Source organism: Vicia villosa, linkage group LG6, assembly GCF_029867415.1.
Source record: "Vicia villosa cultivar HV-30 ecotype Madison, WI linkage group LG6, Vvil1.0, whole genome shotgun sequence".
NCBI lineage: Eukaryota > Viridiplantae > Streptophyta > Magnoliopsida > Fabales > Fabaceae > Vicia > Vicia villosa.
In genome coordinates this window covers 30,235,708-30,307,796 of record NC_081185.1, presented here as the reverse complement: position 1 = coordinate 30,307,796, position 72,089 = coordinate 30,235,708, and the positions used below count along the sequence as shown (strand labels likewise).

At 35.4% G+C, this 72,089-nt stretch overlaps 3 protein-coding genes across 5 annotated transcripts; 1 reads left to right on the top strand and 2 right to left on the bottom strand.

Annotated features, from left to right (window-relative positions):
• Positions 1-36,448: 36,448 nt before the first annotated feature.
• Positions 36,449-38,439, top strand: LOC131611401 (mitochondrial pyruvate carrier 1-like). Of its 2 annotated transcripts, XM_058883428.1 has the most exons (4): positions 36,517-36,584; positions 37,735-37,849; positions 37,937-37,991; positions 38,107-38,439. In XM_058883428.1, exons 2-4 carry the CDS (start codon positions 37,757-37,759, stop codon positions 38,244-38,246), a joined length of 288 nt encoding a protein of 95 aa, XP_058739411.1. In that variant the 5' UTR covers positions 36,517-36,584; positions 37,735-37,756; the 3' UTR covers positions 38,247-38,439. The 2 variants fall into 2 exon arrangements, 1 of the variants encoding a protein (XP_058739411.1); XR_009286891.1 differs by lacking the exon at positions 37,735-37,849 and having other exon boundaries at positions 36,449-36,584; positions 38,107-38,187.
• An 11,203-nt stretch (positions 38,440-49,642) lies between these two features.
• LOC131609070 (protein TPLATE-like) lies at positions 49,643-61,130 on the bottom strand. The gene is made up of 7 exons (XM_058880710.1): positions 59,815-61,130; positions 58,532-59,128; positions 55,243-55,604; positions 54,585-54,888; positions 53,551-53,673; positions 51,044-51,499; positions 49,643-50,427 (listed from the first exon to the last, which is right to left on the bottom strand). Exons 1-7 carry the CDS (start codon positions 60,940-60,942, stop codon positions 49,918-49,920), a joined length of 3,480 nt encoding a protein of 1,159 aa, XP_058736693.1. The 5' UTR covers positions 60,943-61,130; the 3' UTR covers positions 49,643-49,917.
• A 1,602-nt stretch (positions 61,131-62,732) lies between these two features.
• Positions 62,733-67,839, bottom strand: LOC131609069 (4-coumarate--CoA ligase-like 9). Of its 2 annotated transcripts, XM_058880708.1 has the most exons (6): positions 66,704-67,839; positions 65,418-65,607; positions 64,776-64,918; positions 63,859-63,926; positions 63,592-63,694; positions 62,733-63,453 (listed from the first exon to the last, which is right to left on the bottom strand). In XM_058880708.1, the coding sequence occupies exons 1-6, from the start codon at positions 67,727-67,729 to the stop codon at positions 63,325-63,327; spliced, it is 1,659 nt and encodes a 552-aa protein (XP_058736691.1). In that variant the 5' UTR covers positions 67,730-67,839; the 3' UTR covers positions 62,733-63,324. The 2 variants fall into 2 exon arrangements, with proteins under 2 accessions (XP_058736691.1, XP_058736692.1); XM_058880709.1 differs by lacking the exons at positions 62,733-63,453; positions 63,859-63,926.
• Between the last annotated feature and the right edge of the window lie 4,250 nt (positions 67,840-72,089).

Genomic DNA, 72,089 nt, shown 5'->3' with positions numbered 1-72,089 from the left:
CGACTTATCCTTCAACCTAACGCACGGTTTTCCAGACATCTACGGATGCAAATCGGATTAGTCTAACGCACGACTTATCCTTCAACCTAACACACGGTTTTCCAGACATCTACGGATGCAAATCGGATTAGTCTAACGCACGAATTATCCTTCAATCTAACGCACGGTTTTCCAGACATCTGAGGATGCAATTAAGAATAGTCTGACGCACGATTTATTCTTCGACCTAACGCACAGTTTTCCAGACATCTGAGGATGCAATTAAGAATAGTCTGACGCACGATTTATTCTCCAGCCTAACGCACGGTTTTTTTTTCCAGACATCATCTGCTGATGCAAACTAGACTCAGTCTAACGTACGACTCAACCTAAGTCTATTCCTCAGAAATAGTCTAATGTACGACACATTCTGACTCTCAAGTATATCAAGTCGGATGGCATCCTCAAGCCCATCTCAATCATACATCTTCTCCAAACACCTGGATGGCATCTTTAAGCCCATCTCCAATAAACTTTTTTTCTCGAGGCCTGGATGGCATCTTTAAGCCCATCTCCGACAAAAGTCCCTACTTCGGTGAGGGCAAATTTCTGGGCATTCTAGTGTTCAATTCTCTTCTACCCTCAGATTCCGACTGGCATACATACCACTCTACATCTTCAGGTTTAAGAAAATTGAACAGGGGCAGCTGTCATACCCCAAAATTTGCCCATACTATTTCTCTTGTACAAATGCAAATCAAAGTTCAAAGCTTCATAGACACTTTCTCCTATACAAAGGCTCTGAACTAGGGTTGGGTTCATTCCAAGGAAAATCAGTAAATCAATGGTTCCAAGACATCTCATATGGCTCAACATATCCTACATTACCTCCATGACAAGTATCAAGGCCTATCTCAAAGTTCTGGTCATTCAAAAGTTCAGAAAGTCAACAGTCGACTAGTTGACCTAAAAAGTCAACTGTGGTCAAAGCAAAGTCAAGACTCCTGATTTTTTGTCAACATCCTCATGTTAAAGTAACATTCACCATTTGATCAAGTATTGATCATGATTCATCAAGGAAAATTCAGAAATCAACAAAACCTAAAGTTTCTAAATTAGGGTTTTTATAGGAGAAAGTCAACTGAACTTTGACCAGCCATAACTCCCACATGGAACATCAAAAATTTTCCATCCAAAGCTCAATTTGAAGGAAATTGAATTCCCTACAATTTTGTCTCTCACATGCCAAGTCTAAAAATGCTCCATTTGAGAGATATGGACCAAAACATTATAGGTCCTTTTCAAAAGTCAACAAGAAGTCACTTTTTTCAAAAGGACATATAAAGAGCATGGAAAATCGTTTTGATATGAGACAAAAGACATTGGTTAGAGGACTCTATGAGGCTTCTAAAGAGTCCAAGAAATTGAAAAAATATGTAAGTATGAGGAAATGGCAAGATATACAAGTTCATTGATTTTTAAGAGGTGCATGAAGGAAAATATTTGTCAAAATCAATTTTATTCCTAATAGGTCCAATTTCTTTTGATCCAAACATGATCTATAGCCTATCCACGACCCACATGACTAATTTCTTGATTTTATCATCATTATTTATTTTATTTTGGATTTTATTCTCTTAAAATTCAATTTAAATCAAGTGAATAATGAGGAAAAAATCAAAGATTGCTTTTGGATTATTTCTAAAGCACATATTGGGGATATATTCAAGTAAGATCTCATTCAAAATCATTCAAGAGGGATTGGAGAGAGATTGCCCAAAAATAGAAAGAATATATGATTTTTCAATCAAATTTCATTCTCCTCAATCACATGATTTCTTTCTCAAACTAAAAACCCTAATCATTCTCCTATATATATACAAACTTGACAAACCCTAGAAAAAAAATGGGGAGAGAAACAAGGTTTCCAAGAGTCGTAAAAAACTCAAAACTAGGGCAAACCTCAGCTGCGACCTCCAGTCACTTTCAACCGCTTTTAAGCTTCTATTCATATCCCTGAGTCTCCCAGGGACTGATCCAGATCCTTACAGCATCTTAAAGCAACCCCGGATCGCATAATTCAGTGTGACCGGTTTGGTAAAGTTTACGAATTCGTTTCTCATCATCCATGCATTGTTATCATATTTAATATGTTTGCTCATGTTCAGGATATTATTTAAAACAGTTCCAACGTGTGGCATGCGAGATTCGATGCTTAAATCATGTTACGCCATTGATGAGCTTGAAGGAATTGTCGCTTTCGAACTCACTGATACAGAGTGTTTCAGTCAAAAATAACCTCACCAATGGATTCAGGAGGGGTTTTTACATAAATATGGGTCGTTCTTTGTTTGCATTAATGTTGTTTTCGCAGGTTTTTAGAGTCGAAGGATTTTCCACAAGAAAATCCGCAGCAAAATTTGAAGATAAATTTGCAGCAGATCTGAACCAGGCGTGAGGAAGAAGACGACGAGGGGAGGGGCCTGCCACGTTGCGCATCCCAATTCGCCAGTCAGAATTCATCCCTCTCTCTCCACGCGTGTCACTCTTTGATCAGTCAGTCAACAATTCAAAGCCTACTTACTCGCGTGTGGTTGGCTGGTCATAACGTGCATGGGCCCCACGCGCCTCATCCTTTGACTCTCTATTAAATTTAATATTTGTTTTATTTAATGTGTACCATTGACAGATCATGTAACATAGCGCAGGTGGCAAGTGTATGATGAATGTTAAGAGGAGGACCTGGGTTCGATCCTTAAGTCCTCCATTTTATTTTGAGACTTTGTTTGTTTGTATTCTCCCAAGGATCATGTGCAGCCAGACCATGAATACCCAGGATACGCCCTCAGGACCAGGCCGTAGGATCTCCATCTCAATTGATCCGACGCACAGGGAAAGGACGGACCACCATGCTCCCTCAGAACCCTCCCTCACTGAATCATTGCGCCCAGCTAAGTTCCTTTTAAAAATTTTAGTTTTTTTTTATTATATAATTCTTATTTTCTTTTGTTTTATTCCAATTTTATTTCTTTGCCTTTTCTCATTAATTATTTTCCCCAAAATTTATACTTACTACTAATAATATATTTTGCCAATAATTTAATCGAAAACCTGATTTTGCTTATAATGTTAAAAATAGTTTGTTTTAAATTGGTTTTTAAGCTAATAACTATTTTAGAATAACAATTTAATTTTAGGCTAATTTAAATTATTTTTATGCCTTCTGATGTTAGCATGATAACTAATCACTGTTTTGGGGTTTGCCTTTTACCTTGTTATCTCTTGCCTAAATTATTACCGTTTTAATTTTTAATCTTTTTAATCTGCCACATTATAATTGTTGTTGGGAATTTTAATGCACTCACAATTTCTTTTCTTTGTGCCCAATTTTCAGGCTTAATCAAAATCCTCCGACAACACGCCTTACCCACTAAAAAGCTAAGTTTTTAACTCTTTCTTGGCTTAAATACCATTCTAATTTTAATTTTTTGCTTTTATTTAATTTCTGCTTTAAATATCCTGCTTTATTTTTGCCTTTTTATTTTCGCGCCCAATTCTTTCCCTTTCTCTTCTTCATTTTTCAGGGATAGCCAAGATTCTCCGACTACGCACCATCAGAGCTAAGTTTCCAATCCTTCCTTATTTTATTTTATTTTATTCAAATATTATTTTATTTTTTTTGCCTTTTGCCCAAAATAGGGTTTGCCTCGAATAGTCAATGCACTCACCCTTATTTTATTTTCCTTTTAATTTTCAGGATTCGAGGAAGATCAAAGCGTCCAAGGATGTTTAAAATTAATTATTGACCCTTCTTATTTTCCGCCTTTTAATTTCTCCCATCCCCGCAGGTGTTTATTGTAATAGCGTAGGAATTTATTTTCTGCCTTTAAAAATTAATTATTAACTGTTGTGGTTAGTAACCACAGGGAGTGCAAGATCATTAAAAAAATTAGCTCACTAATTATAAGATAAATATCTGAATTAACCACCTGATTGTGCCACACACACACCTTTAGGGTAATCCCTCTGGTTGCCTTGTTGCCTTGTTGCCTTATTACTTGCTGCCTTGTTTCCTTATTGATAATGCCTTAAAATAGTCAAGTCCCTCGATTCCGAGGATACCTAAAGCAATGTTGCCTTCAAAGTTATTGAAACTCCCTCGAGGTTGCCTTATAAAGATAATTGTCCCTATTGCTAAGGTATCCTCGCATGATGCCAAAAAAAAGATAAAATGACTATTATATCCTTCCCTTAGACTACCTGCCCTCTTTATGGCAAGGGACAGTCTTATGGCGAACGATTTCTCGATGACCCTTAACATCCAATTGAAAGACTTCCTGCCCTCTCATGGCATGGATAGATCCTTTCACCCGAAAAGCTAAAAGAACGTTTTTAAAACTTAGGGTAGTTGCTATTAATTGCTTGCTCTTTTTCAAATTCAAATTCAAATTCAAACTCTTTTCCCACTCCTTTTCAAACACTTTCAAAACAAGGCTACGCTTATTTACAAGCTAAAGTCCTTAACGAAATCTTTTACTTTTCACACCTCATTTTCAAACATTTCAAACAATACAAAAGCGAGCTAAGCAATTAAGAGCCCATGGAAAACCATGGATGCAAAGGGTGCCTTACACCTTCCCTTTGCATAATTATCCCCCGAACCCTGTTTTTTATTTAAAAGGTATTTTCCTGTTCTTTTAGCCTTTCCAATTGGATAAAATAAAAGTCGGTGGCGACTCTTGCTATCCGCAACATTTCGCTTATAAAAGTCAGTTCACCGTATTACAGGATGTATACAAAGTGTTTTTATCTTTCAAAAGATGTTTTTGAAAAAAGAACGTTAACTTCGTAATGATCCTTGTTTGGATATATACAAAGTATTGTCTTTTTGAAAGTTTTATTTTGAAAAACAATGATATATGAGAGATTTGTTTGTTTTGATTTGAGCAAGCAAATTAGGAGGTCTACCCTGAGTTATAAGGTCTTTATCCTATTTCCTTTAAAAATCTATCCTTTCACCGGATATAAACAAAAGTTCGATTTTGCGTTTGAAATAATAGAATTTGATTTTGATTTTGAAAAGAATGAGAAAGGGATTACCCTAAGAGGTGCAAGTGTGATTGTGTTTGGATTCAAATATTTTATCTTTGAAGTTAGTGATCTAACGATTCAATTTTATCTTTGGCATACACGCAGTTTATATGTGCTGGAATTTAAAATGCGGAAATGTAAAATGCGGAAAGTAAATCTACGCTATTACATCGATTGTGCAGGAAATGTAAACTACGCTATTTACATGAATTTGACAACCTATACATTTATCTAGGAATTTAAATGGCAAGAAAATAAAAGAAGTGTTTTTGGTTTTTTATGATTGTTTTTAATTATAATTAATGCATGATTAATTAAATTAAAATGAGGAAAAAAGATGAAAATAAATTTCAAACCTAAAAATTAAGTTCAAAATATGTTCAAAATGCTTGTTAATTAATTTTAAAACAAAACTAATTTTTTTGGGATTTTTGAAATTGATTTGAAATTGATTAAGTTAATTAACACATAATTATATAAATAATTACACAAATAATTAAAACTTAAAGAGAAAATTATTCTAAATATGTACAAAATTAGCCTATGATATATAAACAATATTTAATATAAAGAACAAATTTTTTATGATTTTTGATTGGTTGAAATAATTAAAAAGCAAATATATAAATATAAACTAATTAATTATGCAAAATATTTAAATTATGAAGAAAAATAAAATATTTTTATATCAGAAAACAAAATATTATTTTAGAAACTTAAAAATATTTTTTGTGTATTTTTTGGATTTTTAGAATTATTTAAACTAATTTTGCAAAGAAATTAAAATGAAAATAGAAAATAGAAAATAAAATAATCAGGTGTGGTATTTAAATGAGGTCCATGTTATGGAGAGTGTTTTGATGCGTTGGATTGAGAGTTAATGAGATCAGATGGCTCAGATATTGAGGGCACATGGAAAGATGATGGAAAGCGCACATGGGAACCCAGGATTCAAAAATACTGGCGCGCGCGTTCTATCCAATGAGGTGAGGACACCTCATCATCTTCAACCTCCAGCCAGCACATTTAACAGCGTTTTTATGAGAAAAGCGCTATAATAGATGTGTTCTAAACCTGCAAAATAGCGAATAGGGTTAAACCATAACATAAATTTTTCGCGACATGCTCTTTTGACTGGGTTTTCTCTCCTGAATTCGAATATGGCCTTAGTTTCTTCTAATTTTGCTTGTAACGAAAATCCCTAAATAGGATCTAAGAACCCTAAAAATGGTAACCTCGTATACAAGCATCCAACACTTAATTAAACTTCCAGAAATGATCAACACATCAAACTAAACTCAAATATATGTCTACATCTTGCTAAGCATGCGTGTATGATCAAATACGGGTTGATTTATGTTTGAACAAACCGTGGCTTGTGGGGCTCGATTTGTGAGGTTTTGATACTTTAAATTTACTTGGACAAGTTCAATGAAGTTCAGAGATGATGTTTGAACGCTTAGTTTGTATTGAAAATGACTTAAACTTAAAATTCGAATTTCAAGTTTCTTTGAATTTTTACAAGTTGTTACAAGAGTGATATATGCCTATGGGAGCTTCTAAATTCGTCCTCTCCTTTTGCTGAAGTGATATAGCCTTTATATAAGCATTGAAGTGCTTATAAACTAAGCTAAGAAGCATTTATGTCTTTGTTGAATTCTTGATTTCTTTAATATATCAAGCTTGAATTTTAAGCAACCATGGCTTAATTTTTCCACACCTCTTGCCCTAGGCCTGCTGTACTTGCTTCTTGCTGCAGAATTGAGTCAATTGTGGAGGCTTTAGCTTAAGATTAAAGCTACATCATTATCCTTCCATTTTCCATTTTCAATTTAATTTTAAATGGGATAAAATTAAACCAAAAATGAATAAAAATGATGTGGGCTTTGTCTTGGTCGTGGGAGGCCCATTGTATCATGGTAAACATGTTTGAACTATGAAAACTTGGCCCCATTTGGAAAAAATACATTTTTGAGCAATGTTGGTTTTATGCATTTTCCCAAAATTTAGCCAACTTCAACAAGGTGTAAATCCCTCAATTTTTGTCATATGAAGGAGATCTTGCACTTTTTGGAAAACTCAAAGAGTCCTCTAACCAATGTCTTTGGTCTCATGTCAAAATGATTTTTGATGCTCCTTGTGTATCCTTTTGAAAAAAGTGTCTTTTTGTTGACTTTGAAAATGACCTGTAATGTCTTGGTTCATATTTTTCAAATGGTGAACCTAATGACCATGGGACCAATTTCATTTGAAAGATAATTGAATTTCCTTCAAAATGAGCTTTGGTTTGAATTTTTTGGATGAAGGATGAGAGAGTTATGACCAGTCAAAGTTCAGTTGACTTTTTAGGAGAAAACCTTAATTTTGAATCTTAGGGTTTTGTTATTTTTGATCTTTCCTTGATGAATTATGACCATCCAATGATCAAATGATGATTCCTTTGACAAAATATGGATGTTGACAAAAAATTTCATTTTTGACTGTCTGTTGACTTTTTTGGTCAAACGGGTCGTCTGTTGACTATTTGAGCTGCTGACGGTGCGTCTGAGTGAATTGAAGTTTGAAAATTTGTATGATGGTACTTTGAGATATATGGAGGTCCATGAAATCCATTTGAGGTCTCAAAAACTTGTTTCTCCTGAAAAAACAATAAACCCTAATCAGGGACTGTTTGTGTAGGAGACAGTTAAGCGTACCTGATTTTTGTGCAGTGCTGAGTCTCTGCTAATCATGTGATATTCAGAAGACTTCTAGGACAAAAATCTTGGAATTTTGAAATTCAAAAGTTTGATTTGATTGATGGTACAAAACACGGAGAATTGTACTGTCAGCAGTTTGACTGTCAACTGACTATTCAGGCATGTAACAGTTAGAGTGAAAAATCAACAGTCAAAGTTAATTTTCTTTTTGTTGTTTTTGTTTTATGTGAAAGATGAAAGTTTATTTACATGACTTGTTAAAAAAACACAGACATAATAAATAATTAATATTTACTGTACGCGAGCAAAATTACCGATAATAACCCTGAAAATCATTTAATGCACAGAAAAATAAATATTTGACTGGCAGAAAACACACAAAATATTATCTGAATAATTAAGCAACAATATGACAAATAGTACAACATTTAATACTGACAGTACAAACATTACATACTATAATGAACGGTACGACGAGTAAACGGTACATTTAAGAAAATAAGAGATACGGCAAACTTTAAGAATGACGATTAATAACCCATGCTATGACCAACAGAAAATAGATGATCGGGAGTGTAACCATCGCAGGTCCACATTTTTCAGGACTATGCAGACAGAAGAAGGACATGATCACCGTAGCAATGGTGATGACCATAAGAAAACATGTTTCCATCCGCTTCGCCATTTTGCCGGGGAGGAAGAGAGAATGGATATGAAGTAGAAATTTGAGAAATGATTTAGAATTTGATGTGAGATTTTATGGAAAAAATGAGAGGTATTTATAGAATGAAAAGAAGGATAGAGACGTTGGGGAATGAAGTGATTCCGTACAAAAAGAAAATTTGAGTGGAAGTAAGATTTGAAAGAAAGTGTATGATAGTGTTGGGAAAAAGAGAGATGTGTAGAATAAAGTTAAGATTTGATTTTTGAAAAAGAAATTTGAAAAGAGATTTTGAAAATAATGGAATATAGTACAAAAGTTAGTGGGAAACAAAAATTAATAATAATTTACTTGTTACCAGTACAGTATGAATCCCGGACTTTGCGCCTGCAAAAGATTTAACTCTGTACCAATTGTGTCAGTACTATTTATCTGTAAATAAATATCAAATAAATAGCGTGTGTGAAGTAATAAACAGTAACTGGCGTTTGCGTAAGAATAAATTCAACAGCAAGCCAAAATACTGTATAAGAAAAAATTCTAAAAATCAAGTATTCATAAATCAGGATGTGAAAATCCAAGATTATATGAAACTCTTAATTTTAAGATTGAAGTTTTCTTGAAAAAAGATGCGGGCAAATTTTGGGGTATAACAGTTGCCCCTATTCAATCTTCTTAAACCTGAAGAGATTGTCTGAAATCTGAAGGTGGAAGATGATTGAATATTTTAGATGCCCTGAAAATTTGCACTTACCTCCATCGGGAGTGATGTTGGAATTTGTCTTTGAATGTTGTCTGAGAAATGTGGTTGGAAGATTGAAACATTACCTGAGATGGGCTTTCAAATGCCATCTGGCAATTGTGTTGATGGTTTGTTCACCAGAATGAATCCATTGATTATATCTTGATGAAGGATTTGAGAACCTCTGCGTCGACCGTTTCGGAACCGTCCAAGGTTACCGTTTTAAGTCTAGGAGGATGATCGTTACGGAACTGTCCAAAGTTTTTCCGCTTTAGATTTTGAACGTTGATCATTGTGGAACCGTCTGAGGTATCAGCTTTAGATCTTCGATGGTAGATCGTTCTGGAACCGTCTGAGGTATCAGCTTTAGATCTTCGATGGTAGATCGTTCTGGAACCGTCTGAGGTATCAGCTTTAGATCTTCGATGGTAGATCGTTCTGGAACCGTCTGAGGTATCAGCTTTAGATCTTTGATGGTAGATCGTTCTGGAACCGTCTGAGGTATCAGCTTTAGATCTGCGTTGCTTGTTTTTGAGTTGATAAGTGATTTGAAAGGAGAGATCTCTTCAGAATGAATCCTTGGCTTGATTATATCTGAGAGGACTGCTTATTTGAATAGAGTTCAAGGGGAACACTGTATGTGATTGAGAACATCTTTGTTGAAGACATCCGTCTGCCTGAAAAATCAAGTTAATGATATGCAATGGCGTGATGTATGTAATGCATGAGATTCTCTAACTAAAGGAGAAATATGCATGTTATGTATGCGTTTGTCATGAAATATTATATGTTGTGTATGAATATGCGTATGACGTATGACGTATGATGTATGATGTATGATGTATGATATATGATGTATGATTGGGAAAATAAATCCCAGCTAGTCAGTCATCTGGTGATGAAGGTATTGTGATTGTTGATGATCTTTTGAGTGGGAATGAGGAAGATGCATAATCCTCCGATGCACTATTTGACCAAGTCCTGGTGTGGAGACCACACCTTCTGGAGATAGTAATCTGGAACAGCCCTGCTGGGGGATAAGATTTCTCGAATCACTTCGTTTGGAGAGAAAAATCTTATCGAGGAATTTTCTGAGAAATGCATTTCTGTTGGAGATTTTCTTCTGATGCTGATTTCGGGATGATGTCCCAATGATTGAGACATTACCTGAATGCTGTTCCTGTTTTTTTTTTGGTAAACATCAATCATATTCAAATGCACATGTTCATTCAAAATTATCATTGGGACGTTTACGTATTCAAAACAGAAAAAGTGAAAACGTTGATTTTGAGCCTAAGCTGCATTGATTTTTGAAAAAAAGCCATGATAGGCTGATTAGTTCAAGGAAACAAAAATCCTAGTAGTAGGAAATTGTCATAAAGCTTTGGAAAATATTTATAAAGATAAATAGCTATGTGAACACAATCCAGTCAAGTTTCAATTCTGCTATTGCCAATCTGTCTTCGAACATCTCATCCCTCGCTTGTTGAAAGAAAGTGATTAGACTGATCGGCGTCTTCGATATGTTGAATCTTGATGGTGAGTAGGCAGCTGAACTGAACATAGTTGTACGCTTTATTCCCTAACTTTTGCCTAGGCTGCCTTTTCAGGTTTTCAGCCTACCGGGATAGTATTATTTAGTCTCTAATTTTTGCCTGGACCGCCCTTTCGGGTTTTCAATCCACCGAGACGCTCATTTTTTGCCTAAGTTGCCCTTTCAGGTTTTCAACTTAGCGAGCTTTTCTTCAAGCGAAGTATTTTTTGACTATGTCCGCATTCACAGGGTGTAGGAAATCCTCACCATCCATGGTGGTAAGCAACATGGCACCGCCGGAGAATATTTTCTTGATTACAAATGGTCCCTCATAAGTGGGAGTCCACTTGCCTCTGGGATCACCTTGTGGTAAGATGATGCGTTTGACAACCAAGCCACCAGTTTGGTATGCTTGACTTTTGACTTTTTTGTTGAAGGCTTTGATCATGCGCTTCTGGTACAATTGACCATGACAAATAGCTGCGAGCCTTTTCTCATCAAGCAAGTTTATTTGGTCTAACCGGGTATGAATCCAATCGTCTTCGTCTAGATCGGCTTCTTTCATAATCCTTAGGGAAGGGATTTGAATTTCAATTGGAAGAACTGCCTCCATACCATAGACTAAGGAGAATGGAGTTGCCCCTGTTGAAGTACGCGCAGATGTGCGATAACCATGAAGAGCAAAAGGTAACATCTCATGCCAGTCTTTGTAGGTTACTGTCATTTTTTGTATGATTTTCTTGATGTTTTTATTGGCAGCTTCCACTGCGCCATTCATCTTTGGTCGATATGGAAAAGAATTATGATGTTTGATCTTGAACTGTGTGCAAAGTTCAGTAATCATTCTGTTGTTTAGATTTGTGCCATTGTCTGTGATGATCCGTTCAGGGATGCCATACCGACAAATGAGATTGTGCTTGATAAATCGGGCCACCACATTCTTGGTGACAAAAGCAAATGAAGCTGCTTCTACCCATTTTGTGAAGTAGTCAATGGCGACCAGGATAAAGCGATGTTCGTTGGAGGCAGTGGGCTTGATTTCTCCAATCATATCAATACCCCACATTGCAAAAGGCCAAGGAGCTGTCAGGACTTTTAACGGGACTGGAGGTACATGTACCTTGTCTGCATATATCTGACATTTGTGACAGGTTCGGGAATGATGATGACAGTCCGTCTCCATGGTAGACCAGTAATAACCTGCTCTGAGGATCTTTTTAGCCATTGTATGTCCACTTGAATGAGTACCAAAGGCACCATCGTGTATGTCTTCCATAATCCGTTTTGCTTCCTTCTTGTTTACACAACGAAGTAAAGTTGAGTCATGGTTGCGTTTGTATAGGGTTCCATTACTTAGAAAGAATTTGGCGGCAAACCTCCTTAGAAACTTTCTGTCGTTGATGGACGCCCCTTCAGGGTACTCCTGAGTTTCGAGATATCTTTTTACTTCATGGAACCATGGTTTTTCTCCCGTTCCTTCGGCATTGATCTCATTGCAGTAGGATGGTTCATCTTGTCTGTAAATGGTGATCGTCGGCGCCTCATTGTCCCACCTGACTTTGAACATGGATGACATGGTAGCCAAGGCATCAGCTAGTTGATTTTCCTCGCGTGGGATGTGTTCAAAAGTGATTTCTTCGAAATAAGGAATCAGACTCAGCACATATTCTTTGTAAGGAATTAGATTCGGGTGCTTCGTGTCCCATTCCCCTTTGACTTGGTAAATTACCAAGGCCGAGTCTCCGTAGACCTTCAGGAACTTGATTCTTAGATTGATTGCAGCTTTGAGACCCAGAATACATGCTTCGTACTCGGCTATATTGTTAGTACAGCTGAAGCATAATCTGGCAGTGAATGGTGTATAACCTCCTGCAGGAGAAATGATCACAGCTCCGATGCCATTGCCAAGTGCGTTAGAAGCTCCGTCAAAAACCATAGTCCACCGGGATCCTGGCTCGGGTCCTTCTTCTGGTCCTGGTTGTTTGTAGTCATTGACTAGCATAATGTCCTCGTCTGGGAAGTCAAAGTTCAATGCTTGATAATCATCCACTGCTTGATGAGCCAGATGATCAGCTACCACACTTCCTTTGATTGCTTTTTGTGAAGTGTATTGAATGTCATATTCTGTTAGGATCATTTTCCATCTTGCTATTCTTCCGGAGAGAGCAGGTTTTTCGAACACGTACTTGATAGGATCCATTTTGGAGATTAGGAAAGTGGTGTGATTTAGCATATACTGTCTTAGTCGGCGAGCCGCCCATGCTAAGGCACAGCAAGTTTTTTCGAGTAGTGAGTATCTTGTTTCACAATCGGTAAACATTTTGCTAAGATAGTAGATTGCATGCTCCTTTCGGCCAGACTCGTCATGTTGCCCCAGTACACACCCCATTGAATCTTCTAACACAGTTAGGTACATTATCAGAGGTCTTCCTTCCACAGGTGGTAACAAGATTGGCGGTTTTTGGAGATACTCTTTGATTTTGTCAAAGGCTAACTGGCATTTGTCATTCCACCTTTCCACTTGATCTTTCTTCAACAGTTTGAAGATCGGCACACAAGTAGTAGTCATGTGGGCAATAAATCTGGCTATGTAATTCAGACGTCCTAAGAATCCTCGGACTTGTTTCTCGGTACGGGGTATAGGCATTTCTTGAATGGCTTTAACCTTGGCCGGATCAACCTCAATACCTTTGCTACTGACGATGAAACCTAAGAGTTTGCCGGATCTTACTCCAAAGGTACACTTATTTGGATTCAGTCGCAACCTGTATTTCTTGAGTCTGTCAAACAGCTTGTGTAGATGACCCAGATGTTCTTCTTCGGTGTTGGACTTTGCAATCATATCATCGACATACACCTCTATCTCCTGATGAATCATATCATGAAATAGAGCTACCATTGCACGTTGATAGGTTGCTCCTGCATTCTTTAAACCAAAGGGCATTACTTTGTAACAAAAGGTTCCCTAGGGTGTTGTGAAGGTTGTTTTTTCCATGTCTTCGGGTGCCATCTTGATTTGATTGTACCCTGAGAATCCGTCCATAAAGGAGAATACCTTGCATTGTGCGGTATTATCAACCAGTACATCGATGTGAGGTAAAGGGAAATCATCTTTGGGGCTTGCCCGGTTTAGATCTCTGTAGTCTACACACATTCTGACTTTCCCGTCTTTTTTGGGCACCGGTACGATGTTAGCTATCCAAGGAGGATAACTTACAACCTTCAGGAAGCCGGCATTGAATTGCTTTTCAACCTCGTCTTTGATCTTTTTTGACATATCAGGCCTACTCCTTCGTAGTTTCTGCTTGACTGGAGTGCTACCTTCTTTGATTGGCAGGCGATGAACCACAATGTCCGTGTCAAGGCCTGGCATATCTTCATAGGACCAGACGAATATCTCGACGTAGTCTTGCAACATTTGAATCAGTCTTTGCTTGACACTGTTTTCTAAATCAGCCCCTATTTTGACTTCTTTCTTTTCTTCGTTGCTGCCCAAGTTGATAACCTCAATTGGTTCCTCATGAGGCTGTATAGCCTTCTCTTCTTGTTCTAGCAGCCTTGCAAGTTCTCTTGGTACTTCACAATCTTCCTCACTTTCGTCCTCAGTTTGGTAGATTGGATTTTCAAAGTCATGACGGGCAATAGCAGAATCGTTATCGACTGGATCCAACGTGAATGTGAATCTGCATTTTATTTATGTGAGTGTGTGTAAGAAAACATAGCTATTTGAAAAGAAAAGAAAGAAAAAGGATCACAAAATTTGAATATGCAAACGTCCCATGATTTTATTGAATGCACATGCTCATGATATGATAAACCCTTATAAAAAGACCAGTGTGCTTCGGGCAAGGCACACGGCTTTCAAGCTCATGGTTTGATAGTACAAGAACCATTTTTATCTTTGCACAATATACACAAAGAAAACAGGAAATTGCATTTACTCCTGATCAAAGGAGATCACATCCTCAGTTTTCCAGTTGTTCAATCCATTGTTGTGAGCAAGGAGTATCCAGCTGTTCTAGTTGCAGTTGTCTTCTTCATCTTCCACAGCATTGATTTCATTAGTGGGGAAATGAGTCGGTGATCTTTCGGGATAAGTAGGATGATCTGTTGGATATGAGGATCCAGGTTGAGGTACCTCTGTTGGCTGAGCGAGATACTCGATAAGGTCGTCCCATCCAGTCGGGATGATGTCTTTGAGGGAGACTTGTGCAGTCTGCTGAGTAGTGTACTGTGACAGAAAGTAACCCTCGTTATTTGGTGTTTCCCTGGTGTTTTCAGGAGTAAAATTGTCATCATAATGTTCATCCCATCCAGTTGGGACAATGTCTTCCATGGCGATTTGTGAGCTCGGAGGAGCGGAATATTTCACCATAAAGTCATATTTGCAACTTGGCTCTCCTAGCGTATCCCATACTTCTTTAGGTGGATTTTGATATTGCTGAGTGTTGGGACTTGTGAGACTTTTGTCATTTTCAAATTGATCACCCCATCCAGTCGGGGTAATATCTTCCATAGCAATAAAAGAATTCTGAGGTGCGGTATATTGATAATTATACCCGCCGCTTGGTTCTCCCAAAGTATCCCACATTCCCATGGGAAGGGGTGGAATTTCATCTGGATATGGCTGAATGATATGGTTCAAGAACACTCCATCGTCTTCAATGGCGTTTACTCCTTGGCTGATGAAATGTGACATTAATCCTCCAGAACAAGGACTTTGATCATTCTTTTGATTTCCACTATCATAGCCCAGGCCTAGCTTGTCTGACTTGTAAGGTATATCGAGGAGCTGTCCCCATACTGTGCAATCACCTTTTTCGATCGCAGCTTTGGCATCTTTGAGAGAAGCCATAGTTGGAGTTGGAGTAGCAGAAATATGCTTGGTAGTAGAGACATCTGGAGAGACCACCTCAAAAGATTGGCAGGGAGTTTCGATGAATTCGTCATCCAACTCGACATATTTGGAATTGCTCAGGTGACTAACCACATATTCCTCTTCGCCATAAACTGTGACAATCTTTCCTTTTACTGGATATTTCAACTTCTGATGCAGGGTAGAAGTTACAGCATTTGCCCCATGTATCCAAGGGCGTCCTAGTAAACAGGAATATGCTGGGTGAATTTCCATTACGTGAAAGGTAGAATCAAAGATCTGAGAGCCCACTCTGATTGGGAGATTCACCTTTCCGTACACTGTTCTTGTTGACCCATCAAAGGCTCTTACCACAACATCGCTCGGTTGTAACATAATTCCTTCGAAGTCAAGCTTTTCCAGTACTGTTTTTGGTAACACGTTCAAAGAAGAACCGTTATCTACCAGCACATGAGATAGAGTGGTGCCATTACATTCAATGGAGATATGTAGGGCTTTATTGTGATTCTTTCCAGCAGGGGTTAGATCAACATCAGAGAAACCGAGGCCATTGGTCACTGTTAGATTGGCAACACAATTTTCAAATTGATCGACTGAAATCTCTTGAGGCACATGCGCAGCTTTCAGGAACTTCATCAGAGCTTTGGCATGAGCTTCTGAATACTTTAACAGAGACAGCATTGAGATTTTTGAAGCAGTGTGCCCCAGTTGTTCGACAATATTGTAATCACTCTTGCAGATGATTTTCAATATTTCCTCCATTTCTTGCTTCGATGGATCTTCAACAGTGACCTCCACCGGTATTTGAACTGGCTCAACTTGCGGCTTTTTGCCTCGAGCGTCGATATCTTGATTAGGAACTGGGACCTGGACTGGACCAGTAGCAACATTTGGAGAAATTTCTGGTGAAAAGATCCTTCCACTTCTCGTGATCTTGCTGGTACCCACAATGTTATCAACAGTTGGAGCAGTTAACTTCGTGGCCTCTTTAGTCAAGGTATCCTGTTTAACTCCATGGATATAAACATTAGTGTCGTAACCCCACGGGACAGCTTTGTCTGAGGAGTATGGAAATGGAGTTGGACTAGCAATGATTACTGATGCCACTTTGAGTGTAGCGGAAATTTTGAAAGGAGCCTTGGCAGAGATTTTGAATGGTAAGCTGGAGATCACTGAGACATCCTCTATTCTCATCCCGTTTGCAAAGACTTCGCATAAAACGTCCATAGAAGGGAGCCTCTCAAACATAATGATACGGCGATCCATCCATTTTTGAATTCCCATTCTCAGATTTTCACAACCATTGGACAGGTATGAGCAATAAAAGCAATCAGGGTCACAACCTGGAAAGTAACCAGCTTGGATTAGCTTTCCTTTGACTTCGAGGAGCGGAGTTGACAATTCGTTCACATCATAGATGTAAACAGTGTCTAGGATAGCGTTGACAGTTTTGTCATGCTTCGGCATGGGTGTCGTGATGACATTTGGAGTTTCTGGAGGATCGAACTCAATTTCCCCAGCATCTATCATGTCTTGTAATTTATTTTTCAGGGCCCAACAGTGATCTGCGTCATGTCCTGGACAGTTTGAGTGATACGCACACGCTGCATCGGGGCGATAACTCGGAGAGGAAGTGTTGACATTCTTTGGAGGATCTTTTAATGTGATCAGATCTGCTTTTAGCAAATGCTGCAATGCCTGAGAGATCGGCATATTGATTCTGGTGAAATTTCTTCTTGGCGCATCTGGTCGACGCGTATATTTTGGCTGTTGATCTTTTTGAGGTGCATATGCGGAGATCAGAACTGCCCCCACAGATTGGTGCTGCTCACTTTTGCGACCTTTCAGACTGTGCATTGTATTGACCTCATTCCTCCCACTGATGGGCCTTTTTGTAGTACCAGAGGAAGAGCCTATTTGAATTTTTCCATTTTGAATGCCACTTTCGACACGTTCCCCAGTCAATATCAGGTCAGTGAAACCTGATGATGAGCTTCCCATCAAATGACTATAGAAAGGGCCAGTTAAAGTGCCCATGAACATGTCGACCAGCTCGCGATCAGATAAGGGTGGTTGAACCCTTCCAGCCATATCTCTCCATTTTTGTGCATATCCTTTGAAACTTTCTTTTGGTGCCATGGACATGCCCCTTAGTTGAGTACGGGTTGGTGCAAGATCAGCATTGTATTGATACCGTTTGTAAAAAGCAGCAGCTAAATCTTCCCAGGTATGAACTTTGGTACTTTCCAGCTGGTAGTACCACTCGAGTTGTGTACCCGACAGACTTTCTTGGAAAAAGTGAATCCACAATTTGTTATCTGTTGTGTGAGGTTGTATCTTCCTTACATAGAACCTCAGATGTAGTTTTGGGCAAGAAACTCCATCATATTTTGCAAAGACAGGAACTTTGAACTTTGGAGGGATAACAACATCTGAGACGAGTCCCAGATCATTGAAATCTAAGCCAGGTATTTTTTGTATCTCCATAGCTTTCATGCGTTCTTCCAACTGCTGGTATTTGTCATCATCCTGTTCGTCTCCAGAATGATAATCCTCTTCATTAGAAGAGAGAGAGGGTTTGGCAGAACCCTGGTTGCTATGATTGTCTCCTTGTTCACCATCACCGACTATTTCAGGGATCGGTGGCTTTTTGAACTTTTTGACTGGGATTTTGATCTTCCTTTTCAGGTGACTCAAGCCTACAGGTCCTTTGGGCTTCTTTTTCTTTTTGATCATCAGGGCTTTCAGTTCTTGTTGCCCCTTTGCCAGTTCCAGAATTGCCACTTGAACTTGGGCGTTCTGTGCTTCGAGATTCTTGATGCTTGTTTCAAATTCCATCTCTTCTGACTAAAATAAACAGCGAGGAGATGAGAAATCCGTCATGTGAACCTGTTATGCAATGTATATGAATGAAATGTATATGCAATGAATGAAATGTATATGCAATGAATGAAATGTATATGCAATGTTTTCAAGGATCTTAGAGTTTAGATTTGTTAAAACAAAAGAAAAACAAACATTTGTTAGTCAAACAATTTTTTTCTTTTTTTTCTTTTTTTTCTTTGCCTCATTCGGGCTTACAAAACAGAAAATAAAGAAAATGAAGGATCCCTCAGGTCTCCCATGGACGCTTTCTCTTTGCACCCAGGAATGTGTTGATCTGCTGTTCTTCTTGGAGTTGTCCGGTGAGCTCCAATAATCTTCTCTCATAGTCTTGACAGTGTGCTTTGAAGGTATCTCTTTCCTCTTTTAGTTGAACCCAAGATTTCTGCAACTCTTCCAGGTCAGTTGGCATATCCGGATGTAGAATAACTTGAGGTTCGTCTCCTTCGGCTTCCGGCTCAATAGCGGGATATGGCATGATGGGTTTCTGAGCATGAGCCCGAACCCATCTGAGGTAAGGTTCCATAGGAATAGAATTCCATTGTCCCAAAGTTTTGCTTTCTATTCTATAGACACTTCCCCGCGCATGTATGAACCTTCGTCGATGTCTGTGGGAATCATCCTCGTAATCAAACACAATGCCACGGATAATCATGTCATGAGGACCGTTGCTCCGTGCATATCCGAATTGGCGTAAAGCTAAAGAGGGATTGTAAGTGATGCCCCCTTTGATGCCAAGTAGTGGCACATTAGGGTACTCTCCACAATGATCAATGATAGTAATGTCTCTTTGAAAGAAGTTGTTCCACCGGATATCTGAATGAGACAAAGACATAATCCTGCGAGACCATTGCATTCTTTGTTCATTTCTCAACATTGATCGGGGAAGATGAAATGTAAACCACCTAGCTAGTAGTGGTATACAGCACATGAGAGCTCCTCGTTTCTTCATGGTACGAGTGTGTAGAGAATGTAGAATGTCTCCCAACAATGTTGGTACCGGGTTACGGGTTAGGAAAAGGTTGATGATGTGCACACTTATGAATTGGTCGGGATTAGGGAATAAAACCAACCCATAGATCAAAAGAGCCACAACCTCCTCAAAAGCTGGGTAACTTTTGTTTTCTAGTAGTAATCGAGCCTTTTCCATTAAGAACTTAGCAAGCAAACCCTTAACTCCACTCTTTGTTTCCCAATTGGACTCAATTTCTGACTTTCGCAAATGTAAGGCAGCAGCAATGGTTTCAGGTTTTGGAATCCTTTCTAAACCAGTGAAAGGTAATTGATTTCGAACAGGTAATCCAATTAGTTCGGAAAACTCTTCCAAGGTGGGTACCAACTGGTAATCAAGAAAGGTAAAGCAATGATGTTAGGGATCAAAGAACTGGAACAGGACCCGTATCATGTCTTCTTCAAATTTTGAGGTAACCAAATGGAGTAGGTGACCGTGCTTTTCGGTGAATTGAACATTCCTGGGGAATTCTGATACTAAGTTTTTCAGTTCAGATGGTACCGTTGAGATGTTGATTCGGATGTAATCTCTGGTGGCGGGAGCCATTACCTGCAATAACAAAGGTAAACTCTTTGATCCTTGAAATGATTAGTGAAAAAATGATATGCTTATGATGCTTATGATGTTATGATGTCAAACATGTGGCACACACAAACAAATCAAACAAAAGCCTTAGGTTTAAAGGCTTGCATGAAGTCCATAGGTGATACCCTCCCCACTGAAGTTGAGTTGGTTAAAACCTGTCCTAGAATAGTATTCGGGTTCTATGATCCTTGGAGGTAACATCTCAATACGGCGCTCGGACGGCCGATCAAAATATTCCTCGAGGATAACTAACTTCGATCAATTTCAAAGCTAGCCATTTAATAAGCCACAAGTCAAGTTCAACTAAAAGGTTCTAAGACAAATTAGTGTTTAATGACATTTCGGAAGCCTAATATACTCCTTGATCGTTTTCAAGGGACATCAGTATAAACCAAAGTATCGCACTAACGGTGACTACCAGATCAACTGTATCGGTACATGCCGTACAGTTTCCTTGGTCTATTGTCACATACTTAAGGTATCTCGAGATTCGGGTTAGAATCTTTCACACAAGCAAAATACCCAAACAACCTTTTGAAAAATAGAGCAATCAAGTCAAACAATTGAAAACATTGGAATGATCTATTCTCTAAAGGTAACCCCTTTTGAAAACATTTTGTTTTTAGAAAGTATCCCCAGCAGAGTCGCCAGTTCTGTCGCGCGCTCGGTTTTTTGCCATACCTCTCGTGGAGAGATACGCGAACTGACTCTTTTTTGTTTCTGCTTTTGTGTTTTTGAAAATCAGAGAGTCGCCACCGACCTTTTATTTTATCCAATTAAGGAAAGGTTTATAAAAGAAACAGAAAAAAGACCTTTAAGAAATTCTGGGTAAGGGGGTAGGTTATACAAAGGGAAGGTGTTAGCACCCTTTGTATCCATGGGCTCTTTAATTTGCTTAGCTCACTTGTTTTCAATTACTTTTTGATTGCCTTGAAATGCTCGTATGTGGTTCCAAATACCTTTGTAAATTGACTTTGTAATGATCCTTGTGTGGATGTATAAAAAGTGTTTTTATCTTTCAAAAGATGTTTTTGAAAAAAGAACGTTAACTTCGTAATGATCCTTGTTTGGATATATACAAAGTATTGTATTTTTGAAAGTTTTACTTTGAAAAACAATGATATATGAGAGATTTGTTTGTTTTGATTTGAGCAAGCAAATTAGGAGGTCTACCCTGAGTTATAAGGTCTTTATCCTATTTCCTTTAAAAATCTATCCTTTCACTGGATATAAACAAAAGTTCGATTTTGCGTTTGAAATAATAGAATTTGATTTTGATTTTGAAAAGAATGAGAAAGGGATTACCCTAAGAGGTGCAAGTGTGATTGTGTTTGGATTCAAATATTTTATCTTTGAAGTTAGTGATCTAACGATTCAATTTTATCTTTGGCATACATGCAGTTTATATGTGCTGGAATTTAAAATGCGGAAATGTAAAATGTGGAAAGTAAATCTACGCTATTACATCGATTGTGCAGGAAATGTAAACTACGCTATTTACATGAATTTGACAACCTATACATTTATCTAGGAATTTAAATGGCAAGAAAATAAAAGAAGTGTTTTTGGTTTTTTATGATTGTTTTTAATTATAATTAATGCATGATTAATTAAATTAAAATGAGGAAAAAAGATGAAAATAAATTTCAAACCTAAAAATTAAGTTCAAAATATGTTCAAAATGCTTGTTAATTAATTTTAAAACAAAACTAATTTTTTTGGGATTTTTGAAATTGATTTGAAATTTATTAAGTTAATTAACACATAATTATATAAATAATTACACAAATAATTAAAACTTAAAGAGAAAATTATTCTAAATATGTACAAAATTAGCCTATGATATATAAACAATATTTAATATAAAGAACCAATTTTTTATGATTTTTGATTGGTTGAAATAATTAAAAAGCAAATATATAAATATAAACTAATTAATTATGCAAAATATTTAAATTATGAAGAAAAATAAAATATTTTTATATCAGAAAATAAAATATTATTTTAGAAACTTAAAAATATTTTTTGTGTATTTTTTGGATTTTTAGAATTATTTAAACTAATTTTGCAAAGAAATTAAAATGAAAATAGAAAATAGAAAATAAAATAATCAGGTATGGTATTTAAATGAGGTCCATGTTATGGAGAGTGTTTTGATGCGTTGGATTGAGAGTTAATGAGATCAGATGGCTCAGATATTGAGGGCACATGGAAAGATGATGGAAAGCACACATGGGAACCCAGGATTCAAAAATACTGGCGCGCGCGTTCTATCCAATGAGGTGAGGACACCTCATCATCTTCAACCTCCAGCCAGCACATTTAACAGCGTTTTTATGAGAAAAGCGCTATAATAGATGTGTTCTAAACCTGCAAAATAGCGAATAGGGTTAAACCATAACATAAATTTTTCGCGACATGCTCTTTTGACTGGGTTTTCTCTCCTGAATTCGAATATGGCCTTAGTTTCTTCTAATTTTGCTTGTAACGAAAATTCCTAAATAGGATCTAAGAACCCTAAAAATGGTAACCTCGTATACAAGCATCCAACACTTAATTAAACTTCCAGAAATGATCAACACATCAAACTAAACTCAAATATATGTCTACATCTTGCTAAGCATGCGTGTATGATCAAATACGAGTTGATTTATGTTTGAACAAACCGTGGCTTGTGGGGCTCGATTTGTGAGGTTTTGATACTTTAAATTTATTTGGACAAGTTCAATGAAGTTCAGAGATGATGTTTGAATGCTTAGTTTGTATTGAAAATGACTTAAACTTAAAATTCGAATTTCAAGTTTCTTTGAATTTTTACAAGTTGTTACAAGAGTGATATATGCCTATGGGAGCTTCTAAATTCGTCCTCTCCTTTTGCTGAAGTGATATAGCCTTTATATAAGCATTGAAGTGCTTATAAACTAAGCTAAGAAGCATTTATGTCTTTGTTGAATTCTTGATTTCTTTAATATATCAAGCTTGAATTTTAAGCAACCATGGCTTAATTTTTCCACACCTCTTGCCCTAGGCCTGCTGTACTTGCTTCTTGCTGCAGAATTGAGTCAATTGTGGAGGCTTTAGCTTAAAATTAAAGCTACATCATTATCCTTCCATTTTCAATTTAATTTTAAATGGGATAAAATTAAACCAAAAATGAATAAAAATGATGTGGGCTTTGTCTTGGTCGTGGGAGGCCCATTGTATCATGGTAAACATGTTTGAACTATGAAAACTTGGCCCCATTTGGAAAAAATACATTTTTGAGCAATGTTGGTTTTATGCATTTTCCCAAAATTTAGCCAACTTCAACAAGGTGTAAATCCCTCAATTTTTGTCATATGAAGGAGATGTTGCACTTTTTGGAAACCTCAAAGAGTCCTCTAACCAATTTCTTTGGTCTCATGTCAAAATGATTTTTGATGCTCCTTGTGTATCCTTTTGAAAAAAGTGTCTTTTTGTTGACTTTGAAAATGACCTGTAATGTCTTGGTTCATATTTTTCAAATGGTGAACCTAATGACCATGGGACCAATTGCATTTGAAATATAATTGAATTTCCTTCAAAATGAGCTTTGGTTTGAATTTTTTGGATGAAGGATGAGAGAGTTATGACCAGTCAAAGTTCAATTGACTTTTTAGGAGAAAACCTTAATTTTGAATCTTAGGGTTTTGTTGATTTTTGATCTTTCCTTGATGAATTATGATCATCCAATGATCAAATGATGAATCCTTTGACAAAATATGGATGTTGACAAAAAAAACCATTTTTGACTGTCTGTTGACTTTTTTGGTCAAACGGGTCGTCTGTTGACTATTTGAGCTGCTGACGGTGCGTCTGAGTGAATTGAAGTTTGAAAATTTGTATGATGGTACTTTGAGATATATGGAGGTCCATGAAATCCATTTGAGGTCTCAAAAACTTGTTTCTCCTGAAAAAACAATAAACCCTAATCAGGGACTATTTGTGTAGGAGACAGTTAAGCGTACCTGATTTTTGTGCAGTGCTGAGTCTCTGCTAATCATGTGATATTCAGAAGACTTCTAGGAAAAAAATCTTGGAATTTTGAAATGCAAAAGTTTGATTTGATTGATGGTACAAAACACGGAGAATTGTACTGTCAGCAGTTTGACTGTCAACTGACTATTCAGGCATGTAACAGCTAGAGTGAAAAATCAACAGTCAAAGTTAATTTTCTTTTTGTTGTTTTTGTTTTATGTGAAAGATGAAATTTTATTTACATGACTTGTTAAAAAAACACAGACATAATAAATAATTAATATTTACTGTACGCGAGCAAAATTACCGATAATAACCCTGAAAATCATTTAATGCACAGAAAAATAAATATTTGACTGGCAGAAAACACACAAAATATTATCTGAATAATTAAGCAACAATATGACAAATAGTACAACATTTAATACTGACAGTACAAACATTACATACTATAATGAACGGTACGACGAGTAAACGGTACATTTAAGAAAATAAGAGATACGGCAAACTTTAAGAATGACGATTAATAACCCATGCTATGACCAACAGAAAATAGATGATCGGGAGTGTAACCATCGCAGGTCAACATTTTTCAGGACTATGCAGACAGAAGAAGGACATGATCACCGTAGCAATGGTGATGACCATAAGAAAACATGTTTCCATCCGCTTCGCCATTTTGCCGGGGAGGAAGAGAGAATGGATATGAAGTAGAAATTTGAGAAATGATTTAGAATTTGATGTGAGATTTTATGGAAAAAATGAGAGGTATTTATAGAATGAAAAGAAGGATAGAGACGTTGGGGAATGAAGTGATTCCGTACAAAAAGAAATTTTGAGTGGAAGTAAGATTTGAAAGAAAGTGTATGATAGTGTTGGGAAAAAGAGAGATGTGTAGAATAAAGTTAAGATTTGATTTTTGAAAAAGAAATTTGAAAAGAGATTTTGAAAATAATGGAATATAGTACAAAAGTTAGTGGGAAACAAAAATTAATAATAATTTACTTGTTACCAGTACAGTCTGAATCCCGGACTCTGCGCCTGCAAAAGATTTAACTCTGTACCAATTGTGTCAGTACTATTTATCTGTAAATAAATATCAAATAAATAGCGTGTGTGAAGTAATAAACAGTAACTGGCGTTTGCGTAAGAATAAATTCAACAGCAAGCCAAAATACTGTATAAGAAAAAAATTCTAAAAATCAAGTATTCATAAATCAGGATGTGAAAATCCAAGATTATATGAAACTCTTAATTTTTAGATTGAAGTTTTCTTGAAAAAAGATGCGGGCAAATTTTGGGGTATAACACGCATCCATTGCATATTGCATGCGTGAAACTTATGGCAAACACGACGGCCGGAAAACTATGGCAAACATGACGACCTTAATGGAAAATAGCGACGATGTGCCCAGTGGAAAATTTTGAGACGATGGGAGTTTTAATCCAATTGGTACCACATGCATTTGCATAAGTCGAGTCACATGTGAATTGCATCTGAGTCTTATTTGAGTATGTTGTTGTGACTTGATGAAGATATGTTTGTTGTGATGTGATGACTTGATGATGAGATGTTTGTCGTGATATGTTGGAATCTTACTTGTGAATTGCATATATTGTCATGGTTGATTGTTGACATTGTTGTCGTTTCATAAGTTGATTATGCGATGTGAATTATTGTATTGAGTGTTGTGATGAGAAGTGGTGACCAATGTATGGTGCTTTTTCTTGCTTTTAATATTATCATATGTTTCTTTATAATGAATGATATCTCACCCCTTCGGTTTGAATGTTACCCTCTGTTGGTAACATGCAGGTAACGACGTGGAGTAGTCGTTTACCTTTTTGCTCATTTCGGTGTGTCTATGCTCTGATACGTAGCACTCAGGGGACGTCTAGCTTGTTTTGATTATGTCATGTTGTCTTGTCATTTTGTTATGATATTTGGATATTGTTATCTCACATTGGATTATATTGTTATGTCATACAGAGATACGTTGGATTTTTAGTTGCCCATGTTTAGCATGTATAACTTGAATATTGTTGTTGATGTTGTTCTGCTGCGATATTATGACTATTTGAGTATTGAGGTTTAATGGATGTGAGTTTCCTCCGTATTACTTGCTATGTATTTATATATATGCGAGTATGTGTATGATTTGTTTTACGATGTAATTGTGACACCTCAATGTGATGTATGTTTTGAGACTTTTACACTTTGATTTTCTTGTATATTTACGGGGCAGACTTGGGTGTTACAATAGTGGTATCAGAGCAAGTCGGTCCATCCGGCCATATGTCGTGTCGTAGTGTAGTCTAACAATACTCATGTTGTTATTTGTGCTGATTGCTTTTGTGTTGTAGGGACAAGTTGAGATGGCTGGAAGGAATGATGATGCGATAGATGCTGCTTTGGAAGCAATGGCTCAAGCTTTGGAACATCAACCGAATGTTGGTGAGAATGCTGCATCTCGCAATTTGGCTACCTTCCAAAGGGAGAATCCTCTTGTTTTCAAGGGAACTCATGATCCTGATGGCGCATTGACATGGCTAAAGGAGATTGAGAGAATCCTCCGTGTGATAGATTGCACCCCTGATCAGAAGGTTCGTTATAGGACTCATATGCTAGCAGTCGAGGCTGATGACTGCTGAATAGAGACTCGTAGGAGGTTGGAAGCTAGTGGTGAGGAGATATCTTAGGTTGTGTTCCGCATGGAGTTCTTAAAGAAGTACTTTCCTGAAGATGTTTGTGGCAAGATGGAAATTGAATTTATTGAGTTGAAGCAAGGGAACAAGTCTGTAGTGGAGTATGCTGCTAAGTTTGGTGAGTTGGCTAAGTTTTACCAACATTATGATGAAGCCAATGGTGAATTTTCCAAGTATATCAAGTTTGAGAACGGATTACGCCCAGATATTAAGAAGGTGATTAGTTACCAGAAGATTCGTATCTTTGCTAATTTGGTTGATTGTATGCTTCAACTGTGACAAGGCTGGTCACAAAAGTAATGTTTCTAGTGCTGATGCTAGGAGATGTTTCCGTTGTGGTGAGGTTGGACATTTGGCACCTGAGAGCAAGCATATGCAGATGGTTTGTTTCAACTGTGGTGAAGAAGGACATATTGGAAGCAAGTGTCAGAAACCCAAGAAGGAGCAAGCTAGTGAAAAGGTGTTCGCCTTGTCGGGAACTCAGACCACTAGTGAGGATTCACTCATCAGAGGTACTTGTTTCATTAATAGCATTCTTTTGATTTATATTATTGATACAAGTGTTACGCATTGTTTTAACTTTGTTGATTGTGTTGAAAGATTGGGTCTTGTGTTGTCTGCTATGAACGGAGAGATGGTTGTCGATACTCCGGCTAAAGGATCGATAACTACTTATCTTGTGTGCTTAAATGTCCCGTGTCGATTTTCGAAAGAGACTTTCTTGTTGATTTTGTTTACTTGCCATTGAGAGGTTTGGACATGATTTTCGGGATGCACTGGTTAGAGCATAACCATGTTCACATTAATTGCTATGATAAGTCAGTGAGGTTTTCTTATCCTGAAGAAGAAGGTGTTGAGTTGTAGTCAGCTAGACAGATGCGTATATTGATAAAAGAAGATGTTCATGTGTTTGCTTTGGTTGCCTAAATGTCCGTTGAGAACCAAACGATCATTGAAGAGGTTAAGGTGGTGTGTGAATTTCCTGAAGTTTTCCCTGATGAAATTCCGGATGTGCCACCTGAGAGAGAAGTTGAGTTCTCTATTGATCTTGTACCTGGTACTAGTCCTGTGTCTATGGCACTGTACAAGATGTCTGCATCTGCGTTATCTCAATTGAAGAAACAATTAGAAGAGTTGCTTGACAAGAAGTTTGTGAGACCTAGCGTGTCACCGTGGGGAGCTCCAGTGTTGTTGGTCAAGAAGAAAGATGGAAGTATAAGACTTTGTACTGATTATCGTCAATTGAATAAGGTGATAATCAAGAACAAGTATCCACTTCCAAGAATTGATGACTTGATGGATCAGTTGGTTGGTGCTTGTGTGTTTAGCAAGAATGATTTGAGGTCGGGTTACCATCAGATTAAAGTGAAAGATGAGGATATGCAGAAGACGGCTTTCAGAACACATTATGAGTATTATGTGATGCCCTTCGGTGTTACTAATGCACCAGGAGTATTTATGGAGTACATGAATCGTATTTTTCATGAGTACCTGGATCGTTTTGTGGTGGTGTTCATTGATGATATTTTGATTTACTCTAAATCAGAATCAGATCATGTTGAGCATTTGAAGTTGGTATTGCAAGTTTTGAAAGAGAAGGAGTTGTATGCTAAATTGTCTAAGTGTGAGTTCTGATTAAAAGAAGTTAGCTTTTTTGGTCATGTTATTTCTAGTGATGGCATTGTTGTGGATCCGTCTAAAGTTGATGTCGTGTTGAGATGGGAGACTCCTAAGCCGGCTACAGAGATTCGAAGCTTTTTGGGGTTAGCTGGTTATTATAGAAGGTTCATTTAAGGATTTTCTAAGTTGGCACTTCTGTTGACTAAGTTAACTTGTAAGGGTAAGGCTTTTGTGTGGGATGTTTTTTTTAAGAGAGTTTTACCAAGTTGAAGAAGAGATTGATGTCGGCATCGATTTTGATATTGCCTAATTCGGAAGAATCGTTTGTGGTTTATTGTGATGCTTCTAAGATGGGTTTAGGAGGTGTGCTCATGCAAAATGATAAGGTTGTTGCTTATGCATCGAGGCAATTGAGGTTTCATGAGAAGAACTATCCTACGCATGATTTGGAACTTGTTGTTGTTGTGTTTGTATTGAAGATTTGGAGGCATTATCTTTATGGTTCTAGATTTGAAGTATTTAGTGACCATAGGAGTCTGAAGTATTTGTTTGATCAGAAGGAGTTGAATATGAGGCAACGAAGGTGGTTAGATTTATTGAAGGACTATGACTTTGGTTTGAATTATCACCCAAGAAAAGCTAATGTTGTTGCTGATTCTTTGAGTCGCAAGACCTTGCATATATCGGCAATGATGGTTAAGGAGTTGGAATTGATTGAGCAATTCATAGATATGAGTTTGGTATGTGAAGTGACATCTAAAAGTGTTCGATTGGGTATGTTGAATATTAACAATGATTTTCTGGATAGTATCAGAAAAGCTCAGAAGTTGGATATGAAATTGGTAGATTCGATGGTGGGAATCGATCAAGTTGAGAATAGTGATTTCAAGTTGGATGCGTATGGTATGTTGAGATTTCGTAATCGGATTTGCATTCCTGATGATGTGGATTTGAAGAGAGCTATTCTTGAGGAAGGTCATAGGAGTAATTTAAGTATTCATCCAGGAGCTACAAAGATGTATCAAGATTTGAAGATTTTTTTTGGTGGCCTGGGAGGAAGCGTGACATAGCTCAGTTTGTGTATGCATGTTTGACTTGTCAGAAATCAAAAATCGAACACCAGAAGCCTGTTGGATTAATGTAACCGTTGGAAGTTGCGGAATTGAAATGGGATAGTATTTCTATGGATTTTGTGACGGGTTTGCCGAATACAGTAAGAGGTCATGATTCGATTTGGATGATTGTTGATAGGCTTACAAAGTCAGCTCATTTCATACCTATTAACATCACTTATCCAGTTTCGAGGTTGGCAGAAATTTATGTCCGTGTGATTGTGAAGCTGCATGGTGTTCCTTTGTGCATTGTTTCCGGTAGAGATCTGAGGTTCACTTCAGATTTTGGAAAGGGTTTGCAAGAGGAATTAGGTTCTAAGTTAAGGTTGAGTTCGCGTATTATCCTCATACAGATGTTCAAACGGAGAGGATGATTCAGTCGTTAGAGGATTTGCTGAGAGCTTGTGTTCCTGAGCAGGGAGGTACGTGGGATACTTATCTTCCGTTGATCGAGTTCACGTATAACAATAGTTACAATTTGAGTATTGGAATGGCACCTTTCGAAGCATTGTACGATCGGAGGTGTGGGACTCTATTGTGTTGGCATGAATCTGGTGAGAGTGTAGTACTTGGATCGGAGATTGTTCGAGAGACTACCGAGAAGGTTAAGTTGATTCGTGAGAAAATGAAGACTTCTCAAAGTAGGCAGAAGAGTTATCATGACAAGAGAAGGAAGGATTTTGAATTTCAAGCTGGTGATCATGTATTTTTGAGATTCTCATCGAAGACCGGTGTGGGGAGAGCCTTGAAGTCGAAGAAGCTCACTCCTCGTTTTATTGAACCGTATCAGATTTCAGAGAAGGTTGGTAATGTGGCGTATAGAGTGGTGTTACCGCTGAATCTTTCGAATTTGCATTATGTGTTTCATTTGTCGCAACTTCGGAAGTATATTTCTGATCCTTCGCATGTGATTCATATGGATGATGTGCAAGAATGGGATAATCTCACGGTGGAGACTATGTCGGTAAGGATTGAGGATCGCGAGACGTAGACGCTTAGAGGAAAGGATATTGCTTTGGTGAAGGTGGTTTGGTCGGGAGCTATTGGCGAGAGTTTGACGTGGGAGTTGGAGAGCAAGATGCGCGAGTCATATCCTGAGATGTTGGCTTGAGGTAATTTTCGAGGACGAAAAATATTCTAAGTGGAGGAGAGTTGTAACACTCGTATTTATTATTTCATTTTTTACTTTATTATTTGTCAATTATGTGGACTAAGTGTGTTTATATGTACTTATGTGGCTTTATGTTATTTATTGAGTTTTAATAGTAAATGACAAGTTAGTGATTATACTAGTTTTTGGGCCTATGATAGCATTAGAATTAGAGAGGTGTTAATTATGGCCCATTAGAAATTAGAAGATAGTAAGGGTTTAACAAAACAAGGGTTTTAGAGGAAAATAAAATTAGAAGCTCACTTGGGATTTTTGGTGAAAGAAGAGAAAAGAGAAGAGAAAGAGAGATTGAAGATTAAAGTTGGCTTCAATCCAAATCCCAAGGTAAGGGTGGAGTTCTTTCATGCTAAAGGGATGTATGGTGATGTTTAGGGTGGGGTTTTGATTATGTGTTGTATCCATGGAATTGTGTGTAGAAATTTAGGGTTCTTGATGAATTTGCATGAATTCTTGGTTGAAAACATGTTTTGATTTATGATTGATGATAAATGATAGATTGCTGGCGTTATTACATGTGCTTAATTGTTTTTTGGTATGAGTTTTGGGTGGTGGGTGTGTGATTTCGCAGTTGTGTGTTTGCTGTTATTTTTCTGCAGAATTGCATGTCCGCTAAGCGGGCTCGAGGCCGCTAAGCGGATGCTGTTTGTTTTTGAAAAATTAAGTGAGCTCGCTAAGCGGAGCTCAGATTTTGGTTCGTTTCTGAATTTAGTTTGGGGAAGCGCGCTTCAAGCGGGCTAGTGGAAAATGTTGTTTCCATAAGCGCGCTGGTGGGTCGCTCAGCGGACCCTACTGTACAAAATTTGTTCAAACTTTGACATGATGTATCTTTTGATCCGTAACTCCTTTTTAAGTGTCGTTTGAATCTCCGTGAAGCTTTAATCATTGTCTATCTAATGAATATGATTTGGAAACCTTTTTTAAGCTTTCTTGAATTGAATTGCTTTATATTGTGAATGTGATTGTGAAGTGAAGTATTGTTGTAGATTTTTTTACCAACCTGCCACTATTATGAAAATATAATACCACAATGCCATGAATTGAAAAAAAATACCCAAATGCCATACTTTTCTTACATGTCCGTACAGGGGTTGGCCGGACCAGTGAACATTTTTTTTCTTTAGTTGGGGTCCGGCCAGGGGTTGGCCGGACTCTAACTAGGCCTTTTTTTCGTTTTTTTTTTTGTTTTATTTGATTTAAATGATTTATTAATTACAATAATTGTTTTTTATTATATTTAATGATTAAAATATAATAAAAAATTTAAAAAAAAATATTATTTTAATTAAAAAAAATAATTATTTGCCAATATTTTTTTTATTCAAGACATAAACGGTACAAGGAAAAAAAGCATATTTTTTTTTGCTTTGGTTGGACCATATATCTCACAGGGGGTCATATAATAAATAAAAAAAAAAGGCCCAGTTAGAGTCCGGCCAACCCCTGGGCGGACCCCAACTGAAGAAAAAAAATGTTCACTGATCCGGCCAACCCCTGGACGGACATATAAGAAAAGTGTGGCATTTGGGTATTTTTTTTTCATTTCATGGCATTGTGGTATTATGTTTTCATAATAGTGGCAGGTTGGTAAAAAAAATCTATTGTTGTATGATGACGATGCAACATAGCGACGTGATTGTAAAGTGGCGTATTCTTATGAATGATAAGTGTCATACCCCAAAATTTGCCCACCATATTCAAATATTCAAATTATTTCAAAATTGAATTTTTTATAAAATTTTGAGGTCATTCACATTGACGTCTTGAATTTTATAAATATTCGACTTAAAGTCTATTTTAAAATATAATAATTTACTCTTAACTGTAACATTGTGTTGGTTTATGAACAGGTTTTCTATGGATTGACCAAGTGGATGGTACCCCAATTGCTTTTTTGGCCAAAACTCTTTTGGTATTTGGCCAAATCAAGGTTATTCATATTTGGCCAAAAACCTTTTGGTATTTGGCCAAATCAAGGTTATTCGTAATTTTGTCCATAATTTAATTTTCTAAACCCCAATTCTTTTCTTGTCCTATTATTATTACTATTACTAATATTCTTATTATTATTTTTTGCAGGTACCTCCTTTGGATTCTTCCTTACACTTATTTGTTTGCTTCATTGCCCTTGAAAACCTTTGTAAAATCTCTTTTTTAACCATTAACCCTAAAATATATAATAGGTAGATGTTGTCCATTTTCATGAATTAGGGTTAGAAGTTTATCACATTCTTTATTTTTAGGCTAATAATTATTTTTAGGCTAATAATTTTTAGGCTAATTAATTTATTTTTAGGCTAATTAATTTATTTTTAGGCTAATAATTATTTTAGGCTAATTAATTTATTTTTAGGCTAATAATTATTTTTAGGCTAATTAATTTAATTTTAGGTCAATTAATTATTTTTATGTTTTCAAACCCTGGTTTTAGTTTTGGCTAACTATTTTCATCATGACTATTAATCACTGTTTTTACTAACCCTTTTTATTATAAATATTTTAAAAATCAGGGTTCGTCCGGTTGTTTTCAAAAACCTTTTAATTTCCCTTTATTTTTTGCCTTTTTATTTTCATTCGCCTTTTTGCCTTGCCTTATTTATTCTATTAACTATGGTTAACTTGTTCCCCATTTGGGGTTTGCCTTTTATTATGTTTATTTTATTTATTTGCCTAATTTCTGTATCTGCCCCAAAGCCTTGTAATAGTTTAGGGTTTCTATTATTTTGCCTCTGCAGGTGTTTATTGTAATAGATTTAGGATTTTATTTTCCTGCCTTTATTTTTCTGCCCACAGGTGTTTATTGTAATAGCGTAGGACCTTTTAATTCTGCTTTTTTACTGCGTGGTTAGTAATCTAGGGAGTGACAAGCTAATAAATTTAGTTTGCCTAAATTATAAGATAAATATAATTGAATTGAATCACCTGATTGTGACACACACACACACACACACCTTTAGGGTAACCTATTTTTGTTGCCTTGTTGCCTGTTGCCTTTTTATTATTATGATTCTAAAATAGTCAAGTCCCTCAATTCCGAGGATACCTAAAGCAAATGTTGCCCTCAGTTCATAATCATCATAAGATCATATGTCCCTTCGAAGTTGCCATAACGAAAATGATCTTGTCCCTCGATGTTGCCTCGGTTTAAATGATGATTGTCCCAATTGCTAAGGTATCCTCGCCTGTTGCCTAAATGAATATTATATCCTTCCCTAAAGACTACCTACCTCTACATGGTAGGGACAGTTTTATGGTGAACGATATTTCCTCGATGACCCTTAACATCCAATGAAAGGACTCCCTATCCTCTTTATGGTATGGATAGCCCTTTCAAACTGAAAAGCTGAAAGAACAGAATCTTAAAATTAGGGTAGTTGCTACTAATTGCTTGCTCTGATTTAAATTCAAAATTAGTTTTCACACCCTTTTTCAAATCAATTCAAAAAGGCTACGCTTATTTACAAGCTAAAGTCCTTATTCAAAAATATTTTCTAATCACATACTACACTTCAAACATTTCAAACAATTCAAAAGTGAGTTAAGCAATTAAGAGCCCATGGATAACCATGGATACAAAGGGTGCTTTAAACCTTCCCTTTGTATAACCTACCCCCCGAACTCAAAATCTTTTTAAAAGGTATTTTCCTGTTCTTTTAGCCTTTCCAATTGGATAAAATAAAAGTCGGAGGCGACTCTTGCTTACCGCGACATTTCTTTAAAGTCAGTTCACCGTATTACAATAAGGATTTTGTGGTTGTTGTTGTTGAAGTTCGACATTTGATTGAAAATGTTCGATGGTTGTTTAGACGATGTTGTGATGTATTGTTATGTTGTATTTGTGGATGTGCATCATTGAGTCGCATCCATTGCATATTGCATGCCTGAAACTTATGGCAAACACGACGGCCTGAAAACTATGGCAAACACGATGGCCTTAATGGAAAATAGCGACGATGTGCCCAATGGAAAATTTTGAGACAATGGTAGTTTTACTCCAAATGGTACCACATGCATTTGCATAAGTCGAGTCACGTGTGAATTGCATTTGAGTCTTATTTGATTATGTTGTTGTGACTTGATGAAGATATGTTTGTTGTGATGTGATGACTTGATGATGAGATGTTTGTCGTGATGTGTTGGAATCTTACTTGTGAATTGCATATATTGTCATGGTTGATTGTTGAGATTGTTGTCGTTTCATAAGTTGATTATGTGATGTGAATTGTTGTATTGAGTGTTGTGATGAGAAGTGGTGACCAATGTATGATTTTTTTTCTCTTGCTTTGAATATTATCATACGTTTCTTTATAATGAATGATATCTCACCCCTTCTGTTTGAATGTTACCCTCTGTTGGTAACGTGCAGGTAACGACGTGGAGTAGCCGTTTACCTTTTTGCTCGTGTCGGTGTGTCTATGCTCTGATACGTAGCACTCGGGGGACGTCTAGCTTGTTTTGATTATGTCATGTTGTCTTGTCGTTTTGTTATTATATTTGGATATTGTTATCTCTCACTGGATTATGTTGTTATGTCCTATAGAGATATGTTGGATTTTTAGTTGTCCATGTTTGGCATGTATGACTTGAATATTGTTGTTGATGTTGTTTTGCAGTGATATTATGACTATTTGAGTATTGAAGTTTAATGGATGTGAGTTTCCTCCGTATTACTTGCTATGTATCAATATATATGTGAGCATGTGTATGATTTGTTTTACGATGTAATTGTGACACCTCAATGTGATGTATGTTTTGAGACTTTTACACTCTGATTTTCCTGTATATTTGCGGGGTAGATATGGGGTGTTACACAAACTCTCATTCTTCATTAGACACAGCAACCAACTTTGCGGAACTAAAATATGGTAAATGCAATTTTTTCACAAATAGTAAATCTTTCATCTTACCCTTCCATAAATGGTGATTAGAACCATTAAACAATACCATATTCATCTTTGTATTTGACTTCATCCTTCAAACAAGTAAAATAGTCCTTAACCAAGAGCTCTGATACCACTTTGATGGAAAATTAAGACACAATAATTGAACAACACGCAGCGGATATAAAATTTCTTAACCAACAAAGTTTATTATTTAAAAAAAATAATAATAAATTGGTGCCTATAATATTTTTGTAGATCTAAAAATATTTAAATCTACAATATATTTTTTCGAGTATAATTATTGACTTTTGTTTTAGAATTATTTAAAAAAAAAAATTAGTCAATAATTTCATGTTTCCGTTATTAAATATCGTGATGCATGAATTTTTTTGTATTAGTTACATAGACAATAAAAAAACACATTTATGTAACACATTTATGTAGTTAATGGTTAGTTGTAGTGATGTCATAACTATTTTATTAATAAAATTAATTGTGATTTATGTCTATTTATAATAAATATATTGAAAAGATAATCGATAATTTTTCATTTTTTATAATTGAATCAATATAATTTTTTCCGTTTAATATTAACAAATTTTAAGATTTATTTATGTATTATTCAATAAATCTTTATTTAGCTTTTAAACAAATAAATCAATATATAATTTTCTTATTATAAGTTCCTCCAAAATTTCTCAAATACTTTTAAAAAAATATCAATATTTTTTATTTTTCAATAATAGAAACAATAGTATACTATTGATAAGCGGTGTCAAATACTATCTCAAAAATTGGTTTTTCGAATAACATTGCTCTTATGATTTAATATTAAGGTGACATAGGCAAATGGTTGACAAATGTAAATATAATAAGCAATATAATTGCAACCATCATTATAAAAATACCAGTGTCACATCTTGCTAAGTAAGATTATTGGAAGTATATTTTGACCTTTCAATTTATTCGAGCAAGTTCTAAATCCTCAATAGTTGTCAACACCCCTTCTGGTCTGCGCTTCTGGAGATCTTCTTCAGGTAACTTTTACATACTTTTCTTGAACGAAACATGTTTCATCTTGTAGTATAGCTTATTTTATGATACAAGATTTTATGCTAAGTGACGTCATAAACAGTTAGTATGGAGAAAGAGCCTCTATTGAGAAATTTATCTGCAATGTTTATCTTGATCTGAAACTTATTATTTGAAGATGCTATGCAATTGCAGCTACAGTGTTTATTGACGGATAATTAACATAACCAATTCATATTTAATTAATGATGGTTTAGTATAATCAGATATAAAACTAATTCATATAAATAGTTATATTTTTACATAATCGATTATAAAATTGGTTTATCCATAACCACATTTTATAATCGGTTTTAAAATCATAATCAAATTTTAATTTAAAACAGATTTCGAAAATTTGTATTTTTTTTTTGAGGAAAAAAAACGTATTTTCGAAAAAAAATTGATTTTCCATTTTTTTAAAAAACACTCAATTTTCAAAAAAAAAAATGATTTTGTTTATTCCGATAAAATTTAATTTTCGTATTTCCATTCGTATTTCGGAAAGAACTCGATTTTTTAGGAGTTTAGAAATAAAATTGATCTTTTACGTATTTCCAAAAAAAAATCTAACCTTTTGTATTTATGAAAAATGATTTTTTTTTCATATTTAAAAAAACTCGATTTTTTTGTATTTCCGAAAAAATTGACTTTTCATATTTCAAAAAAAAATCGATTAAAAGAAATTTTTACTAATTTCCAAAAAAACTCGTTTTTTTTTCAGGAAAAAACTCAATTTTCCGTATTTTCGAAAAAAAACTCGATTTTTTTGCATTTTCTAAAAAAATCAAACATTCATATTTTCGAAAAAAAACTCGTTTTTTTTTATTTATGTTTTTAGATATAAAATCAATTTTTTGTATATTCGAAAAAAACCAACTTCATCGTTTTTTTTTTTAATTATTCGTATTTCTAAAAATATTGAATTTTCAGAAAATATTTTAATTTAGTTTTTATTTTGGATATGGATGTTCAAAATATGGATTTGATTAAAATCATATATATAAAATGTCCAAAATATAGATTTGGTTAATAACCATACTAAAATTAATTTGATAACCGAATTTAGATATAAATATTAATAATTTATATAACTGGTTAATTTGAACACTCTAGTTAGAGTCCACCACCCACTAGAATGGAACTATTGCGCAAGTTTTTGAATAGTCCCGTCGGTCCAAAAACCGCTCATTTTTGGGGTCCTGCTGTCAACTGGGGCATTCCAATTGCGGTATATTTATATGTTTCTACGTTCTGACGTTCATTCTATAAAAACCAAATTCATAATATTAAAAAAAAAACATTTGTATGTGAACAGGCAGTTATAGATACGCAGAACCCGGCAGAAACGATAAATGGAAGAATGACTGCAGGTTCTTTTTGTTCCTCTAAAATCTAAATTCAAGCAACCAATATTATGATTTGATTCTTCATGTATTAGTTTAAATTTATCTTAAGAATTGAATATCGACACTGTGAATGGTGCAGTAATGTGCGGTTATTCGGCAGTTTATATGAGGTTTTCTTGGATGGTGCGACCACGAAACATTCATCTTCTCATATGTCATGCCTCGAATGAGACCGTGCAACTCTATCAGCTTTCGCGATGGGCAAGATCTCGAGGTTAACTCACCATTATGCATTATACAATTACAGTTATTAATATCCATGGCTTTAAATAACGGCCACGGTTGTGATCTGGTCGTGTAAAGACTTTCATATTTCAGTTGGTACGTATGTGTTGTGTTATTAATTGTGGTCGTCGCATCGTGAATTAATCACAATATATATAATAAATATTTTTTGTGGTTTGTACTTTCATACTTTGATTCCGAAAATTTATGTCCATAATAGTGCAATAATGATATATTGCAGTCGTAATCGTAATGGTGTTTCACGATTATAACTATGGTTAGTAAACGGGCATGCTCATTCTGCAAAATCCTGCATAAAGACGGGGTGGGTGGATATTATGTAGGACACGGGCCTATAACCTTGGGCCGCCCTGCAAATAACTGAGGGCATGACAAGGAGGGCGGGCGGACGTTGCATCTTTATAGATGCAAAATATGATGTTTATGCCTTATCGAAAAATAGCAAGTGTACTAATTTTACCGATATAGTAATAATAGGGATTAGTCCCAAGTATCGATCTCGAGGACTGCATAGGAAATATAAGTTATTGTAATGACTCAATTAAACAAAAGAACATGGGAGTTTTGGTGATTGTTGTGAAATAATGGTGAACGACACAAATTAAATCAAAGCGTAAAATAAAGGTTTAGAATATATGAGAGAGCATGCTAGAGTTAGGTGTTTGAATTGCCTTGTAACAACTTTTAAGCCAAATTTTATGAAATGTTTACTACTAAATCTCAAGAATGTTTGAAATGTTTACTACTAAATCTCAAGAATGTTTTCCTTAATTCCTTAACTGAAAACCTTTGATGCTTATCTTTAATCCTAATTCCTTAGCTATTAAAGCTAACATCAAGCATATAATTATTTTTATCAAGAATTAAACTGTTACTACGGTTAAATCCTCATTCCTAAGCGATTTCACCGTAATATTATTGTGCAAAGTGCATTGAGTTGGTTTGTCCGACCTAAATCTCAATCGTAAATCAAGACCTATTTGTCCAGTAGAAAAAGCGTTAAGAAATTTGCACAATAAAGTAAACTCATAAAAACTTCAATAACATAGAAATATGGAAATATGGTTCATCACAATCGCAATTCAGGGACACACCCTTAGCATTGGGGGTTTAGCTACTCATAATATTCAAAGAGTTAAAAACAAAGATAATAGACATTACAAAAATTCTGAAAGGCTTTGATCCTCAATTGCGATTTCCGTTGAAGATCTCTGTTCTCCGAAACCGTTGTTAGCTCTCCTCTTGATTCTAAAACTCTCCAATATGGTCAAAGATATCTAATGCTTTCCAAAAACTAGGTCTAAGTAGGGATAGGTCATTCTTTAGCGATGTAAGATTAAAACGCCCTTAATGAATCAGGAAATTGAAATATTAAAAAAGCCAAAATATTCAGCGTTTCAGCTGACACAGCCGTATCATTTGACACGCGTCCCCGTGTTAGCTTCTGCCAAGTTTCTTTAAAACGTGTTATTGCTACCAATTTGACACGGGCGTCCGTGTCGGCTTTTGCCCGCGCGCTCCTTCTTCGATTTTTTTCATATTTTTTTCCTGAGGCTTCATAATTCTTCCGCTCTTGTGCTAATTCTTTTGGAGCTCTTCTCTTGCATCTGAAATCACAAAAACACTACCAAACCAATGTCTCAAAAGCACCTAATTCCAATAAAAACCAAACAAAGACAAGTTTGCAAAATGTGAAATAACTTAATCAAAACGACATAGTGTTACCGAAATGATAGATTTTCACCAAATAATCAATGGGAAGTATGTAGAATTGGTGACCGATCAATGCCCACATCCGAAAAAGCCTGCAAATAAACAGGGCAGACATATTAGAGGGTACAAGCCTAAACCCTTGCTCCGCCCCACGAAAAAGTGCAAAAAATGGACATTTACGACGGGCCAAGTCTGTTTTGCCACGCTTAATCATATATATCAATGTTTTATCTTGGTCATAGCAACTTTTGATCTGTGATTTTTTTTCTCAGCATAAAATTGGTGAATAAAAATTTTGATACCTTCTGATATCATTTTATTGTCGTTTTAGTGATAATTGACCACTTTTTACAATATTTACTATATATCACTTTGTTAATTAATGTTCTTAAATATCTATGTGAGATATTGGATTGAACTATAGTATGGTCTAATGATAACTTCTTGGTTCGACAATTCGACAGGATCTTAGTATGTCGTCGAAGTCTGGTCACATGTTATAGTCAAAGCCCTGCAATGTTGTAGTCGAAGTATGTTCAAGTATGCGGTAGTCGAAATGCTAGGATTGTTAGCATGTCAAACTGGGCCTATTTATTGTGCCCAATTATTTAACTTAGCTTGTTCTCTATGTTAGCTTGTGTAATGGGCCTGTGTGAAAAAAAATGAATTAGTTTAGTATGTTAGTTTTCTTATAAATAGAATACTAATTTGTCATCATTGTGTTTTTTTTGCTTCACTCTTTTCTATCATTGTGGGTTTTTAGCTAAACAAGAAATCGATTATACTTTTTTTTGGCATCGTTATCACAACAAATTGGTGCGGTGAGAGTAGAGAAAAATTTCATAAACAAAGTATGTGATTGAAAAGTTCACTGAAGTTAACAATTTCGGTCTGTGGCACTTGGAGATGAAAACCCTACTGGCTCAGCATGGTTGTTTAGAATCATTAAAGGGATCTGCAACCATGGAGGTTGCGTTAACGGAGAATGAGAAAATGAATCTGGTAGAGAAAGCCCACAACGCCATCTTATTGAGCCTTGGTGATAAGGTTCTTCGACATGTTTCAAAGGAGACGGCGGCATCGGGTTGATGTGTAAAACTCGAAATTTTGTACATGACCAAATCGTCAGTTAATCGACTCTACCTAAAGCAAGCTTTGTATTCATTCAGGATGAGTGAAGACAAAGTATTGGATAAGCACTTGGATATGTTCAACAAGTTTATTCTTGATATTGAAAATATTGATGTCAAGATCGATGATGAAGATCAAGTCTTGTTGTTATTGTGTGTTTTGCCCAGATCACATGCTCACTTCGAAAAAACTCTATTGTATGGAAGAGAGTCTCTGACCTTTAAAGAAGCTCAAATAGCCTTGTATTCTAAGGATTTAATGAAAAAAAGGAGCACATGCCATCTTCGATTGGTGAAGGTATGTTGGTTAAGGAGAAATTCACAAAGAGAGATGACACTTTCGACAAGAAGAAAGGTAAAAGTCAACATAAGTCTTATAGTGGTGATGCATCTAGTATTTGATGTTATCACTGTAATAAGGAGGGTCATACAAGAAACATGTCCCCTGAACGACTGAAAGGTCATGGAGGTAAGGATAATGGCAATGTAGCCATTGCTCAAGATGATTTCAACATATCTATTGTTCTTGCGGTTTCAACCAGTAACTTAAGTAAAGAGTGGATTATGGATTCAGGTTTCACTTGGCACATGACTCCAATTAAAGACTTGTTTTAGGAACTATGTGATCAAGATGGTGGATTTATATTGCTGGTAAACAACAAAGCTTACAAGATTGCTGGTGTTAGATCTGTGATATTCAAGCTCCATGATGAGTCAATAAGATTGTTGACTAAAGTCTGGTATGTACTTGATTTGAAGAGAAATTTAAGTTCTCTTGGTGAGTTCGACAAGAAAGAATATATTTTCTAAGGAGAGAAAAGTATCCTAACAGTCATGAAGGGGTCAAGGAAGTCTTGAGAGGTGTGAAGAAATAAGGCTTGAACATCCTTGAGGTTAAAGTTGTAAGTGGTTCTGCAGATGTTGCATCCACGAAACCTTGGTCGAAAACATAGATTTGGCACATGAGACTCGACCATGTCAGTAAAAGGGGTCTGGTCGAATTGGGGAAACAAAATCTGCTTGGGGGAGACAAAGTCATAAAGTTGAAGTTTTGTAAACAGTGTGTACTTGGAAAATATTGCAGAGTGAAGTTCAATAAAGTAAAACAAATAACGCAGGGATCCCTTGATTACATCCATGTTGATCTTTGAGAGCCTACAAGGTGTCCATCACATTCAGGACCAATATATTTTTTATCCATAATTGATGATTATACCAGAAAATTATGGGTACTCATCCAGAAGACTAAGGATGAAACTTTTTAGAATTTCAAGAGGTTGAAAACTCTAGTCGAAAATGAGACTGACAGAAAGGTCAAGAGGTTGAAAATCGATATTGACCTTGAATTTTGCAATGAGGCGTTCGACAGTTATTGTGCAGCTTCTGGTATTGTAAGGTACATAACTAATGCATGTACTCCATAACAAAATGGTTTCGCTGAAATATTTAATCGAACCATTTTGGAAAAAGTATGGTGCCTAGAGCCAGGTCACATGAGGTGTATCACAAGTCGAGATGTAGTGTTCAATGAAGCTGAAATGGATTTCAAGAAAATTGATGATATTGGTCCAAGCGCAGAAATATTTGAAGATCCATAACAAGGAAAAATTCATGTTGAGGTGGAGCATGTCGATGTTGAACTACATATCCCAAATGAAGTCAAAGAAGAACCACAAGATGCTGATGACACTGAGGAAGTTGAGGAAACTATCGATGACTACCTATTGACAAGAGATAGGCCGAGAAGAGTCATCAAGCCACCATAGAGACTTGGGTATGTAGATATCATAGCTTATGCCTTAATCTCTGCAAGTGAGGTTCTAGAAGAAGAACCTATATATTATAAGGAAGTTATGAGGAGTCAAAATAAAACTGAATGGCTGAAATCCATGAATTATGAGATGAAATCTTTTCATGATAATAACACTTGGGAGTTGATCGAGAAACCTAAAGGGCCAGAATAATCAGTTGTAAGTGGATTTTCAAGGTTAAGGAAGAAATCGAAGAAGTGATGTCAAAAATATACAAGGAAATTTTGGTTGCAAGGGTTTCACTCAGAAAGAATGTGTCAGCTTTAATGTATTCTGACCTGTTGTAAAGCATAGATCCATCAGAATATTGTTAGCTTTGGTGGCGAAGTTCGACCTAGAACTTGAACATATGGGTGTGAAGATTTCTTTTTTGTATGGTGATTTAGATGAAACAATCTTAATGTAGCAACATAAAGGGTATGCGGAAAAGGGAAAGGAAGATCATGTGTGCAAGCTGAATAGATCTTTATATGGACTGAAACAATCTCATGGACAGTGGAATAGGAGATTCGACAAGTTCATGGCACACATAGGTTTCAATAGAAGTCAGTTTGACCATTGTGTTTACTTCATATTTCGACATGAAAATTCATTTGTTATTTTTTTGCTTTATGTTGATGATATTCTCATAGCAAGCAATAATGTTGAGGATGTAATGAAGGTGATGGGTGAACTCAATAAGGAGTTCAACATGAAGGATCTGGGAGCTGCATCTAGGATTCTTGGGATTCACATCTTGTGAGATAGAAAGCAGTCGAGAGTATGCTTATCTCAAGAGACATACCTGAAGAAGATTCCTGATAAATTTGGTATGTCAAATTCAAAGCCTTTTATGACACCACAAATTTTCAGTTCAAGCTGAGTATAAATCAGTGTCCTAGTACTGAGATCGAAAGAGCTTATATGAATAGCATTCCATATGCTAGCATAGTAGATTCTTTGATGTATGCTATGGTATGTACTAGACCCGACATAACATATGCAGTAAGTCTTGTAAGCATGTACATGGCGAATCCTAGAAAGGCTCACTGGAAAGCATTGAAGTGGATTCTAAGGTACATAAATGGGTCTTTAAATAGAGTTCTAATTTATGGTAGAGCCAGTGGTGAAGATAGTAAAGCAATAGTCGAAGGGTATGTCGACTTTGATTATGCAGGTTGTATGGATACCATGAAATGTATTTCTAGATAAGTTTTCACTATGATTGGCAAATCAATTAGTTGGAAAGAAACACTTAAAAAGGTTGTTGCCTTATTAACTACAGAAGTTGAATATATCACCCTCACTGAAGATGTGAAATAAGAATTATGGCTTGAAGGTTTTTCTAAGGAGTTGAAACTCATATGTCTTCACTTACTCTCAGAATGACCAGCTTGTCCTTATTTTCTCTACACATCTAATTTATAATATTTTTAATAATTAATTAATAATATAACCAATATATATTATTTTGCTCAACAATAATTTCAATTTATTTTCTAACTCATGGTCTTACACCCTGACCAAATAATCAAATAAACACAATAATTATACAATATTAATAAATAAATAAATAAATAAATATATAAACAACATAATTCTAAATTGAGGTGTTACATGGCATACCTTAAGTATTTCATCGACTTGGAGGCAATTCACAAGTGAAACTGGGGGCCGCATGCTTAGTTACTTGTACTCCAAGCTGAGCGGAGGTTCTCTTTAAGGGATAAAGAAAATGTCAGGCTCCTGCACACTGTTGACGGTAATTTCCATAGCCACTATTAAGTTAAAAACAACTTTTTTCACACTTGTTGCTAATGTTTTTTCTTATTCATTTTCAGGGATGGATCCTTGCCTACTTTCACGGTATACACTGATTTGATTGTATGTTAAGGTATATTGAGGATTACCCTTGTGATTGTCTGTATCACCCGTGTAGAGAGAATGATGTTATGGTACCGTTCCGTGTGTATATTAACCAGACTCAACTTAATGACATCGATTGGAAGCCATACAATTCTCACTGGGAGAGAATTCCATTCGACAACATTTCATTATACTCTAGATGGATGGCATGAGGGAGTAGTATCATGTGCAGGTATCTTCCAGAGCGGTGCATGCAGCATTTTTGGTACGTGCAGATCATTCCAAGGTCCCCCTTACAGGATTCTCCTGAGACCATTATCCGCATACATCTGGATGACATTCTGGCGGATTTTGAGAGTCATCTGATACCGAAGGAATATTAGAGTATGTTAGTCACAACTCAGTGGTCTTATGTAGATGGTTACTTGACTTGGTTCTATTCTGTGTCACACCCTATCATGACACCAGATGTTTTTGGACGTCCACCTAGGTGGACTCATGAGGAGATTCTGGAGAATGAGCATATCATGGATAACATGCCATGGGTGTGTTGTTTATCTGTCAAAACATTATGCAGATCACATGATAGGGCATAGAGTCCGGACTGTTTGAGAGCGGTGGCGATGATGCATTTGTCCTAGCACGTTTCATTTTTGTCGTGGTACTAAATACCTTGGGTTTACATAGGCACATGACGAGCCAGGGTGTTAGGATTAGGCATACTCGGTAGATTATGCATTTGGTTGTATTTTGTGATGTTTTTGTATATTTTCCCATACTTCAAGAACAATTGTTGTATGATGATTGTCTTTCTTTTTAATTAACGCATTACTTTGTTCTATGATATTCGTGTTTATTAATCTTTGAAACTAAAAATGGCAATGTTAATCGAATTAAAATTACTTTAGATTGAAAAAACTACATACTCAGTACAATGTATCTTCTGCACAAGAAAACATGCAGGAAAGACTTCGAAGATGTATCTCCAAATTTACTCCACAAATATTCGCAGATGCATCTCTGAATTATTATTTTTTTGAAATGGGGTGGTTGCTTGGTTTACTAACAAAGAAATATGACTTCGGATATGTATCTTCGAATTAACTTCGTAAAATTCAGAGTTGCATCTCCGAATTAAATTTTGTTTTAAATGGTATTTAGTGCATTCGAAAATATATCTATGAATAAATCCAAGAGTATTTTAGAATTTTCAAAGTAATGCTCCATTTCATAAAGGTACAAGGAGAAATTTTCAAAGACCACACCGTAAAAAAAACAGAGTGCAGATATAAAAAAAATGTTTAAATATAATTTTAGTCTTTTTATTTTAATTTCTTAAACTTTTTATTCCACAATTTCATAACTCACATTTAGATCCCTCTATTTTACATTTCTTAAGATTTCATTGATAATAATTACTGGTCTGTATACCCGTGCGAGGCACGGGTTTAAATTTATGAAATAATAACCGATGTGTTAGAATGTGAAGGGATGAGTGTAAGTTGATAATGAGAGAAATTATAAAATAATATAAAAATAATAATAAAATATTATAAGAATTTTTTTTATAGAAGAAATATAAATAGAAGAATGCATGAGAGAGTGCGCAAGTGGCAAACTTACCATATTATTCATCTTGTTTTTTTTCTATTATATATATATATATATATATATATATATATATATATATATATATATATATATATATATATATATATATATATATATATATATATATATATATATATATATATATATATATATCCAAAAAATTACATTTCACTGAACATATTAAAAAAACTCAAAATATGAATAGGATATGAAACATAAATAGCACTTCTCTATAAACTATAAGCTCGTGATGAAAAAACGTTATGAAACGGGTCTAAATCATCATTTGAGCTTATTAGCTATAAACTATAAGCTCAAAAAAATTTCTTATCAAACAATCTCAAAGTAGCCAAATTTTAAGGATTTTCGTCCACCAAGTCTTTTGAAGAGGTGGACTGGTGGAGTAGTTAAACCCTATTAATAATTAATAATAATAATAATAATAATAATAATAATAATAATAATAATAATAATAATAATAATAATAATAATATTGATTTGAAACTGATTTTATTTAATAAGGTATTTATTTTAAAGATTTATTATATGACAATGATTTTGTAAAAAATACAATGTTCAATCAAATAATTAGATGCAAATTATTATATATAAATTATTTGACTCCTTATTTTTTAAATAAAAAATAAATAAAATAATTTAAATATATATTCAATATCAACTTAAAATTTTCAAAGCGGTTCTTAATTTCTATTAGTTTAAAATAAAATATACTATGTTTCTACTAAATACTAATTAAATAATAAATATATCGATAATTTTATAGTTTTAATTATTCAAATAAAAATTAAAAAAAAAATAATGTGGTTGAGATAAAAAAAAAAGAATACATAACAACTTATTCAGTTGTAAATTCCAAACTAATGTTGCACGTGGAGATAAAAAAAAGACCACAATTTATTATAATAACTCCAAATTAAATCTTATTTATTAAAAAGAAAATGAAATAAATGATTGAGATAAAAAAGGGAATACACAATGACTCTTTAAGAAAAAGAAAGTTGAGATAAAATAGGAGATTTTTTGTTCATGGAACCATTTGAATAAAGAGGTGATGGGGGTAATTAAAGCCTAATAATAATAATAATAATAATAATAATAATAATAATAATAATAATAATAATAATATTGATTTGATACTGATTGATCTTTTCATTTATATATTTTATTTGGCATAAAAATTTTAGGCGCTTAAAAGGATACCTAATATTACCTAATATTGTATTTTAATATATTAAGGATATAATAAGGATTTTTCTAAGAAATTATTAATTATAAAACATAATCAAAATCAAGAAATTTTAGAAACAAACGAATATTTAAATATTTAAGACATTTAGATATTTTTATTAGTACATAAGTAAAGCATTTCAATTGTTTGATACCATATTTACTTTTTTTGTTGTAGTTCTAAACACGTCATAATTAATAGTGACAAAAGTTTAATTTTGCTATCGATTTTTGTAAAAAAATTATGAGATACTAAAATAGTCTGGAACCTGAGTCATATTTTTAATGTTTTATTATTTTTATTGTTTTGTGTACTTTGGAAAAAATAACTTAATTGAACTAAATTTAAAGATAATTAAATTCAGCACAACTAAAAGAGTGTATAGCACAACTAAAAGAGTATATGTATGTAAGACAGGAGAGGTATGCATAGCATTGGAATGGATCCAACAGACCATAAAAAATAAACTCTAATTATTAAATAAACTAATTATCTAATAATAATACTAATGTATAAAACAAAATTAAAAATTAAAAAAGAAAATATGGCCATAATAAGGGGAGCGCTGCATTTTGTAGTTATACATAAAAATCAATCAAAAAAGTTAATATTAAGATACAGTACAAAATCAAATTTAATTTTTTCAAATGATTCTAAGTCTCACCAATTACAGCATAACACACGACAATCACTAAATAATAAAATAATAAAACGAATAAATAAAATAATAGAAGAAAAAAATCAAACAAACTCTTATTTCTCTCTCATGTACCATTTTTCTTCTTCTTAGATAAAAATTTCTCTTGAGTCAGAGGCAGGTGAGTCCGCGAGTGTCGTCGGAGAGATCACGACGGTCTGGGACTGCAGGGCAGATGGCCACGACGTATGTGAGCGATTGTGATAGCATGTTGTGCAAATTCGGAGAAGATGTTGACGTCGGTGTAGATTTGGGCTGAGCACAGTGGTTTCGTGTTGCCAACATGGTGGTTCTACTCAGACACAGTCCATCGCTCTTCTGTTCTCCTTCCATGTTCCATTTCATTTCCTCTATTTCCTGCAAAAAAATTGTACAATAGTGAATGTATGGTTTAAAATTGTTGTTATTACAGGTTTACATTTTAAATGATGATACAGGTTGTGGTATAGTTTGTTATACAGTAACCTAAATCATTAGTTTATGAAGAAGAAGAAACATATATCGCGTTTAGAGAAAAAAGTTTGAAAAGATGAAACTGATTGATATTGGAGGCAATGGTTTAGGGTTTATATATATTATGAATAGTGAGAATACAAAAGCTCAAAGATATGAATATGGGTAGAATTCAACAGCCAACAAATATTATAAGGATTCAATTTCAAACATTGATTTAGGTGAGATTGAAAAACAAAAAGGCATAACTGTTGGTTGGAAAAAACGAAAAAAAAAAAATGACTCTTATAATTGTTTAAGATTCCTTATCAATTAATGTGATAATTAGTGGATGTAAAATATTTTAATAATTGCTTAAAATTTAACTAATAACAAAAAAAACTAACAGTTTTTTGTTTGTTTCCAAAGCCCAATTTAATTATTATTAATGAAAAATGTAGTTAGAAATGAATTAATTAATTAAATAAATATTTAAAAGATAATTATAGAAAGTTTTCTATTAATAGCAAATGTAAAAATAGTAAGGACTCTAAAAATGTGATACTTGGCAAACTTGCCAAAATACTCATCTTGTTTTTTTATATTGTATGATTTTTTAAGAATAATGAGATGGTAACGATGACTAGGATACAAAATTAAAAACTTATTAATTAATATTTAGAATATTATTTAATAATATTTTAAATAATTATATTTAAAAAAATCAAAATCAAAATTAGATTGTAATAATTTTTTATAAACCATCTCAGTAGTTATGAAGGCATTATGGAGGCAGGGACATGAGATACAGGGGGCACGGAACCTGCAACACTCCACTTATTCATCTCTAAAAGATGAATTCCAACCACTAGACAGAAAAATTAAAACATAAAATAATATATTAAAAACCAGTCCATGTACAAAGCGCTTTCCTGAAAAAACGGAAAAGGGAATAATACAAAGAATACACTCAAGTTTCTAGGGCAAATTCCGGTTTCTATCTAATTTCTATATGTAAAATAAGATAAAAGGATTACAAAGAATATTCACTCATTCGTTTCTCAAAGCCCCCAAAACAAAACAAAACAAAACAAAACAAAAAAGAAAAAAAAAAATTAATAAAATGACAAAATCAATACAGAAAATGGAAAAATAGTTAGTTAACTTCGGTGCTCCTATCCTTGCAGAGCATATGCCACTCTTGCAGTACTGCTGCTTGAAGAGCTTGATGTTCAGCCTCTTCAGCAGTTAATTTGGACAGTGTTGAAGGTCCCTTCTTTTTGTCATCTTCATCCCCATCCTTCTTTTTGTCTTTATCCTCTTCTTCTTCATCTTCCTCATCGTCGGATTTTGGAGTCTTGGGTCGTGGTTGGGCTGCCTTCAACAAGGCTATCCTTTCCATTGATATGCGCAGTCTCTCTGCTGCAGTTGATTTCACCTCATCTTCAGGCATATATTCCACCCCACCATCAGTAAGGTCATCCAACCAACCCTGAAGATCTGATCCAATCTCCTTAGTAATGGATGCATCAGATGCTCGTACCACAAACTTACACATCATGGTTGTCGTCTCATCACCCAAATCCACATTTCTACTCACCTCACTTGCACCAAAAATCATCAACCCCAAGAAGCCACCATGCCATGTTTTAGCAGCATAACACAACTGTTCCAAAATAGGACAGAGGAAAAGGGTCAGCAAATTCACATGACAAAGTGCATATAATCCCTATTTTGTCTATTACTTTTTATCCTATTTTATGTCCGCCAATTTTCTCTAGATTAAGGTACATATTCAATGTTTCAGAAAATAAAAGTAAGAACCGTTAACACATTGAATAGTTATTAGTGACACAGCTAAATTTTAAGAGGACTGCATTTTGAAGAACTTTTTTATAGCTTATCTGGGCTTTTTATTACATATGCACTAGTGTAAGTGTTTGGGAGAGCTTATGAAAATTGCTTATTTAAGAAAATAGCTTATGAATTACGGAATGTTTGTGTTGTTTTAAGTTTTTCTTATAAAGTCATGCATAATATAGCTTATGAAAACAACTTACAATTTAGAAAACAGTTCAACCACACTCTTTGATTATACAAATAGTTAATCTATAAGTGCTTTATGATAAGACTTACTCAATAAAGTGAATAAACATGTAAGTAAACTGTTTGGCTAAATGCACCTTAGGCAAATCCATGAATGGTACAAAAAAAATTTTAATTATTTCAAACAGAAAAGCATGATAAGGAAGGGGGGAAATATTAAGATAGCAAATCCAGACCTGAAAACCTGCCACTGTACGGATAATATGTGAACAAACTTTGTGGAATGGCTTGGTAGACAAGGATTTCAGACCACTCAAGAAAGGAGATGCACCATACTGCTGGGCTGCAGTAGCTTGAAAGCCACTCCCTTCATATGTATATGTACCAGTGTATTCTACAATAGCTGGCAAACTGGGCCAAAGTCGGAAAAACTCAACTGGTGATATTTGGTGTGGTAAAAGAAGCTCCGTCAATGGAATTTTATAAGGTTGACATCTCAAAATCACGGGTTCACCTAACTCAGGCCTTAAGCTTCTCTTCTGTCTCATGACTTGAGGGTCCTCCTCAGCATAGTCACCTTCATAGTCTCCAACAGCACCACTACCATAGAATGGGTAATACAACACTTGAACCCAAAGGGCACATCTTTCAAAGTGGGAAACACCTACTGTCACACTGCACAGCACTGGATCCTGAAAAGGTAACATCATCCCCATGAATTTGGATCAAGAAGCAATTACAAATCAAAGAATAGTATAGGATTATTGTACAAAGAGACAATGCAAACCTTGACCCATAGAACTGTTTAAAATTAATAATTAGCACAGAATTTAAAATAACCCAGCATTATTTACATACTGTCAAGTTCTACACTCTAAATTATTAGGTAACATCACCTTAAAGGCTGCAAGGATATAACAAAAGAAGGGAGACAATTATCACAAAATGGCGACTTCAAACTTATGCTCATGGTCAGCATCAAAACCAAGTTCGGTGGGGGGCAGAATCAACTTTAGACTAAGAACTACAAAAAGGAAGGAAAAACAACTACAGGTAAGATAGAAATCCTCAAAAATAAAAACTTAAGAGCTACTACTACAAGGATGGGTGTCATTTTCATTTGGTGTTGATTCTTGCTTTACCGTATTGTTTACATTTTATTTAAATTTGTGATCCATTCCTTTCTTTTTTAGACCTCTTCAAACTTAGAAATAGTTGGGAGTAAATTTATGTCGAATCTGGTAGGAACCCTAGAACAGAAGAGTTTGTTAAGTGAGAAAGATTACAAGTGTTTTCCCCTTGACAAGAACCCAAGATCAAAACAGTTTCAAGTAAGTGTATTATTTACTAAACCAAAAAGATCAAATGAGTTTTTGCCCTTATACTTCAGGATGCCAATATAGCCCCCTCACCATGACACTATCTCCCTATATTTCTTTCCACACTCGGTAAGAATATTTCACAACCATCCGCCACTAAAAGTGTCTGTTTTAGAATCCAACCCCACTGTCCTTCAACATGTCTGATAGTTTACAATTGATCATCGTAGATTTGAATAAATCCTTTGCCTAAAAAATTGGCATCTTTTTCTTGAGATATGCATGAAGTTAAAAGCAATCCCACATTCATAACTCCAACAAAACACAAGGAGCTGATTATTTACACAATAAATTAAGCAAATTAAAAAAAAAAAAAAAAATCCTAAAAATTAGGACAACTTAACATATAAATGTAAACAAGTTGTTCAGTGACTACACATATTTTGCTTCGCCTTTAGTTAACTTTTTCAAATATAGAATTAGCCGGCTGTAAACTTCTAGCGAATCCAAATTGATAATACTGCAAATATTTTACCATTATAGTGGATTATGGCGGAAAAACCCGCAATATTGGCCGATATTTACCATTAGAGCGACCCCAAAAACCGCCATGGCTGATATTCTCCAAGCTCTCATTTATTCCTCCCTTGACTCTTCAAGTAAGACTATATCTTCTGCAAAAATCAAACATCTCGGTGCTACCTATTGGATGTGCTCCGTAAGAACAACCAAACTAAGTAAAAAGGTAAGAGCTGGGGTTGAACCTTGATGCAATCCTATTGTTATGGGAAAATCAACCGGCTCTCCACTGTGCCCTCGTACTAGTTGAGAGACCACCTCACACATATCAAGAATAGCCCGAATATAGGCAATCCTATCCCCCTTCTTCTCTAGGGCTTTCCATAACATCTCTATAGGCACTCTATCGTACGCCCTTTTCAAATCAATGAAAATTAAATGTAAGTCTGGTTGATCCATCTGAGACCATCACGTCGTAGTACATTTTTGTATGTTTACCATGTTAATTTTTCTACATCCTTCTCATACTTTTTTCATCAATCAATTAACTAAAATATAGTTAGAAGTAAGTTTCTAGTGAATTCAACTGAATAAATGTTCTAGAGGTGTCAGAAGTCGTGCCTGATTAGCCTGGAAAAAATATTGGGCCAGGCCATGTTTTTTCATTGGTCCAAAAAAATGGGGCAGGCGCAGGCTACACTTTAATTAAAAAAGAATAAAATAGGCCGAACTCATAAGGTCAACGTGTTTGACACCTCAGTCTGAATCCAATCTAGGCAGACAGACACATCCCTCGAAACTTTCTAGACATGTAAAACAAAAGGAGAGAGAATAGCCAAGAATATACAAATGCAAAATAGCCATCTCAAACTGGAATGAGATAAGCAATTTAGAGGAGAAGCAACCTGTGAAACAAGATTACGCAACTGCCGCACTGCTTGAGAAGAACCATCCATATAATATAATGCACCGGATAAACCCACTCGTACATCCACCCGATTTAATTCGAGCTCGGTTAAATTTAAGACCTGAAACATTTTTAATTTAAAGTAAATGAGAAAGATTTTAACTTCCATTAGATAAAATCTGTGCAAAAAACAAACAATATCCTTGTCCATGATATTTATAATTTAAAAATGGAACTACTGAGAAATTCTAGAAAACATTGTGATCTCTTATCAACAGATTATAGAAAAATAACCAGGGCACAAGTAAATAACATCATTATTTCTTCTAAGAAGTTATGAATATAGGAAGCTGCTGCATGCCTAAATGGAATAATTTACAGCTTTTTTTTAAGTTGTAATTTTTTTACTGGAATACTATTTACACACTAATGCAACTTTCTTACAAATATGCTGGAACATGAGCTTCCATTAGATAAAATCTGTGCAAAAAACAAACAATATCCTTGTCCATGATATTTATAATTTAAAAATGGAACTACTGAGAAATTCTAGAAAACATTGTGATCTCTTATCAACAGATTATAGAAAAATAACCAGGGCACAAGTAAATAACATCATTATTTCTTCTAAGAAGTTATGAATATAGGAAGCTGCTGCATGCCTAAATGGAATAATTTACAGCTTTTTTTTAAGTTGTAATTTTTTTACTGGAATACTATTTACACACTAATGCAACTTTCTTACAAATATGCTGGAACATGAGCTTTCAAAAAATAACAAGATTGTATTGTTAAATATGTTATGTTCTTCCACTAAACAAGAACAATTTTTCAGTGTGTATCTGAAAACAAAAGATACAATGGTTCGTCACATTTTTTTAGGTAAAAATTAATCTACTAAGCTTAACATCAAGTTTCATCTGAGCTTTCACAGGGAAATATAACAACCATTGCAAAAATAAAAGTACAGCCTGCTTAAATGTGTAAGGAACCCTAAAAATTGAAAAAGAAAGGTATAATTGAGGGTATGACCTTTAAATGCAGAGTTATCCTCCCATCACTTGAATCTGCTAAATGATAACCTTCAACATAGCAAGGATCACTGCTTCCAGTTAAAGTATTTGCAGTAGGAGGAACCTTAAGTGAAGTAGAATCAACTCCTTTGGTAAGCAAAAGGGTAAGTTCACTGGGGTCAGGTCTCCATAGCTCTAAAATAGCTTTGTGAACCAATCCTTCCAACTTCCTGTCCTGAGCAGCAGATGCTTCATAAAACTGAACAGTTAATTTGTGGTGGCTAAATGGGTAATCCCCTCTGGCTGCTGTAACACCAGCCCACCTGAGGAAAGGGTAATAATAATGATAAGAGACATAATAGCAATAGAAGTGATTAAATTTATGATTTAGTATAATAAAGGCCATAGAACATTGTTAATATCAGAAATGACCAATAAGCACAAACTCAAGTAACAACTAACAAGCAAGGAATAAAACAGCAAGAAGCTTTTCTACAACCAGCACCATTACAACTAAAATTTTACAATGATAATAAACTAGATTTTCAAGGAAAAGATCACATAAAAGGAAAAAGAAAGAGTGAACTGAGGAAACACAGAAATGAATAAAGATTGGTGACAGTGTAAATAGCTGGATTGATGATGCCGGCAGTAATGTACAGTCATAATATTCGCACCTACTATCAGGATGACCTGAAGCATATTTGATTCTTTGCAATATCAAACGGCACTGGTGCTTGCTGACAGAATCAGCCAAAGCATTGGTCCTAAACTCTTCAAGCTCCTTAGTAAGTAACTGTCCAGCTCTAGGATGGCGTGATCCCAGTCTTTGAGCAGATATAAGAACTGCCTGTACATCTTGAACTCTATTTGTTGTATCTGCAGTTGAATCAACATTGAAAAGAACCTTATGAATATTGGATACAATGACATTAAGAGGGTCATCAGGGTCATCTGCTAGGAGTGGATCCAATCCTTCTATATCTATGTGCTCTGCAATAGCCCATATAAGGCGGGCCAATATTCTTGGTGTATTGACCTGTTACATTCACAGCCATTAATATGCAATTGAAGTCCAGAAAACACCTATATGTGATTATGCACAATATGAGTAAAAAAGTTCAAGTGTTTGAGGAAACTCAAGTTACTTAAAATTGATTTGTAAAAATGATATATAAAATGAAAGGAAGGAAAGAACAAATGTATAAGGGGCAAGGAATAAAAATTTAATAATTACAATGGACATTTTACATTAATTCTCACAATATGTGAAGAAACTTATCCTCTTCTAACAAAAACGAAAGAGAAATTTTCTTTGGTATATCATATATGTAGTTGCATAATAAATAATTTTGCTCAGAAAAACAACTTGCTAGTCCAAACATGTCCTAAAGGTTTTATACGAAATTTAAAATATAGATGTCAGTCCTAGAAGACTCATAAAATATCTTCCAGGATCAAACAGTGTAGAAGTAAAACTAATTCAGCAAATCATGGAGATAGAGGTGGAAAGCCAAACTAAGTGAAGAGTGACAAATTAAACACACTAACAAAAAAACTTCGTAATCAATGTTACTGCATTTCAACAGATGTGTTAATAGAGTGTTAAATAAAAAAATGTCCTAGAGGATTCATAAAATATCTTATAGGTTCAAACAATATAAAAAATAATTCAGCACACCATGGAGGTTAGGATTATTATAGAATAAAGGGAGGATATAGCAGTTATGAGTTGTTAGAGTAGTTGGTTAGGAGTTAGTTGAGGTTGTTATCCAGAGTAGTGTGTATAAATAACAGAACATGGAGTAGAGAGCGTCTTGGAATATTGTAAATTATAAATAGAATATTCTCCTTTTCTATCATATTTCCTAAATAAAGTAGTCTTTCTGTTTCATTCAATTCTTGACTTCCTAACAATTGGTTTTATTTGCCGGAACTTTGAGCAGTGCCAATGTTCATGGAAATGGAGGCAGCCTAAGTAAAGTGTTCTTTCTGTTCCATTCAATTCTTGAGGAGTCATAGCAACGCTTTTGGCAACCAATCGCGGTTCTGTAGCGGTTTTTAGAGAAATTTGTAAATTTCAATTATTAAAGGGCAAACTGGTATTTTGACCCTTTTATTTGACCTAGTATAAAAGCACAAGTGTTTGCTTTAGGTCATTTCATGTGTTTTTCGCTGTTTCCCTCTTCACTCGCGTTTTTGCATTTCAGAAAGCCATCTTCGCAAAAATTCCTCGCACAACTTCTTCGCAAATCAGCAAGTCATCCATCGTTCTTCCAAAATCATCAACGTTCTTCACCTATTCATCTATTTCTTCACCTTTCTCACCCATTCCCAGCTGATTTTTACTCTGTTTTGTTGTGTTGCTATGTTTCTCTTTTATTAGCAACCATGACATCATCTTCTGCAAGTTTGACACAGACTTCCCACAATAAAGGTATTTTTAAACCTATTGGTGACAATATTGACATAGGTTGGCGGTGGAACTCCTATAAAGACCAAAGCAAAAAAACTATTGTTTGTGATTTTTGGGATGAGCAAGATGATGATATTAATGTGGTGGAACTAAGAAGTGAAAATGAGGCAGACGCGGATGTGATTTAGTCATTTTGTTTACGTTTATTTACATTTAGAATTTGGTTTAGTCATTTAGTACATTTATAATTTGACTTTGGTGGAAACTTATATTGATGGTGCTGTTTGAATTTATGTATGTTGTTGCAACTTCTGTTTTTTAAGTCATTATGTATGTTGTTGGAACATATTTGAAGTATTTATGAATTCATTTACCTTGGTTTTTGTTATGCCACTGAAGCATTTTGAGGGTACGGTGCGTCGCGCCGCTATCCGGGATTAACAACCTAGCTCAAAAGACATAATCCTCATCCTTAAAGGACTTAAGTTCAATATAAGTAACTCAAAAGACATAATCCTCATCCTTAAAAGACTTAAGTTCAATATAAGTAGTTCAAAAGACAGGATCCATAAAAACAAGTTGAGGCATCTAACCCACCATTTGAAGCTATTACAGAGTTGTGAAAGAAATAAAAGATGAAACAGAGTTGTAAGGAGTGAAATAGAACGAAAACAGGAGAGATGAAGGATGGTGTCTCACGGAGGGACGGAAGACGTCGTCGTAGCCGCAGTAAGGAGAGGAGAAGGCATTGTAATTTCAAAGAACAGAGGGGGAATGGAAGCCGCTTCGTTGAAGGGTTTAGAAAGGGAAAAATATGCAAGTTTTAATGTGTTTTTATCAAATCCTGACCCGACTAAGAAATGCCCAACAAAATCAAAAGCCCAACACGATGTCCCTTTACAATATAGCATGAAGATCTCGATCTTGACCGCGACAGCAACAAAAATAGATCTTGCTTTGTTCATAGCGTGTTCTGGAAGCCGTGGCACATAGGATCTTAAGATCCTAAGACCCAACACTAGATCTTGACTACATTTTATCGTTTGTTAGAGAAGTTAGGTAGTTGAGGGTGTTATAGAGAGTATGTTTAACTTAAGAAAACGCGGAGTATGGAGAGCATCTTTGAATATTGTAATTGTGATTAAAGTGTTTTCTAATGTGAAGGAAAAACCCTTGGAGAGATTCTCTCCTATTTTATCATATTTTTTAAATGAAGTGTTCTTTCTTTCTATTCCATTCAACTCCTGGATTCCTAACAGAATAACCGAGTGATGACTGACAAATTCAAACCCACCGACAACAAAATTTAATTGTCAAATTTAATGGCATTGCAACAGATACCTTAATAGTGGATTAAATAGCCACAACAGAAAAAACTTGAGAAGTAGGGTACAGTTGAAGGTCTTTTACTCTAAATTTACCAATTAAAATAATATCAATAATTATAAAAGAATTGTTTGAATGATATTTGCCGCAGATATGCTAATGTCAGAAAAATAAATGTTTTGCATGAAAGCAGTGCTGAAAATAAGATGTTATAGTTTGTGTACCTCACGTAAGTCCTTCACAAGTTCACGTTGCAAGTTTTGCAATCTAGTCTCATTCAAAATTTGGTCCTGAGAAGCACCGTCTTTGACTCTTTTTACCCCGCCCCTCGTATCGTAAATGCAGCATAGCCGAACAAGCAACTTCAAGTAGCAGTCAATTGCATAGGTGCGTCCATCACAATCCCATTTAACGCAAGGCCGACAAACTTCGACCACTTCTAAAGAAGGTTCTGTCCAGTTTAATGCACCATAACCAGTTCCGTATGCTAAGGCCCCAATGACCCTGCCCTCCATGCCTGAGTTTTTCTGTTCAGGTAAAGGCAGAGACAGCTGAAAGCAACTTTCCACTAGTGATGCAACTAACTCTTCCCTAAATATATTTTTACTTGTAGTGCTCTTAAGATCATCATTCACTCTGGCATCCTCAAAAAGGGAAGCAATATCAGTTCCGGCAAGAGGTTTCTGACCTCTTCGAACGCTTTCCTTAGCAAATAGGTCAACACAAAGAGCAGTTCTACAAATACAAGCTAAAGCATGCATACGATCTGATTCTGCTCTCAGGTTTCTCACCATCAAAAGTAGTCTCTTGAAGAGTGAAACCTGCAAGAAGACACGGTTATAGACAATAATAAGCATTTCTGCATCAAAAACAAGCAATTTTATCTGACCAAACATCCAATGTTACTTTAGAAGATTCGTATCACAAAAGATACAGGATAAAAGACATTTCAAGAGCTAACGACAAAAGTCACAAAACATCAATGTCATAATAACTAATATAAAGATGAGAACCGAATATCTGCATAATTAAAATCTTGATCAATTAGCATGTTTTGTGACTTTTGTCCTTACATAAGCCAAAGTAAACCTTAACATATTATTAGGAAATGCATAGCCTAGAGATGTAAAGCTTGAACCGGATATGTGCATATGACTACCGAAATTTCGATGCCATTCTTAATTCATAAGCCAAAATAAACCTCTACATATTATTAGGAAATGCATAGCCTGGTGAAGTAAAGAAATAAAGTAATCAAAGTTTCAATTGGTAATTGTGGAAGACTAAACAGTGATTTTGTGACGCCACAACGATTTCATGACGCCACGATCCTTGATATATGAAAAATTGTAGACATAACAAATATGGTTGATGTGTTCGAAGTTGGTGGTTATGCATCAACAATACTAAAAGAAAAAGAAAACTTGTCTAGGCACTGATCCAATTTTAAAACCTTGAAACTAATATGCAATTAATGTATTTGAATAAGACTAGAGTTGTCAATCACCTGCATGTTAAGATCAAGGAGATGAAGATTGGTGACAACAGCCCTAACAATACTCTCTCTAGCAGAAGCAAATTCCTGCCTATCCCACAGGGTAAGAATAGCAATGGTAGATTGTGATGCCCATTCCGTCTTCCCTCCAGGCACATCAGCCAGATATAACATATTAATCCCAACTTCATAAATCAATGCCGGTTCCAACGAGGAAACTAAAAAAGGAGCCAAATGCGTAACCACATCCGAAACACCAACCAATTTCTGAGCATCAGAATCAACCTCAGCACCACCACCACCACCACTAGAAGACTTTGACAACTTCCGAATGACCTCAACGCCACCAGAGGCAACAGCCTTAACCGAATAAACAATCGGAAAGACAGTAGCCCGGAAATTCTCAACAGGCAAGATCAAGGAACGAGCCATAAGCGCCCTACGCTTCTTCCAAACGAAATCAACCATGGAGGAAACCCAATTAGAGCGAATGGCGAGTGAATTTTCGCTATCAACTAGTTTATCACCAGCAAGCTTACTCATCCGCTTGGTACCAAACTCTTGAAAGAGCCGGCCAACTGAATCAAAAGCCACCTTCGCAACAGCATCAGATCGGTCCAGCATGTTAGCACCGATGCGAGCCCACCAAGCGGAAACACGGTCGAGAAGATTGACATTGTTTTCACAAAGTGTGACGAGATCGTCACGAGCGAGTACACAACCTAGGGTTTCAGTGATGGAGAATCTGAGATTATCGCTAGGGGAATCGAAACAATCGGAGATCTCTTTGTTACAATCGGAAATGAGTTTGGCTAAGCGATAAGAAGGGATCGCGGCGAGAATCGAAACAGCAGCTGCAGTTACATCGGGATCAGGGAAATGGAAGTCGTTACGGATGCCGGTACAGACAGTGTCCCATAAATCGGGAGTTAAGCGTGTGGAGCGGATGACATCGAATGCGAGTTTCTTGCAGACGGCGGAGGCAGGGGCGGCGACGATCTCTTCGACGGCGGACTTGGCGATGACTGCGATGTCGCGACCGGCGGCGGACTGTTGGAGAGCTTGGAGAAGTGCGCCTGATTGACGGAGGGCGTCGTTGGAGCGGAGGTCAGCTTGGATCTGGGCAAAGAGGATGTCCATTTGGATGAAACTAAGAGAAAGTGGAATGGAATCATGTAATATTTTGGTTTTCAAGACTGTGGGGAAAAAAGTGAAGGATTATGGTGATGATGTTTGGGGGAGAAATGACCATAGTGGTGAACTAACTGGTCTAGTTCAAATCTCATTCAAAGAATAGAAATGACCATAGCTTTGTTTGAGCTTCTTTTTTTTTTCTGGTTATATGCAGTTTTTTATTTGCTTTTTTTCTTAATTTTTAATCTTTTTAAAAAATTCAGTATTTTGGTACTCATATTAACGAGTTGATCCAATTTTTTAAATTTTAAATTTTTTTTAATAATGTTTTAATAAAATAAAAATACAAATACTTTTTATATATATTTATTTTTAACAACTTAAATTAATAAAATTTTATTAGTTTTCTTCCAATTTACAAGAACTTCAACTCTCTGAAACGCGTCTCACTCACATCTTTTTCGTATTTTTCATCTTTCCTGCTATATCACCTTCTATTCACATCATCTCCTGCTCTCACAAAAATCAAGAAGCATATGAAGGTCACCATCTTCTGCTCTCACGAAAGTCAAGAAGCATATGAAGGTCACCATCTCCTACTCTCCTAAGTTACGAAGGTCAAGAAGCATACGATGAATAACATTCCCCCGTCATGGAAAAGGAAAGAAGATGTGAAATTTTGTGTGAGGCGTGTGACTTTGTGAATATTAATTAATTTCTCTTTCTTTGTGAGGTCATGTTTCTATTTCTGAGTTTAGAGTTTAATTGTGAAATTCATTGAATGTGTTCAATTTCTTGTTGTTTTGATATGTATTCTGATTGTAAAATTTACTTTGTTATTCAGACCAGCTCAGACTCAATCCATTAGGTTAAGAATTCATCATATTAGAATATTAGTAGAGAATTTTATTAAATGGTACATTAATGGAGATGTGTCTTAAATTAATTGGGAGTGGGATGTGGACTATATATCCTACATGCAGTTGGAAGATTTAATAAGAAATAAGGGATATAGGAATACCAAGGTGTGAATACAAGCTTCCATCATAATATTTTGATGAAGACAAATACTTCAAGATGATGAAGACGGTGTTCGAACATAAAAGAAGAAAAGAAATAAACTAAAAAACAAATACAGTCTTCTCACTTTTATCCCATCAATAACTTGTTCATCATTGAAATAAAAACGAAATGAATCAAATGAATTGAAATCAATTTTACATCAACTGCAAGTTAAGATCGAAACCAAAATAATGGAATGACATAAAACTCGCAAGAACAAAATGATGAAATGACAAAAATATATATTACATGAATTTATGGCACTGTTTCGGTAGTGGTGTTTTTGGTTTTCAAAGAATGTTATTATGTTATGTTGTTTGAAATCATTGGCAAGATAACCGAACTCTTTGTATTCAACGGTACACATATAAATAATTAAGGTTTTGTAATTTAGGTTGTAAATAATAAATAAAATAATTATAAAATATCAAAAAAAAAAAATAAGGGTGTGCCTCAATTAAATCTCAAATCAATTTTGGCTTATCATGTAATTACAAGTTACTTAACCTTTTTAAGTATTATAATAGATTCCTTGCATTCACCAATTTAAAGTTTAACATTTTTTATGTAATAAAAGTTAAAATTAGTATTTAAATTTTATCCATTTGATCTTTTCTAATAACCAGAAAAATATCGGAGGCGTGAATGCGGCATATTGACTCTAGCAGATCTCATTTCTAAAGTTTTATAGGTTTATTTCTTCAATGAACAATAGATTTTGTGACTATCATTATACAATAAATTACTGAGAAAAAATTGTTACTAATAATTTAGTAACAGTAATTATACACCAACAATGTTATCAGTTTTTGCACCAATATTAAACTAGTACAGGCTTGTACAAATACTTGTTTGATCTTGCCTGTCAATATTCAATTCATTATCCCTCCTTTTAATTTTGCAGTTGTTACAAACAATAGCCAACTAAATTGATTTTTTTTTCTCCAAAATGTTATTCTCCTCTGGTTCCTTCCAATTATTGAGGAAGTTTCCTAGCTATACTTCGTTTCTAGAGTTCCTTTCTCCTTTTATTCCTAGCTTTTGCAGCTGGTTCTTGATTGGTGGTATCATTATTGGTTCTAGGGTTCCTGAGTTTAATTCTCATTATTGATGGTATCAATCCTAACTTGATTGGTGGTTTTTATTTCTCTCATTCATAGATAGTTTAATAGTATCAACCCTAACTTGATTGGTGGTTATTCTGCAAGCTCCACTGAAAAAGCTTCTTCTACTTAAGAGCATTATAGTCATCCCATCATCATTATCATCGTTGTCGTCTGTTTTTTGTCAGATTCTAACACGGGCATTTTTCCGTGAAAGGCATTATTATAACCTAGGAAATGTTCGTTGAGCGAGAATTTTATTCAACAATTCCTTCCTCAGTATCTTTCCTGATGCATTCTTAGGTATGGAATGGACAAATACCACACGCCTTATCTTCTTGTATGGTGCAACCTACAAACTCGAGCAAAATACAGATAAAATTACAATAATAATTTATATTTTCATCAAGCAAACAGGGAAGTTTATTGATTTTGGAAAAGAAAACTGCTATATCAACTAGAAGAATAAAAAGGTTCAAGAAAATAGCACCTGTTTGGCTACAAAATCTATTATTTCTGCTTCACCCATGCAGCTTTGAGGTTGCCTTACCACAATCGCCAGGGGAACCTGGCCAGCATCTTCATCAGGGTATCTGTTGTTGATTTTCAAAGGTTATGCATTCTGTCCTAGCTTAGATAGCACAAATTATAACTTGCCTTTTTCTAAAAACATATTTTATGAAAGATTATTTTATGTGAGAAATTGAAAGAGAGAAAAAATGGATTCATGAGACTAGTGAAGAAATGAAGACATTACGGAACAACTGCAGCATCTTTTATCTCTTGGTGAGACTGGAGTAATTGTTCCAGCTCCGCAGGAGCCACCTACCAATATTGTAGGAAAAAGAAACAGACCCGTCATAATATTTTTTGGAATGACAAAATGTCAGTATGATAGTGTTAATATTGTGGGTGGGGGGATAAGAACCGCTAATCTAATCTCCAGATCACCCAACTCCTCCTTAACTCTCCAGTCCTCGCCTCAACTACCAAGTCATACTTGATATATAACTCAGATGGATTTAACATTAAAACATGAAAGTTCATGATTTTTGCATAGTTTTAACAATAAAATTCAATTGCATATTGCAGTATTTTAACTTTTTCTTTGTTATCCAATGCATCCCTACATGCAACTGCAAAGATTAATCCCTCAAATTAATTAAAATTGATTAAGAATTGACATCTCCCAACAGATGCTTTTCCATAGCAATGGTTAGTATCAAATCCCTGACAAAATGACTAAGGGGACAAAGTATCCATGACTTGCAAAAAATAAAATACTAAAAAGTTTTTCTGCTAAAGTTTTTGTTTTTATTTTAGATTGGATCCGGTGGAGGATTCTTATCATTTAAAGCACATAATATCATGTCTAAAGATTTTGTAGCCTTTGAAGTAGCTTGACATGACAGTCACATAGAGAACTATTTTTCATTGAACACATTCTCAACAATTGTAGAACTTACTTAAAGTAAGGTAAGAGCATAAATAAGGTTCTTGCATTTGGGAGAAAATATGTGGAAGTTCTTAATTTCCATGTGACATTTTTGAGCCCACATAAGGGAATTAAGATCCAATTTTATTCTTTGAATGGAAACCATAAATTTTCACAACTATTGTAATTTATAAAAGAAATAAAAAAACACTAGTTTACTAAAGAAGCAGATAGTTTACCTGGTAACCTTTATATTTGATCAATTCTTTCAACCTGTCTACAACATAGACGAAACCTTCGTTGTCAAAATAGCAAATATCGCCAGTTCTCAACCATCCATCCACAAAAGTAACAGCAGTTGCCACTGGGTCATCAACATAACCTGCTAAAATTCCAAATGCCCAATTACCAAATACCAAAGCAAATTGGCATTAATATAAGAGTTTGATTGATAGGTATGTTCACTGTAAAAAAGTATTACCACATGTATCCAACTATATCATGATTCACGAGTAGAGATCCTCTTCATTTCTTTAAGAAATTGAGAGTTCCATTATTATAGTTTTGTGTGTATAAATAAAGTCACATAAATATTAAATATATGTCACATGTTTTAAAACCGTGTGCTATTTTATTTACATACAAAATTATAGTAATGGAGAAAATGAAGAGAATGAGAAAAAGAGAGTATCTTAACCCTTATGTCACTTTGATAAAACAGTTTTACCTCCACAACTATCTACATGTTAAGATGTGAATAGATGCATATTGAAAAAAATTACAATTAAACTCGTAATTTAAGTAGCAATAACTATTAGTTTCACAAAAAACAAACACAAAAGACAAAAAAAAAGTATTCTTGCATTTATGAATGTGCATGCCTTTCATTATTTGAGGTCCTCTAACCCAAAGTTCTCCTTCTTCACCAGGAGACATGGACTCTCCTGTGTTGGGGTTCACTATTTTAGCTTCCATCCCTGATCCCAGCCTACCTGTAGTACCTGCTCGTCTAGCCTCATCTGAACCTACTATTCGGATAACACCTGCGGTTGATTCAGTTAACCCATATCCCTATAATAAAAGGATTATATTAATCTTTTAAGATAATTATTACAAATGCAAATAAGGTATTGAAAAAAAAATCATCAAGTTAATTGATAATTTTGATGGATAAATTAATCAACAATTATTTTTTCAAAATAAATTCATAAAACAAAATTAAGGAATAACAATTTCTTTTTGTTATCAGAAAGAATAACATTTGCCACTATGCAAATGATGATGACACCAACTGCTGATTTTATAAATATGATATTGGTGCAGCATTTTATAGTAAATAGGAGAGTTACTTGTTTTGGCTGCATTTCAAAGCTGCAAATAGCTCCTTTGTAAAAAACTGTTATGCATGACATTATAGTTTCTACCGGATTAGTTTTTTTTTTTTGAAACAGTCTATCAGTTTACTCAGGAAGCCCATAGTTAATTAGTTAGTAAAACTGAATTGACAAAAGGTCATTCAATCTGATCAACCACTTTGTTCATGTCTAATTTTAGAGCAAGCATCCGTTTCTTTCTTACCTTTGGTTATTTTTAATTAGTCTCCCTTTCACAAACGTGGTTTGCTCTTCGTCCACAATATGGCCAGAAGCATTCCAGTCTGTTTGTGATCACTTAGGTAACAATTTTCAGTTTTGTAACAAATGTAGTTACTCATACTATCGGGACGGGACGGCCGCTAATAACACTAGTTATCATAGTTTTTAATCCGGACTGCAACAAGCCCAATCCAGTTAGCAAACATTGCCTAAATCAGTGTATCATGTAAAAGACTACTCAATTACACCTTAAGCCCGTGAGGCATAGAAAGATATCCGATGGCCAAATCAGATCCGCTTATACTGATTAGAGGATGCTTCAAGATTTGAGCCAGATACATCAATACCATACAGAGCCGTCTCAAGAGTTTGGATGCAATGCGTAGATTAGCCTTAGTTTAACAATGGAAAAACAACTAAGGGCCCTACTTAATCATGATTGAACCGGACAAATATTCTATGCCGCCCTATTTAGCTTTAGTTTAACCTTAACAAATTTGGGACCCAGTAGCCCACTTTACACGTCCCCTATCACACTAGAAGTTAAAAAGTTGGAAAGTTTGAGAAGAAACCTGGAGAATGGATACTTGAGGGAACTTTGCTTTGAAAGCATCCAAGTTGTCCTTTCCCAACGGAGCACCACCACAAGCCAGCCATTTCAATGACGACAAATCATACCCCTCCGTCGCTCTCTCTTTATTCATCGCCACCACTACTGGCGGCGCCGCCGCAAGATTAGTGACTCGAAACCTCTGGAAAGCACCCAGCATTTTCTCCAATCCAAACCTCTCCATCACAACCAACGTTTCCATCATAGCCACCGACTTGAAAAGGTAGGTAAAACCATACACGTGAAAATAAGGCACCACAGCCAAACACACGGCAGGACTCTCCGTCGGAATCCTAACGGCATTGTACGACGCCACCGACGCCATAATGTTCCGGTGAGTCAGCATTACGCCTTTCGATTTCCCCGTGGTCCCCGAGGAGTACAGAATCGCAGCCACGTCCGATTGATTAACAACCGGCGGTATCGGTATCGATACCGATACCGGTGAACTATTATCTTCAGTGGTGAGTGCGTCGAACTCGGGCGAGTCAATGAGAATCGTTCCGAGTGAGAGTTTTGGAAGTTTGTGAAACAAAAACGACGTCGTGAAAGCGATGATCGGTTTCGAGAGGCTAATGAGGTGAGAAATCTCGGAGGGAGAGGAAGCTGGGTTAACGGGTGAAAGGACCACGCCAATGGAGAGTAGTGCGAAGTAGAGGATTGGCACCTGGATGATGTTTGGGGAAAGTACCAATGCGGTGTGGTTTTTGGTGAGTCCGTGGAGGGTGGTGAGGTTGGTGGCGAGGGTTTGTGAGCGTTGGATGAAGATGGAGTGAGAGATTTGGTGAGATGTGGTTGAGTCGATGAGGAAAGTGAGGGAGTCGGAGGAAGGTGATTTGTGGCGGAGGGAGAGAATGTAGGTTGCGGCGGAGATGGAGGCGTATGGTGGAGGAAGGTTGAGTGGGGGCCGTAGACTGTGGAAGGTTTTGGATATGGAGTTGAACCCGGTTTTTGGATCGATCGGATTAGAGTTGTTGTCTTCTTCCATGAGAGTGAGTTTGAGATTTTTGAGTGGAGGATTAGGCTGATTCTCGAAAAGGACGTTGTTCTGTCATGTATGTGCCTTGGCCTATTGAAATTGAAGCAAACACGGAACATACTCCAAAAAAGTATAAGCGGTTCCACTATTGGACGCAACTAATTTCTATTTTGTCATTACCCATAAAATTCAATTTAATTTATTTTTTAAAACAAAATAATATAGTTTTAAAATATGGACCGTTTTGGAAATTTTTTTTTTGAATAACCACTTATTTAAAAATTTTAGAAATATCAAGTATTTCAAAATAATTACAAAAATGGCAACTTTTTTAAAAAAAAAACACGTTGTCGCCAGGGGGTGGCAACAACACTTAAAATCCAATGATGTTGCCAATGGGCCTGGCGACTATGTACAAAAGCTGAGTGTTGTCGTCACCACCCAGGCGACAACACCTCCCCTTTATTTTTTTTTCAATTTTTTTATATTATTTTTTTTACCTGCATGCAGTGGTCCCGGTCGCCTCCTTGGGTGGCGACAACACTTAATTGTGTGCAAATCTTTGCCTATAAATAGCAGCCCATTATGCAATCAAGAATCATTATTTTCTCCTCCAATTTTTCCATTTTCACTTCACATTATTGATCATGTCTCGCATAAGGCCGGAGTCATGGCAACAAACATCATCCAGCCGTCCTGTGCCAGCACCGAAATACAAAAGATGTTATGGGCATGTTATTTTTTCTCCAGGTCAAATCCCCTATGGCGGTTACGTTTTGGAACATCCGTACCTTTAACAACCCGAAGCGGACTCTGATGTCACAGTTAGAAGGGGAGTACAGTCCCGGGGAAGAAATCAAAAGGATCCAGAGGCTTAGAACAAGGGTGTCGCTTATGACCAGAGAGACGATCCGTTGGTGGGTTGATGTGAAAACCGACCTTGATACTGAATAAATAATGGATGGATCATATGACATTGTTTTAACCGCTGTAATTTCCTAGATTTTAATTGTTGGCTTAAATACACTTTTCGTCCCTGTAAGTTAGCGTGTTTTTAATTTTCGTCCCTGTAAGTTTTTTTTTTGGGTTTTAGTCCCTATATCTTACTTTTTGCTTGAGGTTTAGTCCCTAAAGCCAAAATCCGCAGGAAAATCTGCAGGTTACCTGCGGATTTTCTTGTGAAATTTTCTGCGGATTTTGTTTTTAGGGACTAAAACGAATGCGAAACTGAAATATAGGGACTAAAACCCAAAAAAAAAACTTACAGGGACGAAAACCAAAAACACGCTAACTTACAGGGACGAAAAATGTATTTAAGCCTTAATTGTTTGTTGTGTTGTTATTTTAGTCATTGTGTTGTCTTTTCAAATGTTGCCTTTAGGTTAAATTTTATTTCTAGTCCTAGTTTATGTTGTTTGTCATGTGTGTTGTAACTCATCTGATTAATGGAAAAAAAAGTCCATTTCATTGATAAAATAAATTACAAATATCATTGAACCTAAAAACTATGTTGTGGAGCTAGATCCACGATTGGGAAATTTGTTCCTATTATGTCCTACCTCACGACATATATTACACTTCCTCTGCATTTTTTCAGTGGCATCCATTTTGGTTCTAATACGCTTGTTGTTTGGTCGACCGCTTTTATTCCGACGCATTAAATCATTGTGCCAAACTGTTTCCCCCTTGTACACAGACCAATATGCCTCAATCGCTACCACCGGAAAGTAATTATCGTATACGTTGAGCAACGTTGATACCTTGTAAATTTTTGATACCAATGATAATGCATCAAAGTGAGTATGTGAACATGATGCAATGACATGGGAGCAAGGTGTAGCAACCTGCCCTAAAAATAAGCTTTTAGAGTCGCCACCTATTCTACCAAGGCGAATAGGAAACCTTACGCAGTTAAGAGATCGGGGTAAGATTATTATAATCAGGTCGAGGGAAGGTGTTAGGCACCCTCAACCCTTTCCTAAGGTTTGTATCTAAGGTTAAGGCTTATGGCTAAAATATTTAGGATAATAGCTAAAGAAGTGAAAAGGGCAAAATTGAGATTTTAAGTGAATTGAGATTTTAGGGAGGGGGACTCGCCTTGGTTATCCAAGTGCCTACGTATCTCCTTAGGGAGAATCAGAGTCAACGTAGTTCGGGCACAGGGTTGTACGCCTTAGAATTGATTATGAAGTTGTTGAGTTTGATATGATATGGTTTGAAGGCTTTTTGAATGGCCTGTCGTAGTTTTGAAATGCAAAGTTCGAAGGTATTTTGAATTACCTTATCGTAGATTTGAACATCACAGTGTTGAAGAGATGAATTTTGTAGTTCCGTGGTTTAGTGTGTTTTAGATGGCGTACAACCCTGGTTTAATATGTTACCGTTAGTTGCGATGATCAATAGATTCGATCATTATAGTTAACGGATTAGATAATGTATTGCTGGTTATTCTGATCAATAGATTTGATCGTCACGAACAGCAAATAAAGTATTTTAATTTTTGTATAATTAAATTTATTTATCGTTATCCCTCATAATCAATAGGTTTGATTATTACACGATAATGAATTTCATTTTTTTTTTTGTATTTTATTGCTTTATTTGGATATTTGATCAGTACGACATAGAGAATCGACCAATTCGAAGGCGGGATGAAATAGATATTCACCCGTCATTTATCCGTTAAAGGGGAGTTAGAACTGACGTTTTCATTATTGGATTTGATTAATTAAATTAATCGATTATTAATCATTGCGACTAATAGATTTAGTCGGGACGAATAATAAATTAAATCCTAAAAACTTTGGCCAAGTGGCCAGTGGGATTGGGCAAACCCTAATACCTGAATAATCTCCTAGGATTTTTGTGATTTTTAAAGTAATTAAATCAATTAAATCTATTAAATCGAATAGTCGAGATAATCGATCGAATAAATCGGGAGAAATCCTAAACCCTAGTCATTAGCCTAATCCTATTTTAAATAATACAATAAATAAAAATTATATAAAAAGAACCTGGCAATTATCCTGTGTGGGTGATCTCTGGAGTGTCCATGGGACACATTGCAATTCTATGGCGTTGGATCTGATTCTGGTGAGATCTGGTGGTGATGGATTGAAAGCGTATCATAGACCTTCCTGGAGCCACGCGCATGGAATCTGGAGACTTACTAATTCGTAAAAAATATAATGTAGGAGCTGGGTATCAAACCCACTCCTTTAGGTTTATTATCCATTCACCTTTTCCACGCGCGTTGTGTTCATCAATTGTAATAAAGGTGAACTGAATATAATATAATAAGTCATAGGTTAAGGAAATTTGAATGAAATAAAACGCGCCCAGGGTCATCTTCCTCGCGTGGTTTTTTTTCTGAAACAACAAACCTACGGCAACGATTTTGAAGTGCGGCCATAAGTCTTCCATCCTCTAACCTGCGAATTATCACTCAACGACGCAAGGAAATAACACATACCTAACACAAATCACCTTGTGAAACCAATAGGACCACTGATTCTAGCCAATATCTCGTGTAATCTGCTATCCCCAAATTAAAGGTGTAAAAACCCTAACTATGGCATCATGCTAAACCTGCTTCAAAACTTAAATTAAATCATTCCAACAGTTTGCAAATGATGATATAAACACGAATATGCCTTTAGATATGGTTTATGACGCGTTTTTCTAAGAATTCGACTAAAAAATGTTTAAGATAAAACTTGCACAATCGGAGTACATTCACCGCGTTTTGGATGATGATGAGAGTTGGTTTATCTTCAGGAAGCACCAAGGATTCGATTGGGGTGTCTGAATTGGTCTGAATCGAACTAAAAGTTGATCTTATTTCTCCCTTTGTGTTCACGGTTTTTTCTGAGTTTGTATCAAGTTTCTTAGGTTGCAGAATCCGTCCAACCCCCCCTCTCTGCCTGGAAATCCTTCTATATATATCTCACATTAGTTTAGGTTTAACAAAATTCCAATGAATCTTTTGCATTAACCTGGAGGGATTTGATTTTGTGGTGATTTTGTATTGATTGGAAATTATGAACAAATATCATTTTTCTGAAATTGGACTTTTGAAGATTTTATTCCTGTATCGTTTAGCCATGTGAAGATTTTGAGCAATTTTCTCTCTTTTATTTTTTTTGGTATTTCCTAATAATTTCTAATAATTATAACACTTAATTCTAATAAGCTACATATAACTAATAATAGTATAACTAGTTAATAATACTAATGACTAAAAATAATTATATTTAATAAAATAAAATAAACTAATAATAATATTATTAACAATCCTATAACTAATATTTAATTAACCCCTAATTAATTACTAAAAAAATTAAAAATAATTATACTAATATTAGTAATA

What these genes read in the sequence shown, in the direction of transcription:
- LOC131611401 (XM_058883428.1), top strand. Translation starts at nt 37,757, where the DNA reads ATGGAACTATTGCGCAAGTTTTTGAATAGTCCCGTCGGTCCAAAAACC. An exon ending in ACTGGGGCATTCCAATTGCG is followed by an intron (nt 37,850 to 37,936) that starts GTATATTTATAT and finishes GTATGTGAACAG; the next exon opens with GCAGTTATAGATACGCAGAA. An exon ending in AAATGGAAGAATGACTGCAG is followed by an intron (nt 37,992 to 38,106) that starts GTTCTTTTTGTT and finishes TGAATGGTGCAG; the next exon opens with TAATGTGCGGTTATTCGGCA.
- LOC131609070 (XM_058880710.1), bottom strand. Translation starts at nt 60,942, where the DNA reads ATGGACATCCTCTTTGCCCAGATCCAAGCTGACCTCCGCTCCAACGAC. An exon ending in TCCTTGATCTTAACATGCAG is followed by an intron (nt 59,129 to 59,814) that starts GTGATTGACAAC and finishes GTCTTCTTGCAG; the next exon opens with GTTTCACTCTTCAAGAGACT. An exon ending in TCAGGTCATCCTGATAGTAG is followed by an intron (nt 54,889 to 55,242) that starts GTGCGAATATTA and finishes CCCTTTCCTCAG; the next exon opens with GTGGGCTGGTGTTACAGCAG.
- LOC131609069 (XM_058880708.1), bottom strand. Translation starts at nt 67,729, where the DNA reads ATGGAAGAAGACAACAACTCTAATCCGATCGATCCAAAAACCGGGTTC. An exon ending in AGGACCTCAAATAATGAAAG is followed by an intron (nt 64,919 to 65,417) that starts GCATGCACATTC and finishes GAATTTTAGCAG; the next exon opens with GTTATGTTGATGACCCAGTG. An exon ending in TAGATTTTGTAGCCAAACAG is followed by an intron (nt 63,454 to 63,591) that starts GTGCTATTTTCT and finishes TCGAGTTTGTAG; the next exon opens with GTTGCACCATACAAGAAGAT.